The sequence below is a fragment of the Pelobates fuscus genome, chromosome 3, assembly GCF_036172605.1.
Source record: "Pelobates fuscus isolate aPelFus1 chromosome 3, aPelFus1.pri, whole genome shotgun sequence".
In the NCBI taxonomy this organism is placed as follows: domain Eukaryota; kingdom Metazoa; phylum Chordata; class Amphibia; order Anura; family Pelobatidae; genus Pelobates; species Pelobates fuscus.
Genome location: NC_086319.1, coordinates 1,825,783 through 1,897,871, shown reverse-complemented (window position 1 = coordinate 1,897,871; position 72,089 = coordinate 1,825,783). Strand labels below are relative to the sequence as shown.

At 46.7% G+C, this 72,089-nt stretch overlaps 1 protein-coding gene across 1 annotated transcript; it reads right to left on the bottom strand.

Annotated features, from left to right (window-relative positions):
* Positions 1 to 26,148: 26,148 nt before the first annotated feature.
* Positions 26,149 to 56,587, bottom strand: MGST1 (microsomal glutathione S-transferase 1). Its single transcript, XM_063445033.1, has 4 exons — positions 56,508 to 56,587; positions 34,999 to 35,134; positions 34,194 to 34,288; positions 26,149 to 26,430 (listed from the first exon to the last, which is right to left on the bottom strand). Exons 2-4 carry the CDS (start codon positions 35,122 to 35,124, stop codon positions 26,184 to 26,186), a joined length of 468 nt encoding a protein of 155 aa, XP_063301103.1. The 5' UTR covers positions 35,125 to 35,134; positions 56,508 to 56,587; the 3' UTR covers positions 26,149 to 26,183.
* Between the last annotated feature and the right edge of the window lie 15,502 nt (positions 56,588 to 72,089).

Below are 72,089 nucleotides of genomic sequence, written 5' to 3'. Positions count from 1 at the left end.
CAGAGCCACGCATTCCATGCTTGGCAGCCGTCAGCAGGTTTACCCAATGCGCAGTGTAGGTGATATACCTGCCCTGACCATGCTTTGCAGACCAGGTATCAGTGGTCAGATGGACCCTTGCTCCAACACTGTGTGCCAGACATGCCATTACTTCCTTTTGCACAATCGAGTACAGGTTGGTTATTGCCTTTTGTGCAAAGAAATTTCGTCCGGGTACCTTCCACTGCGGTATCCCAATAGCCACAAATTTTTTGAACGCCTCAGACTCCACCAGCTTGTATGGTAAAAGCTGGCGGGCTAATAGTTCAGACAAGCCAGCTGTCAGACGCTGGGCAAGGGGGTGACTTTCTGACATTGGCTTCTTATGGTCAAACATGTCCTTGACAGACACCTGACTGTGGGCAGATGAGCGGGAACTGCTCAAGGCGAGAGACAGAGTGGTGGATGGTTGAGAGGGAGCAAGGAGGACAGCAGTGGTTGATGTGGCTGAAGATGCTGGACCAGGAGGAGGATGGCGGCTTTGAGTTTGTGTGCTGCTTGTACTCATGTGTTGATCCCATAGGCGTTTGTGATGTGCGATCATGTGCCTACGCAAAGCAGTTGTACCTAGGTGGGTGTTGGACTTCCCACGACTCAGTTTCTTTTGGCACAGGTTGCAAATGGCATCGCTGTTGTCAGAGGCAGACACACAAAAAAAATGCCACACTGCTGAACTCTGCATTGACGGCATTCTGGTGCTGGACACAGCATGCGTTGATTGGCGTGCTGTCGGGCTCACCCCGGGTGCCGATGCATGCTGTCTGACTGTGCCACTAGCTCCTTGCGATGACCTCCCCCTGCTTCCAAATCGTCTCCCCCTCCTCCTCTCTGTCTCCCCATCTGAACTTTCGCCCTGTTCTTCTTCTTGCCGAGCGGGCACCCACGTGACATCCATGGACGCATCGTCATCATCAACCGCTTCACTTGTATCTGACAACTCAGCAAAGGAAGCAGCAGCGGCTACAACATAATCATCATCACACCGTACATCCATGTGTGTAATGCTGCCTGCCTTAGACATATCCCTGTTATCTACATCCTCTGGCAATAATGGTTGCGCATCACTCATTTCTTCAAACGGATGTGTAAATAACTCCTCTGACATACCAAGTGAAGCGGCTGTGGTGCTAGTGTTGGTGGTGGCGGCAGGCGGGTGAGTGGTATCTTGAGAGGTGTCCAAAGCTAAGCTGGAGGAGGATGGTGCGTCAAGGTTCCGAGCGGAAGCTGTAGAAGATTGGGTGTCCTGTGTTAGCCAGTCAACTATGTCCTCAGAACTTTTCAAGTTCAGGGTACGTGGCCTATGAAAACTGGGCATTATTCTAGGGCAAAAGGGAATCACAGCATCACGACCACGATGGCCCCTGCGGGGTGGCCTGCCTCTGCCTGCCATTTTTTTTGGATTAGTGGTACTATGCGTGCAAGCTACTGTTAGACCAGATATGAGTGGCACTGTGCAGTGGCAGAGGTTGGCGGAGTACACGCTGTAGAATTGACACACCTGCTTGAAGACAAGTAACTGCTATTCAATCTATAACAGTGAAAAAAGTTTTTTGGTTTTAAATGCACGCTATTGTGACACCGGATATGAGTGGCAAAGTGCACTTGCAGAGGTTGGCAGAGTACACGCTGTTGGCCTGACACACAGACCATGGCAGACAACTAAATGCTATTCAATCTATAACAGTGAAAAACTTTTTTGGTTTTAAATGCACGCTATTGTGACACCAGAAATGAGTGGCAATGTGCACTGGCAGAGGTTGGCAGAGTACACGCTGTTGGCCTGACATACAGACGCTTGCAGACAACTAACTGCTTTTCAATCTATAACAGTGAAAACAGTTTTTTGTTTTTAAATGCACGCTATTGTGCCACCAGATATGAGTGACACTGTGCACTGGCAGAGTACACGCTGTTGGCCTGACACACAGACGCTTGCAGACAATTAACTGCTATTCAATCTATAACAGTGAAAAAAGTTTTTTGTTTTTAAATGCATGCTGTTGTGACACCAGATATGAGTGGTGGCACTGGGCAAGTGGGCACAGTATCCACTGTGAGCCTGACACACAGACGCTTGCAGACAACTAACTGCTATTCAATCTATTACAGTGAAAAAAGTTTTTTGTTTTTAAATGCACGCTATTGTGACACCAGATATGAGTAGCAATGTGCACTGGCAGAGGTTGGCAGAGTACACGCTGTTGACCTGACACACAGACGCTTGCAGACAACTAAATGCTATTCAATCTATAACAGTGCAAAAAAAATGTTTGTTTTTAAATGCACGCTATTGTGCCACCAGATATGAGTGGCAATGTGCACTGACAGAGTACACGCTGTTGGCCTGACACACAGACGCTTGCAGACAACTAACTGCTATTTAATATATAACAGTGAAAAAAGTTTTTTGTTTTTAAATGCACGCTATTGTGCCACCGGATATGAGTGGCACTGTGCACTGGCAGAGTACACGCTGTTGGCCTGACACACAGACGCTTGCAGACAACTAACTGCTATTCAATCTATAACAGTGAAAAAAGTTTTTTGTTTTTAAATGCACGCTGTTGTGACACCAGATATGAGTGGCAAAGTACACTGGCAGAGGTTGGCAGAGTACACGCTGAAGGCCTGACACCCAGACGCTTGCAGACAACTAACTGCTATTAGCTTACAGTGAAAAACTTTTTTTATTTTTAAAGGCATGCTATAGAGACACCAGATATGAGTGGCAAAGTGCACTTGCAGAGGTTGGCAGAGTACACGCTGTAGGCCTGACACACCCGCTTGAAGAAAACTAACTGCTATTCAATCTATAACAGTGAAAAAAGTTTTTGGGTTTTAAATGCACGCTATTGTGACACCGGATATGAGTGGCAATGTGCACTGGCAGAGGTTGGCAGAGTACACGCTGCTGGCCTGACACACCCGCTTGAAGACAAGTAACTGCTATTCAATCTATAACAGTGAAAAAAGTTTTTTATTTTTAAATGCACGCTATTGTGACACCGGATATGAGTGGCAAAGTGCACTTGCAGAGGTTGGCAGAGTACACGCTGTTGGCCTGACACACAGACCATGGCAGACAACTAACTGCTATTCAATCTATAACAGTGAAAAAAGCTTTTTGGTTTTAAATGCACGCTATTGTGACACCAAGTATTAGTGGCAATGTGCACTGGCAGAGATTGGCAGAGTACACGCTGTTGGCCTGACACACAGACGCCTGCAGACAACTAACTGCTATTCAATCTATAACAGTGAAAAACTTTTTTTGTTTTTAAATGCACGCTATTGTGACACCAGATATGAGTGGCAATGTGCACTGGCAGAGGTTGGCAGAGTACACGCTGTTGGCCTGACATACAGACGCTTGCAGACAACTAACTGCTATTCAATCTATAACAGTGAAAAAAGTTTTTTGTTTTTAAATGCACGCTATTGTGCCACCAGATATGAGTGGCACTGTGCACTGGCAGAGTACACGCTGTTGGCCTGACACACAGATGTTTGCAGACAACTAACTGCTCTTTAATCTATAACAGTGACCCTTCAGCCTGCTTCCTTGAGCTTCTGGCAATGATATCTCTAATGAGACAGAAAGGGGTATTTTTTATATACACCCCTATACTTATTAACCGTTAATAGGGAACACATGGGATGGGTAGCAGCATTGTAACCAAGCTGTGTGATACAAAGTAAATACAAATACAAAAAGAGAAGTCCTGCGCTTAAGCAGCAAGGACTACAACACACATCAGCCCCAATATATAGTAAAAACCAAAGAAAAGAAAAACGTTACCTGCGCTTTCTCCTTAATCCCTATGTATATTTAGACAAATGGAGGTCATTTAGTTGCTCCAATGGCCATTGGAGGGAATGCCTGCCTGCCAACGTCAAGGCAGACCCCCCTAAGCGGGTCCTCACACTGACCCTTCAGCCTGCTTCCTTGAGCTTCTGGCAAAGATATCTCTAATGAGACAGAAAGGGGTATTTTTTATATACACCCCAATACTTATTAACCCTTAATAGGGAACACATGGGATGGGTAGCAGCATTGTAACCAGGCTGTGTGATACAAAGTAAATACAAATACAAAAAGAGAAGTCCTGCGCTTAAGCAGCAAGGACTACAACACACATCAGCCCCAATATATAGTAAAAACCAAAGAAAAGAAAAACGAAAAACAGTGAAAAAAGTTTTTTGTTGTTAAATGCATGCTGTTGTGACACCAGATATGAGTGGTGGCACTGGGCAAGTGGGCACAGTATCCACTGTGAGCCTGACACACAGACGCTTGCAGACAACTAACTGCTATTCAATCTATAACAGTGAAAAAAGTTTTTTGTTTTTAAATGCACGCTATTGTGCAACCAGATATGAGTGGCACTGTGCACTGGCAGAGTACACGCTGTTGGCCTGACACACAGACGCTTGCAGACAACTAACTGCTATTCAATCTATAACAGTGAAAAAAAATGTTTGTTTTTAAATGCACGCTATTGTGCCACCAGATATGAGTGGCACTGTGCACTGGCAGAGTACACGCTGTTGGCCAGACACACAGACGCTTGCAGACAACTAACTGCTATTTAATCTATAACAGTGAAAAAAGATTTTTGTTTTTAAATGCACGCTGTTGTGACACCAGATATGAGTGGCAAAGTACACTGGCAGAGGTTGGCAAAGTACACGCTGAAGGCCTGACACCCAGACGCTTGCAGACAACTAACTGCTATTAGCTTACAGTGAAAAACTTTTTTTCTTTTTAAAGGCACGCTATAGAGACACCAGATATGAGTGGCAAAGTGCACTTGCAGAGGTTGGCAGAGTACACGCTGAAGGACTGACACCCGCTTTAAGGACACTGACTGCTATTAGCTTACAGTGAAAAACTTTTTTACTTTTTAAAGGCACGCTATAGAGACAACAGATATGAGTGGCAAAGTACACTGGCAGAGGTTGGCAGAGTACACACTGAAGGCCTGACACCCAGACGCTTGCAGACAACTAACTGCTATTAGCTTACAGTGAAAAACTTTTTTTCTTTTTAAAGGCACGCTATAGAGACACCAGATATGAGTGGCAACGTGCACTTGCAGAGGTTGGCAGAGTACACGCTGAAGGCCTGACACCCAGACGCTTGCAGACAACTAACTCCTCTTAGCTTACAGTGAAAAACTTTTTTTCTTTTTAAAGGCACGCTATAGAGACACCAGATATGAGTGGCAAAGTGAACTTGCAGAGGTTGGCAGAGTACACGCTGAAGGCCTGACACCCAGACGCTTGTAGACAACTAACTGCTATTCAATCTATTACAGTGAAAAAAAATATTTTGTTTTTAAATGCAAGCTTAAGCTATTGTGACACCAGATATGAGTGGTGACACTGGGCAAGTGGGCACAGTATCCACTGTGAGCCTGACACAGAAGCTGGCAGACAACTAACTGATATTCAATCTATTACAGTGAAAAAAAATGTTTTTAAATGTCAAGCTTAAGCTACTGTGACACCAGATATGAGTGGTGGCACTTGGCAAGTGGGCACAGTATCCACTGTGAGCCTGACACAGAAGTTGGCAGACAACTAACTGCTATTCAATCTATTACAGTGAAAAAAAATGTTTTTAAATGTCAAGCTTAAGCTACTGTGACACCAGATATGAGTGATGGCACTGGGCAAGTGGGCACAGTATCCACTGTGAGCCTGACACAGAAGCTGGCAGACAACTAACTGCTATTCAAAAACTTTTATGCAAATTATTTGCAAATTTGAACAGGAACAGTTAACAACAGTTAATGGGGATTTGGATGGTGAGTTAAATACGATCCAACAATTCCAGGATGATCCCAACTTTGTCATCCTGGAATCTAGGTTGAAACAAAACTTGGACAAATACCAAGATACGATTAAATTTAGGAACCACCAAAAATTCCTAAGGGATCTACAGGATTATGAAACCGGGAATGTGTATAAACTATTTAATCGTAGAGTAAGACGTACTTCAGAGAACCTATTAACGTCAGACTATGATTCGTCTGATACAGATTCCAATAGTCAATAAGTACAAATGATTCTCAAATACAACCCTTCACCTCCACTAACAATTCCAACCCTAAAGGAATCCTAAAAAAAGGGGTTAATTTTTTAGCTTTGGACCATCAGGAGGAATTCCCAAGCCAGCATACGAGGTACCAAACCCGAACCCCAAGGGGTGGAAGAGGAGGGGGAGGAAGAAGAAAAAGATACTAAATAGTACCCAAACCTTAGAAACTGTTCATCCCAAATCCCAAGTTATCAATCTATCTTCATGTACACTCTCTCCAGATCAAATTAGTATTCTTGAACGTGGCCTCTCTTTCGTTTCAACTCCTTCTTTCGATACGTTCGAATGGATCAAGGATCTTAACCTATTTGTCCGTAAACTAGCGTTACACAAGTTCCATTCTATACGAAATGAGAAGAAAGCAAGAGATTTGGGTCTTACACCAAAAGACTACCAATGTTTAACCACACTATTATCTCTATTAGATGAGAACGACACTGACTCCACACTCAATCGCACTAATTTAAAACCAAAAAGCCGTTATACACCTAACTTTGCTGGCTTCCGAAATATTGAATTATTTCTGGAAGCGGCTAAGAACGAAATAGAGAAAATTAATATAAGATCTTCTCACTTCCATTCAAATATGAATTTGAATAAGAAAGAGAAACAGGCTTTGGAACTCCTTCAGAAGGATGCTGGCATTATTATCAAGCCAGCAGACAAGGGGGGGGAATGTGGTTGTATTAGATGTTACACAATATATTGGGATGGTAGAGCGCGTCCTTGGTGATGTTGAAACCTATAGGGTCCTGAGATTCGACCCCACTAATGACTATCTGACTCAATATAAGGAAATTTTGGAGCTTGGCCGCAGTGGAGGGTTGCTGTCTGGGGACGAGTACGAATTTATTCTCAATCGTCACCCCAAGATAGCAACCTTCTACTGCCTGCCCAAGATCCACAAGAACCTACAGGAACCACGGGACATCCCATTGTCTCTGGATTTGACAATCTGACCCAGAATGGCAGCTTATACATCGACAGAATATTGAGACCTCTAGTTGAGACTTTACCATCATACATAAGGGATACCAAGCAAGCTTTGAATCTGCTTTCCAATCTTAAACTGTCCCCTAATGCTATCCTCTGTAGTTTGGATGTAGAATCTCTTTATTCGTCCATCCCTCATGACAGGGGCTTGGAACACGTGAGATTTTTCCTTAACCAGAGGCAGTGCCGTGATGATCTCCATGCAACATTTGTAGTGCGTCTTTTAGAATTTATTCTGTCACACAACTACTTCCTATTTAACACCAGATTCTACCACCAGGTGAGAGGTACTGCTATGGGGACGGCTTGTGCCCCCTCATATGCAAACCTCCACCTGGGTTGGTGGGAACGGCAGATTTTTTCATCTGATGCTCGGAAAGAGTATCTCCCTAAGATTCTGTGGTGGGGCCGTTACATCGACGATGTGTTGTTGGTATGGCAGGGGATCCCACAGGAAATCACAGATTTAGTGGTATGCCTGAATCAGAACACTGCAAACCTCTGATTTACCTCTGAATATGGGGGGCGCTCAATTAATTTTTTGGACATTACCATCTCTATTGATGAGGATGGGACTGTCCACTCTACCCTCTTTAGGAAACCGACCGCTACGAATTCCCTTCTGCATTGGAGAAGTTACCACCCTAGGCCTCTCAAGGAAGGGATTCCGGTTGGCCAATATCTTGGGCTACGCAGAAACTGCAGCGATATAGCTGACTTTAAGGTGAAAGAGAGCCAACTTAGAATTTTCTTCAAAGAGAAAGGTTATCCAAATCGCTGCCTTAAAAGGCATACAAGAGAGCTCTTGGAACTGAAAGAAATGAACTTCTCTGTGATCAACCCATCAACAGAGAATCTGAAAATAGAGGTAACATTCGCATGATCGCCACATACGATACAGGCTGGTCAGAAGCAAGAAAATGTCTCGATAGATTCTGGCCAATCCTTTTGGATGATGTGCATCTAAAAGAGGTATTAGGTCCACGTATCAACATCACTGCTAGAAGGGGGCGCAATATTCGCGACCTATTAGCGCCTAGCCATCTATCCATTAAACCACCTTTGAGAGATACTTGGCTAGGTAAACCACCCTGTGGCTCCTATGGCTGTGGTAGATGTGTGGCCTGCAAGTATATCTCCAAAGAATCCAAAATAGTGAGTGACAGCACAGACCAGGTCTCAATTAAAATTAGGAATTTTTTTAATTGCAACACACAGGGCCTTGTGTACCTACTCTCGTGCTCCTGCGGACAAAAATACGTAGGCAAAACATTCAGAGCGTTCAAAGAGAGGTGTCAGGGTTCTCACCGTGACCTCCAGACTGCCAGACAGGGTCGCCCCTTTAGTGCCCGAAGAGGGATTTGAACCTAAGTGCTCTGCAGTCCTGGACCTACTCTCTTACCTCTGAGCCACCATATCAGCTCAAGAGATAGCCAAAAGTCTATCTTGCCTTATTCCCAGCACTGGGGGCTGGACATTATTCTGTGGCTGCTTCAACGATCCTAGCACACCTGCGGCTGATCACCCATTAGCCAGGTATAAGACACTGCCTCTCCCTAAGGGCAGTGTCAGTTCATTGACTCTGGTTAGAGTATTGCTGTTCCATGTTCCAGTGCTCTCCTGACCTTGGATTGATATTCGATTGTACCCTGACCTCGGCTCGCTACGCGTATCTCCTGATTTCTGGCATCCTCTGACCACTGGCTTACCCACGACTATTCTCCTGGTTATTCCTTTTCTGTTCTGCGACTTCGAGCATTAACCTGCACAGACTCACAGGCCAGGTGAGTTCTTCCTTGACCACCTTGGCCTGTGTTTAATTGCAAGGGTGAGCATATCTCTGCATATTGGACTCCCAACAAGGTAAGCCCTGACAAGAGGATTTTGGAGCACGTAAGATCTCCTAAATATCGCCTTGAGACACCCATTTCACGACATCTTAGGGAAAATCATCAGGGTGATCCTAGCAATTTGAAGTTCTGTGGCTTGGAATGGGTTAAGAGACATCCGAGACGTGGTGACTATGACCGACTACTTAGACAGAGGGAGTCTAGATGGATTTTTAGACTTAAAACGTTACAACCTCTTGGTCTCAATGAGGGGTTTTCGTTTGCTCCTTTCATTTAACTCATTCTATTCATCTATTTAATTTAATCTATTTTTCATACACTTGTTTAAATAGTAATAGCAACCACTACTTAGACCCTGATTAGCACAATTATTTTATGTATTTGTTTATTTTCACCCTAACTGTAATTTACTTTAGTCTATTTGCTATTTGTTAGATTAATTTGAGTTTAAGTTTAATCTTAATTACCTGCTTGCTTTACAGTTTATTATTTCATTATTTTCATCTCTTCTTCCCCCTCTAGTTTTCTTCTTTATCACTTTCTGTTACTCTATTCCTATAGTCTGATACATAACTATTATATCTAAATCCATATACTTTGACTCTATTCGAACTTGTAAGTGTAATTTTGTAAACTATCCACTAGGGGGCACCCGAAAGAACAGTCTGACGCTGTAGTCATACTGTCAGAGTGAAGAGGATTCTGCACATGCGCGGCGACACGCCCACGCATGCGCGACCTCTTCCGGGATTTGGCTGAATGCCGGAATATGGTACATCCTTCTGCTGAGTTTCATTGGCGGCTGCACGTACGTCCCAGCCAATGAATTAAAGAGCGGTGTGGCGGTTAGTCTACTTAAAGGGACACTATAATCACCTGAACAACTTTAGCTTAAGGAGGTAAGGAGGGAAGGGGGGTTTTGCTGGACTACCCTTAATGTATTTGTGCCCTTGAGGAAGGCGAACTTTATCGCCGAAACGCGCGTTTAATTTTTAATTTTTTTTTTCACTACCTTGCAATCTGTCCTTAGGTAACTTATCTTCTTACTTTGTTCTGCCGGCGGAATCCCTGCTACTTACTTTACAGTTTGCATGGATTAGTGAGAACCTTTATTTACTATATTTTTTCAATCCTTTTGTTTCCAGTTTACTTATTTCTTTCTGTCCTTTCAATTTCCTACAGTTTGAGATACCTATAGTGCTAGCTTAATTTGTATACTTATATTTAGGCACATGATCCTGATTTTTACCTGAGGATCAGGCTTTATTAGGGGAACTTTAGGTCTTATACGTTATTTACTCCATTCATTTGGAATGTTTGACATATATACCGGCTTCTCTTCTATAGATGACTTGTTGATACGTTTGGCTACTTTTTGTTGCTACACTCCTAGCCATTGAGTTGTTGTTATTTCTAATGTCAAACTGTATCAATATAATCTAGTTACGCCATATGAAGCTGGTGTCTATATCTCTTTTTGTGTTTTGTCCACAATGACTGTTTGATCAGTCTAATGTACTTAGGCAAGTGGTGCTACCTTTAATTAATTAATTTATTATCAATAAACTTGTTTATTATTTTTCTATGTGGTTTGCACCATGTCCGAGATACATTTTGAATGTGATTTATATAGTGTTCCACTGGGGTACTGGTTTTGTAGGGATTTAATTTCTGTTCAGGAAAGTTTCTCCCTCATTTCCTCTAATTTTTATTAACTAGCTATTCAATCTATTACAGTGAAAAAAAAAAAAATATTTTTAAATGTCAAGCTTAAGCTATTGTGACACCAGATATGAGTGGTGGCACTGGGCAAGTGGGCACAGTATCCACTGTGAGCCTAACACAGAAGCTGGCAGGCAGGCAACTGCAATAAAAATTACAAAGGAAAAAAAAGCAGACTGATGTTCTAGCCCTAAAAAGGGCTTTTTGGGGTGCTGTTCTTACAGCAGAGATCAGATGAGTCCTTCAGGACTGTAGCGAACACTGAATAGCCTAGCTATCAATGTCCCTATCTAATGAGCGGCAGCTACACTTTCCCTCCTCTCATTAAGCATGCAGCTTCAGAATGAATCTAAAATGGTTGCTGAACAGGAGCTGGGAGGGTCTGGAAGGGAGGGTCTGCTGCTAATTTGCTGGAATGTGTCTGCTGACCGTGAGGCACAGGGTCAAAGTTTGCTCAATGATGACGAATAGGGGGCGGATCGAACCGCGCATGTGTTCGCCCGCCGTGGCGAACACGAACACGCTATGTTCACCAGGAACTATTCGCCAGCGTACAGTTCAGTACATCACTATCAGTCTGCTTTTTCTTTTTTTTTTTTTTTGTGTAATGTAATTGCAGTTGCCTGCCTGCCAGCTTCTGTGTCAGGCTCACAGTGGATAATGTGCCCACTTGCCCAGGGAAACCACTCATATCTGGTGTCACAATAGCTTAAGCTTGCATTTAAAAACATTTTTTTTTTGCTAATAGCAGTCAGTGTCCTTCAAGTGGGTGTCAGGCCTTCAGCGTGTACTCTGCCAACCTCTGCAAGTGCACTTTGCCACTCATATCTGGTGTCACTATAGCGTGCCTTTAAAAAGCAAAAACGTTTTTCACTGTAAGCTAATAGCAGTCAGTGTCCTTCAAGCGGGTGTCAGGCCTTCAGCGTGCACTTTTCCACTCATATCTGGTGTCACAATAGCGTGCCTGTAATAGCAAAAACGTTTTTCACTGTAAGCTAATAGCAGTCAGTGTACTTCAAGTGGGTGTCAGGCCTTCAGCGTGCACTTTGCCACTCATATCTGGTGTCACAATAGCATGCCTTTAAAAAGCAAAAACATTTTTCACTGTAAGCAAAAAGCAGTCAGTGTACTTCAAGTGGGTGTCAGGCCTTCAGCGTGTACTCTGCCAACCTCTGCAAGTGCACTTTGCCACTCATATCTGGTGTCACTATAGCGTGCCTTTAAAAATCAAAAAAAGTTTTTCACTGTAAGCTAATAGCAGTCAGTGTCCTTAAAGCGGGTGTCAGTCCTTCAGCGTGCACTTTGCCACTCATATCTGGTGTCACAATAGCGTGCCTTTAACCCCTTAAGGACCAAACTTCTGGAATAAAAGGGAATCATGACATGTCACACATGCCATGTGTCCTTAAGGGGTTAAAAAGCATAAAAGTTTTTCACTGTAAGCTAATAGCAGTCAGTGTACTTCAAGTGGGTGTCAGGCCTTCAGCGTGTACTCTGCCAACCTCTGCAAGTGCACTTTGCCACTCATATCTGGTGTCACAATAGCGTGCCTTTAAAAAGCATAAGTTTTTCACTGTAAGCTAATAGCAGTCAGTGTCCTTCAAGCGGGTATCAGGCCTTCAGCGTGTACTCTGCCAACCTTTGCAAGTGCACTTTGCCACTCATATCTGGTGTCACAATAGCGTGCCTTTAAAAAGGAAAAACGTTTTTCACTGTAAGCTAATAGCAGTCAGTGTCCTTCAAGCGGGTATCAGGCCTTCAGCGTGCACTTTGCCACTCATATCTGGTGTCACAATAGCATGCCTTTAAAAAGCAAAAAAGTTTTTCACTGTAAGCTAATAGCAGTCAGTGTCCTTCAAGCGGGTGTCAGGCCTTCAGCGTGTACTCTGCCAACCTTTGCAAGTGCACTTTGCCACTCATATCTGGTGTCACAATAGCATGCCTTTAAAAAGCAAAAAAGTTTTTCACTGTAAGATAATAGCAGTCAGTGTCCTTCAAGCGGGTGTCAGGCCTTCAGCGTGCACTTTGCCACTCATATCTGGTGTCACAATAGCGTGCCTTTAAAAAGCAAAAAAAATTTTCACTGTAAGCTAATAGCAGTCAGTGTCCTTCAAGCGGGTATCAGGCCTTCAGCGTGCACTTTGCCACTCATATCTGGTGTCACAATAGCATGCCTTTAAAAAGCAAAAAAGTTTTTCACTGTAAGCTAATAGCAGTCAGTGTCCTTCAAGCGGGTGTCAGGCCTTCAGCGTGTACTCTGCCAACCTTTGCAAGTGCACTTTGCCACTCATATCTGGTGTCACAATAGCATGCCTTTAAAAAGCAAAAAAGTTTTTCACTGTAAGATAATAGCAGTCAGTGTCCTTCAAGCGGGTGTCAGGCCTTCAGCGTGCACTTTGCCACTCATATCTGGTGTCACAATAGCGTGCCTTTAAAAAGCAAAAAAAATTTTCACTGTAAGCTAATAACAGTCAGTGTCCTTCAAGCGGGTGTCAGGCCTTCAGCGTGCACTTTGCCACTCATATCTGGTGTCACAATAACGTGCCTTTAAAAAGCATAAAAGTGTTTCACTGTAAGCTAATAGCAGTCAGTGTACTTCAAGTGGGTGTCAGGCCTTCAGCGTGTACTCTGCCAACCTCTGCAAGTGCACTTTGTCACTCATATCTGGTGTCACTATAGCGTGCCTTTATAAAGCAAAAAAGTTTTTCACTGTAAGCTAATAGCATTCAGTGTACTTCAAGTGGGTGTCAGGCCTTCAGCGTGCACTTTGCCACTCATATCTGGTGTCACAATAGCGTGCCTTTAAAAAGCAAAAAAGTTTTTCACTGTAAGCTAATAGCAGTCAGTGTCCTTCAAGCGGGTGTAAAGGCCTTCAGCGTGTACTCTGCCAACCTCTGCAAGTGCACATTGCCACTCATATCTGGTGTCACAATAGCGTGCCTTTAAAAAGGAAAAACGTTTTTCACTGTAAGCTAATAGCAGTCAGTGTCCTTCAAGCGGGTATCAGGCCTTCAGCGTGCACTTTGCCACTCATATCTGGTGTCACAATAGCATGCCTTTAAAAAGCAAAAAAGTTTTTCACTGTAAGATAATAGCAGTCAGTGTCCTTCAAGCGGGTGTCAGGCCTTCAGCGTGCACTTTGCCACTCATATCTGGTGTCACAATAGCGTGCCTTTAAAAAGCAAAAAATTTTTTCACTGTAAGCTAATAACAGTCAGTGCACTTCAAGTGGGTGTCAGGCCTTCAACGTGTACTCTGCCAACCTCTGCAAGTGCACTTTGCCACTCATATCTGGTGTCACAATAGCGTGCCTTTAAAAAGCAAAAACATTTTTCACTGTAAGCTAATAGCAGTCAGTGTCTTTCAACGGGTGTCAGGCCTTCAGCGTGCACTTTGCCACTCATATCTGGTGTCACAATAACGTGCCTTTAAAAAGCATAAAAGTTTTTCACTGTAAGCTAATAGCAGTCAGTGTCCTTCAAGCGGGTGTAAAGGCCTTCAGCGTGTACTCTGCCAACCTCTGCAAGTGCACATTGCCACTCATATCTGGTGTCACAATAGCGTGCCTTTAAAAAGCAAAGTTTTTCACTGTAAGCTAATAGCAGTCAGTGTCCTTCAAGCGGGTGTCAGGCCTTCAGCGTGCACTTTGCCACTCATATCTGGTGTCACAATAGCATGCCTTTAAAAAGCAAAAAAGTTTTTCACTGTAAGCTAATAGCAGTCAGTGTCCTTCAAGCGGGTGTCAGGCCTTCAGCGTGTACTCTGCCAACCTTTGCAAGTGCACTTTGCCACTCATATCTGGTGTCACAATAGCGTGCCTTTAAAAAGGAAAAACGTTTTTCACTGTAAGCTAATAGCAGTCAGTGTCCTTCAAGCGGGTATCAGGCCTTCAGCGTGCACTTTGCCACTCATATCTGGTGTCACAATAGCATGCCTTTAAAAAGCAAAAAAGTTTTTCACTGTAAGCTAATAGCAGTCAGTGTCCTTCAAGCGGGTGTCAGGCCTTCAGCGTGCACTTTGCCACTCATATCTGGTGTCACAATAGCGTGCCTTTAACCCCTTAAGGACACATAACATGTGTGACATGTCATGATTCCCTTTTATTCCAGAAGTTTTGTCCTTAAGGGGTTAAAAAGCAAAAAAGTTTTTCACTGTAAGCTAATAGCAGTCAGTGTCCTTCAAGCGGGTGTCAGGCCTTCAGCGTGCACTTTGCCACTCATTTCTGGTGTCACAATAGCGTGCCTTTAAAAAGCAAAAAAGTTTTTCACTGTAAGCTAATAGCAGTCAGTGTACTTCAAGTGGGTGTCAGGCCTTCAGCTTGTACTCTGCCAACCTCTGCAAGTGCACTTTGCCACTCATATCTGGTGTCACAATAGCATGCCTTTAAAAAGCAAAAAAGTTTTTCACTGTAAGCTAATAGCAGTCAGTGTACTTCAAGTGGGTGTCAGGCCTTCAGCGTGTACTCTGCCAACCTCTGCAAGTGCACTTTGCCACTCATATCTGGTGTCACAATAGCGTGCCTTTAAAAAGCAAAAAAGTTTTTCACTGTAAGCTAATAGCAGTCAGTGTCCTTCAAGCGGGTGTCAGGCCTTCAGCGTGCACTTTGCCACTCATATCTGGTCTCACAGTAGCTTGCACACATTGTACCACTAATCAAAAAAAAAAAACGACAGGCAGAGGCAGGCCACCCCGCAGGGGCCATCATGGTCGTGGTGCTGTGATTCCCTTTGGCCCTAGAATAATGCCCAGTTTTCAGAGGCCACATACCCTGAACTTGAAAAGTTCTGAGGACATAGTTGACTGGCTAACACAGTACACCCAACCTTCTACAGCTTCCGCTCGGAACCTTGACGCACCATCCTCCTCCAGCTTAGCTTCGGGCACCTCTCAAGATACCACTCACCCGCCTGCCGCCACCACCAACACTAGCACCACAGCCATTTCACTTGGTATGTCAGAGGAGATATTTACACATCCGTTTGATGAAATGAGTGATGCGCAACCATTATTGCCAGAGGATGTAGATAACAGGGATATATCTCAGGCAGGCAGCATTACACACATGGACGTACAGTGTGATGATGATGATGTTGTACCCGCTGCTGCTTCCTTTGCTGAGTTGTCAGATACAAGTGAAGCGGTTGATGATGACGATGCGTCCATGGATGTCACGTGGGTGCCCGCTCGGCAAGAAATAGAACAGGGCGAAAGTTCAGATAAAGAGACAGACAGGAGGAGGAGGAGGAGACGAGTTTGAAGCAGGGGGAGATCGTCGCAAGGAGCTAGTGGCACAGTCAGACAGCATGCATTGGCACCCGGGGTCAGCCCGACAGCACGCCAATCAACGCATGCTGTGTCCACCACCAGAATGCCGTCATTGCAGAGCTCAGCAGTGTGGCATTTTTGTGTCTGCCTCTGACAACAGCGATGCCATTTGCAACCTGTGCCAAAAGAAACTAAGTCGTGGGAAGTCTAACACCCACCTAGGTACAACTGCTTTGCGTACGCACATGATCGCACATCACAAATGCCTATGGGATCAACACATGAGTACAAGCAGCACACAAACTCAAAGCCACCATCCTCCTCCTGGTCCAGCATCTTCAGCCACGTCAACTACTGCTGTCCTCCTTGCCCCCTCTCAACCACCCGCCACTCCGTCTCTCGCCTTGAGCAGTTCCCGCTCATCTGCCCACAGTCAGGTGTCTGTCAAGGACATGTTTGAGCGTAAGAAGCCAATGTCAGAATGTCACCCCCTTGCCCAGCGTCTGACAGCTGGCTTGTCTGAACTATTAGCCCGCCAGCTTTTACCATACAAGCTGGTGGAGTCTGAGGCGTTCAAAAAATCTGTGGCTATTGGGATACCGCAGTGGAAGGTGCACAAAAGGCAATCCCGAACCTGTACTCGATTGTGCAAAAGGAAGTAATGGCAACACAGTGTTTGGGCAAGGGTCCATCTGACCACTAATGCATGGTCAGGGCAGGTATATCACTTACACTGCGCATGGGGTAAACCTGCTGACGGCTGCCAAGCATGGAATGCGTGGCTCTGCAGAGGAGTTGGTGACACCACCACGACTTGCAGGCAGGCCTGCTGCCACCTCCTCTACTCCTACTACTCCATCCTCTTCCATAACCTCCTTAGTCCTCTTCTGCTGTGTGTCTTGCTCCACATCAACGGCACCCCCCAGCTCCCCAGGTACTATTCCACATCCCGGATACGGCAGTGTCACGCCGTCTTGGGTTTGACTTGCTTGAGAGCAGAGAGTCACACCGGACAAGCACTCCTGTCCGCCCTGAATGCACAGGTGGAAAAGTGGCTGACTCCGCAGCAACTGGATATCGGCAAAGTGGTTTGTGACAACGGAACAAATTTGTTGGCGGCATTGAAGTTGGGCAAGTTGACACATGTTCCGTGCATGGCACATGTGTGTAATCTGATCGTACAATGCTTTGTGCATAAGTACACAGGCTTACAGGACGTCCTGAAGCAGGCCAGGAAGGTGTGTGGCCATTTCAGGCTTTCCTACACGGCCATGGCGCACTTTGCAGATATCCAGCTGCGAAACAACATGCCAGTGAGGCGCTTGATTTGCGACAGCCCGACACGTTGGAATTCAACACTACTAATGTGTGACCACCTGCTCCAACAAGAAAAAGCCGTTAATGAATATTTGTATGACCAGGGTGCTAGGACAGCCTCTGGGGAGCTGGGAATTTTTTTTGCCAAGTTACTGGACGCTCATGCGCAATGCCTGTAGGCTCATGCGTCCTTTTAGGGGAGGTGACAAACCTAGTCAGTCGCACCGAAGGCACCATCAGCGACATCATACGATTTGTTTTCTTCCTGGAGCGTGCCCTGCGAAGAGTTCTGGATCAGGCCGTAGATGAGCGTGAAGAGGAAGAGGAAGAGTTGTGGTCACCATCACCACCAGAAACAGCCTTATCAGCATCGCTTGCTGGACCTGGGGCAACGCTGGAAGAGGATTGTGAGGAAGAGGAGTCAGAGGAGGAATGTGGCTTGGAGGAGGAGGAGGAAGACAAACCACAACAGGCATCCCAGGGTGCTCGTTGTCACCTATCTGGTACCCGTGGTGTTGTATGTGGCTGGGGGGGAAGAACATACCTTCATTGAGATCACTGAGAAGGAGGAACGGGAAATGAGTAGCTCGGCATCCAACCTTGTGCAAATGGGGTTCTTCATGCTGTCGTGCCTGTTGAGGGACCCTCGTATAAAAAGAACGACCTGTACTGGGTGTCCACGCTACTAGACCCCCAGTATAAGCAGAAAGTGGTGGAAATGTTACCGAATTACAACAAGTCGGAAATGATGCAGTATTTGCAAAATAAATAAAGTATGCTTTACACAGCGTATAAGGGTGATGTCACAGCACAACGGGAAAGTCCTCCTCCTCCTCCCACGACCACACCAGCAAAGACAGAACACTTTAAAGACGTGTTGTTGATGGAGGACATGCAGAGCTTTTTAAGTCCTACGCATCGCCACAGCATTTCGGGATCCACCCTCAGAGAACGACTCGACCGACAGGTAGCAGACTACCTCGCCTTAACTGCAGATATCGACACTCTGAGGAGCGATGAACCCCTTGACTACTGGGTGTGCAGGCTTGACCTGTGGCCTGAGCTATCCCAATTTGCGATAGAACTTCTGGCCTGCCCCGCTTCAAGTGTCCTGTCAGAAAGGACCTTCAGTGCAGCAGGAGGTATTGTCACTGAGAAGAGAAGTCGCCTAGGTCAAAAAAGTCTAGATTACTTCACCTTTATTAAGATGAATGAGGGATGGATCCCGAAGGGACTGACAGTGGGCGATACATTCGACTAAAAAAGGGCTGATGAGATGAGCTGCCTTGGGCTAAAAATGGTCCACACGCTGCTGTATTTTAGCTCTGAATGCCGGTTGACTTGCGTGACTTATCCGCCACAAACTAGGGTTCAAGCCGCAATGTTTTAGGGCACTTTCTGCCTGGGAAACAGACATCAATTTTTATGGCCGCTGTAGCAGCGGCTGCAACAACACCTAATTTTTCAGGAATGTGTACATGCCTAATTTTTCGGCCCTCTGGTGCTGCACTGTGGCTTCAAAAACCAAACCAAAAAAAAAAGGCACATAACAGGGATTAAACTGATAGGAATAGTACTACTTAACACACCACTCCTATCTGGTGGCACATTAGATTGCTCGCGCAGTGCCCCAAATTTGAAGTAGGAGGACCGACCAAGCATCTTTTTCCATCTCCCGGTTCCTAAAATCAATGCCATATACACGTCCCCTGATAGGGCGCCAGCTCGTTATTCTCTTGGGAGCCAGCTCGTTATTCTCTTTTTCACTTCACTAGGGACACTTTACTGCACTATGGGCACTTAGACCCACTCTTTGTCTTGCACACTGTTATTCCTAGCCAGCATCTGTGATGGGAAATCAGGCAGTCATCTAAACGTTTAGATTGAGCTTTAGCTTAGAACACCCTTGAAGGTGTTTAAGGAGATTAGGGCTAGTTTAGAGGATTCTTCTTAGACCTCTCTGAGTCTTTATAGCCCTTCTACCTATCCAGCATTTCTGGAAACTAGCTAAGAGAAAGGGTGGCTGTGTGTCTGTGATACATTTAACTTTATATCACCTTATTGACACTTTATCACTCCGGTCTCCATACTCTCTGCCTATACCCATCTATTTAGAGGGAATTTCCTTGCCCCTGCCAATATTATATAATAGGTAATAGTATTACCATTATTACACAATTAGGTCTCTAAGGACAGGTGTCAATCCATATCTGCCAAGTGACCCTATGTAGGGGGAACAGTCCCTATTCTGCTCTGTGTCAGTGTGTATCAGGGATCCTTAGGACAGGTGTCAATCCATATGTCAAGGTGTCAATATGTCATATGTCAGGTGTCAATCCATATCCATTGTGATTTAGGAATGTTAGGTGATTTATGCCCTTTATGGATTAAAACCAGACTCTGCATCAACTGTGTAATTTTCCATGGGAGTTTTGCCATGGATCCCCCTCCGGCATGCCACAGTTCAGGTGTCCCCTTGAAACAACTTTTCCATCACTTTTGTGGCCAGAAAGAGTCCCTGTGGGTTTTAAAATTTGCCTGCCCATTGAAGTCAATGGCGGTTCGCCCGGTTCGCGGGTTCGCGAACGTTTGCGGAAGTTCCTGTTCGCCGTTCGCGAACCGAAAATTTCGTGTTTGCGACATCCCTACTGCTGGGCATTCGACTGTTCAAGATTTCCGCCACCAGCTGTTCATTCATACGAACGACGACCACCCAGCTGACCGTTCGGCAGTTGGAAGTGTCTGCGGTTAACCACAATGTTAATAAGGGCAGAAAGGTTAACGAGCAGCACACTTCCCTGCTGGGTGGCCTGCCATTCGGTAGTTCATTCGTTTTTGACGAATGCAAGCAGGAAACATACGAACAACCGGGAACTGACGAACAAACAGACAAAATAGGTTTTAAATAATAATCCATAGGCAGGGAGATCTGCCACAGTACTTATTTTGACTTTATAAAAATTTGTTTTTTTCTGTCTAGGGAGAATTAAGTTATTGTATGATATACCTTAATTGTATCAAAGGCAGAGGGGTGGGATTGTGTACTGTATGTGGGAGTGTCGTTCAATGTTACATTGTTTTGATTAGCTTGTATACTTTGTGTCCTGTCCCAACAAGGTCCACCTGGGCGTCACCCTTGTTGGGAAACTTGTATAAAAGGCAGTGTGCCTACATTAAACTGCTATTCCAGCTTATACTCCAAAACTGTGTGTCGTCCTGTTATTGGAGGGAAATAAGATTTGCTCCTGTGTCTGCTGTTCCAGCTTGCAGGAGACTCAATGGGGAAAGTCCTTGTTAGGACTAGAGCTAATTCCCCATTCGGTTCCAGAGCTCCCAGGACGGAGTGTCGTCCAGTGCCTGGGGGTGTCAGAGCTAATTCCCCATTCGGCTCCAGCAAAGAGGTGGTGGTACCAGGACCCCAGTCAAGCCACGGTGACTGAGGGCAAGAGTGCTGAGGTTTTACCCACTCTTCCAGCTAGGAAGCGGTCCTTGGCGGAGGTACCCAGTCGGGGTACCAGGTGATCCGTTACAAAGCTCCAGGGAGGTCTCTGGTTCGTGCGGTGTTCAGGAGTTCGAAGTGCCGATTCGAAACGATTTGGGAGTTCGAAGTGTAGTCATACAAGTCCAAAAAGGCACAAACAGTGGTTTCAACCAGGGTTTAACACAGGGGCCATAGTCACAGGCTGGCAAACAGGCTCCTCCAAAAACCAGTGGCGAGGTTACTTTCGCCACACCCCTTTGTATACCCCCTCAAACACTGACCACCCCTGGTTGTTAACCGCAAATAAGCATTTAAGTCGAGCGTTTTCCCTGGGTGGCTGCCAAGCGTATGATTGAATGCACGTGTTCCACTGAATGGTGGACATTTTGTCTACTGAACACAGGCAGCGGTACTTGGTCGACGGACATCTGGAACTCTTTTCAGCCACGCAATCTCACGCACCCCAGCAAAGATGGTATTGCTGCCTGTCCCACTACCCGACCAACTAGAATGACGTTCGAGAGATAGAATCTACTGATTGGGGGGGGGCATTCGCTCCCTGAAAACCAGGGGGAGCATTCGTCGGTGTTCGCACAGGAAACCCGAAAGTTGACCAGACATTGCCCTGTAACTGTTTTGGGACATCACCTCGTGGCCGGCCGGTCAGAACTTTACCTGAATGGCAATTCCGTTCTATCAAATGGATCTGAGCACTATTTGGACAACTTGGGCGCTCAGATCCAGGCTATTTGGGGATATAACGCTTGTGGGGTTCCTGTGAATTATGAATATGGTTTTGGGGTGTTTTATGTATATTTCCTGTAGTTTCCTGTAACTCAGTTACTCAGTTTGGCTCAATTATCTCCCAGACACAGGGATGCCTGGGAGGAGCTTTTGTATATTTTAAATGAAGACCCAAGGCTGGGGGCCTGTGCATAAAAGGCTGAGCTTGTGCTGAATAAATCAGTTGTACTCCCTGCTCCCTGTAACGGTAGTCACCATCACTTGGGATAGAAGACAGAAATTATATGTGGATCCCCAGATTCCTCGTGTTTTGGTCACCCAGTGCCCAGTATGTTGAATGTATTAATTGTCTGTGCCTTTCCCCCTTCCTCTTTTTCCTGTCCTATTGTTTCCCCAGCAGGGTGTTGTCCCAGGGGCACTTCCAGACCTGTTTAAACTGGCTGATTGTCCCTCCTCAATCTCTCATCAGCCCTTGCTATTGTCTGACCCCACCCTTCCTTTGTACTATATTGCTCTATGTAATCTATTGTAAGTAAATTAGGCTGTTGGGGGTATAAATATGTGACTATGTCTAGTAAAGTTGCTGTTTTAACCATCACCAAGTGTCATCTGGTGTTTGGGAAAAGGGATATAATCGGCTGATGGAAAGTGTGTCCAGGGCTATAAACACAGTAGCCTGGTCCAGGGTGGAAAAGGCCCTCAGTGATCCCAGCCTCGGCGACTGGGTCTGAAGTGCTCCAGGGTCTCTGATAGCTACAAGGAAGCAGACTTGGGGGAGGTACTCGGTCAGAGTACTGGAGCTCCATCACACTCCCAGATCTGTGTGTCGTCCAGTTACTAGGGATAGAGCTATTCACTTCACAGTGCCTTGTTCCTAAGTTCCTGTCTTGATGGATCCAGCGGAGGAAAAGTCCTTGTCACGACTAGCGCTCTGTTACAAATGTTATTTATTTAGATTAAATTAAGTTCATTCTTCTCTAGTAATGTCAGATTAAGGGAGTGCACTTGTTCCTCAAATCAGGTTAATCACACAACTCCCAGAATAAATAATATACCGAAAATATAATAGCATTTACTAATTAGGTGCACGTAACCTCGGAAATCATGTTATTTCAGTCCTTTTACCGATAAAAGCACTTTCTAGAAATCATGTGGCAATAACAACTAATTATTGTGTTATTTCTATGAAAGGAAATCCAGGAAAGTGTACAATTTTTAAAGGCCCATGACTTGGGACTGGCTAAACTAGTCGAAGTTTCTAAAATGTCTTTCTCTGTTTTTGGGTCACTTACTATTTCACTCTCTCTTTTTCTGGGTCTTCCTCTAAGTCACTCTCCCTTTGTGTTTTTAAGTGTCACTCTCTGTCTCTGTGTTCGGTTTCTCACTCTGTTTTTGGGTTCCTTCCTGTCACTCGCTCTTGCTTTTAATCTTTGTGTCTGTCTGTAACTCTCTCTGTTCTTGGGTTTCTACTTCTGTCACTGTCTCTTTGTTATTGGGTCTCTCCCTCTGCCACACTCTCTCTCTCTCTCTCTCTCTCTCTATTTTTGTGTTCTCAGGATCCCCCCTGTCGGCTCATGCAGAGCCGGCGCTATCCAAACGCCGGCTCTGCTCTCAGCCTCTCTCCTCACCGACCCACAGGCAGTGAGGGAGGCAGGAGAGGCTTGGCGGATCTCTTGCCAGCAGCTCCGCCGGGTTCCTCTCGCGAGATTGAGCGTTGCTCAGATCTCGCGAGAGTGAACTCTAGCCCCGCAGGCTAGAGTTCACTCACCACTGGACCACCAGGGAAGGATGGCAGAACAAGGATCCCCCCTCCCAGGCATAAGGTAACAAGGGAGGGGGGATATTAACTGATCTTCCCCCACCTCCACTGGACCACCAGGGAATGTAGCAAGGAACAAGAATCCCCCCTCCCCACATAATGTAAGAAGGGAGGGGGGATATTGAGTAATGTACACCCACTTCCACCCCCCACAATCACCCACACACATAAAGCACCTACACACATAAAGCACCTACACACATACAGCACCTACACACATACAGCACCCACACACATACAGCACCCACACACATACAGCACCCACACACATACAGCACCCACACACATACAGCACCCACACACATACAGCACCCACACACATACAGCACCCACAGACACACAGCACCCACAGACACACAGCACCCACAGACACACAGCACCCACAGACACACAGCACCCACAGACACACAGCACCCACAGACACACAGCACCCACAGACATACAGCACCCACAGACATACAGCACCCACACGCATACAGCACCCACACGCATACAGCACCTAGACACATACAGCACCCACAGACATACACAGCACCTAGACACATACAGCACACACACATACAGCACACACACACAGCACACACACATACAGCACACACACATACAGCACACACAGACATACACAGCACACACAGACATACACAGCACCCACAGACATACACAGCACCCACACACATACAGCACCCACACACACACAGCACCCACACACATACAGCACCCACACACATACAACACCCACACACATACAGCACACACATACAGCACCCACACACATACACATGCAGCACCCACACACATACAGCACCCACACACATACACATGCAGCACCCACACACATACAGCACCTACACACATACTGCACCAGCAGACATACACAGCACCCACACACATACAGCACCCACACACATACAGCACCCACACACATACAGCACCCACAAACATACAGCACCCACAAACATACAGCACCCACACACATACAGCACCCACAAACATACAGCACCCACAAACATACAGCACCCACACACATACAGCACCCACACGCATACAGCACCCACACGCATACAGCACCCACACGCATACAGCACCCACACGCATACAGCACCCACAGGCATACAGCACCCACAGGCATACAGCACCCACAGACATACACAGCACCCACAGACATACACAGCACCCACAGACATACACAGCACCCACAGACATACACAGCACCCACAGACATACACAGCACCCACAGACATACACAGCACCCACAGACATACACAGCACCCACAGACATACACAGCACCCTCACACACATTACACAAACAGCACCCTAACACACAGCACACAAACAGCACCCTAACACACAGCACACAAACACAAACAGGACCCTAACAAACACACACAGCACACTACCAGTACCCTCACACACAGTACATTAACAGCACCCTCACAAGTGCACACACACACACAAACAGCACCCTCACACACAGTACATTAACAGCACCCTCACACACAGTACATTAACAGCACCCTCACACACAGTACATTAACAGCACCCTCACACACAGTACATTAACAGCACCCTCACACACAGTACATTAACAGCACCCTCACACACAGTACATTAACAGCACCCTCACACACAGTACATTAACAGCACCCTCACAAGCGCGCACACACAAACACCCTCACACACACATCACACTAACAGCACACACACACACACAGCTGTGTATATATGTGTATATGTATATATACACATATATATATATATATATACATACATACATACATACATATACGCAGCTTGTGCTTTAGGGTGCACACCCTAATGCAATAGGCTGCGCACGCCTATGGTGGGTTTATAACATGGAATGTTGTGTAATCACCGTACGGCAATGGTGGGTTTATAACATGGAATGTTGTGTTATCACCGTACGGCAATGGTGGATTTATAACATGGAATGTTGTGTAATCACCGTACAGCAATGGTGGATTTATAACATGGAATGTTGTGTTATCACTGTACGGCAATGGTGGGTTTATAACATGGAATGTTGTGTAATCACCGTACGGCAATGGTGGGTTTATAACATGGAATGTTGTGTAATCACCGTACGGCAATGGTGGGTTTATAACATGGAATGTTGTGTAATCACCGTACGGTAAAGGTAGATTTATAACATGGAATGTTGTGTAATCACCGTACAGCAATGGTGGATTTATAACATGGAATGTTGTGTAATCACCGTACAGCAATGGTGGATTTATAACATGGAATGTTGTGTTATCACTGTACGGCAATGGTGGGTTTATAACATGGAATGTTGTGTAATCACCGTACGGCAATGGTGGGTTTATAACATGGAATGTTGTGTAATCACCGTACAGCAATGGTGGATTTATAACATGGAATGTTGTGTAATCACCGTACAGCAATGGTGGGTTTATAACATGGAATGTTGTGTAATCACCGTACGGCAATGGTGGATTTATAACATGGAATGTTGTGTAATCACCGTACGGCAATGGTGGGTTTATAACATAGAATGTTGTGTAATCACCGTACATCAATGGTGGGTTTTCATATGACAGATTTACTGCTTCCTGCATCCCACCAATCTGGATCTTATCAAGCCATGTATTTATAAGCTGATAGGACTGACTCACAATGAAAATGTGGAACAGGTTTATTGAATTTACTTCTCTATAAAGAAATTACATATTTTCTGTATGCAGACTTCTAACAGACAGTTTGAATTCTCAGCTTTTTCAAATATACTGAATGTCAAATATTCACAATTTGTTTCTAAATTCCACCAATGAAAATATTTTAGATCATTTGTTAACTGTCGGGTGTACCATTTACAAATATAAAATATTCTGCAAAACTCTGTATGCCATGGAAATGGTGACAGCATAGCCAATGGCCCAGCTGAGGGCACGGCTAGGCTGGGGAAGTGGCGTTAAATAGGCGATAGTGTGGAAGATTCTCGAACCGGCGAATATTCGGAAATGCAGCAAAGCTGTGAAGAGATCTGGATTAGACAGAACGTACACCAGACCAATCCCAACGAAAGGAATGATATTCTCGATGTCATTCAGGTGGCACCTGTAAATACAAACAGAGATCAGATTATTTTCTGGAATAAGGTGCAGGAACAAAGTGTTTTCATTCATTAGACATGTAGGGGTCTAGGTCAGTTTAAACAGCCGGCCGACCTGCCGCAGCAGGAGGGGCAGATTGCTGCCTGTATTATATTGTGACAGATAAATCTCAAGAATTTTACTGAAAGTAAAATCGGCAGGACTGGTGGTATTTTTTTGTTTAACCTTCGCTGCTTTCCTTAGTTTGATAAATTGGTCTCTTTCTCTCCGCAGTTTGCTGTCATATTGAGGAAAGGCCTTACACAACGGTTTAATGTCTTTTCAAATAAATACCAGGAGCCTCCAGTATAACCTGTTTAGTAGCAGAATATTTTCCACAACCCAAAAAAGAAAACGAACGGGCTTCTTGTTGGGAACTGATTTATAAGAGGTGAGTTTATTGGAACTTTTACTAATGTCTCTCACAGAGCACTAAAACCCTGACTGCAATCGTGAATCCAGACGCTATTTCCACAAAGAAGCTCAATGCAAACCTTCTCATCTTTAACGTGTCATAAAAACACAGGACAGACATCACACACAGCTACAGTCTACTCCATGCATTCATTCATTGACACTAAACACAGGAACTCAGTCAGTGAGGACTGAAAGACAGATAAAGAAATGGTTCTGATAAAATACCATTTACACTAGACGGCATTGTGGAATAGGTTTACATCAATGGCTCAGACGGTGTAAATAACGCAAGAGACATTTTATGTAATAATGTACTGTATATTTTACATTTGATGGATTTCATTATGTTATATCAGTCTAGATGATCCCAGAGTGGTCAATCGGATCTATATCAGTTTTGTTTAGCAGTTGCTGTTCTGGAGTACAGTTTCCAAGTAGTGATGATTGGCTATTTGGAGCTCTCACATACCTTTATTCATTTATAATTATATTTAGTGGTTTAGTCGCTCATCTGTATGTGACGCAGCCCTCCACCCCCCACCCCCACCCCCCTCCCCCTTTCATAGATTTATTATCCATCCCATTTTCAGTTACATTTTATGTCGTGTTTCTCTTGTTATTAAAGCATAATGTTACCTATTACTGTGGAATGTTACCATTTTATCTCATTAGAAAAGTAATGGGTTTCACTTTTCATTCTGAAATCAGGTATTGAGGTGGCACAATGTATTCAGGAACAGGTGCTAGGGAATAAAAGGAACAGCTTGAAACCAACTATGGAGGAGCACGAGGGGAAATTTGCTTCAAACATCAGACTTCCGTTTCATGAGCAAACTTCCTTCAAATCTCTCAGGTATGAAGGCTGTCTGAGGGACAGTTAACTCCTGAGACCAGCCAGCGAGGGGTACAAGAGACAGAATACCCCCCTGAAACAAGCCAGTGAGGGGTACAAGAGACAGAATACCCCCTGAAACCAGCCAGCGAGGGGTTTAAGAGACAGAATACTCCCTGAAAGCAGCCAGTGAGGGGTACAAGAGACAGAATACTCCCTGAAACAAGCCAGTGAGGGGTACAAGAGACAGAATACCCCCTGAAACAAGCCAGTGAGGGGTACAAGAGACAGAATACCCCCTGAAACCAGCCAGCGAGGGGTTTAAGAGACATAATACTCCCTGAAAGCAGCCAGTGAGGGGTACAAGAGACAGAATACTCCCTGAAACAAGCCAGTGAGGGGTACAAGAGACAGAATACCCCCTGAAACAAGCCAGTGAGGGGTACAAGAGACAGAATACCCCCTGAAACCAGCCAGCGAGGGGTTTAAGAGACAGAATACTCCCTGAAAGCAGCCAGTGAGGGGTACAAGAGACAGAATACCCCCTGAAACCAGCCAGTGAGGGGTACAAGAGACAGAATACCCCCTGAACCCAGCCAGTGAGGGGTACAAGTGACAGAATACCCCCTGAAACCAGCCAGTGAGGGGTACAAGAGATATAATACCCCCTGAAACCAGCCAGTGAGGGGTACAAGAGATATAATACCCCCTGAAACCAGCCAGTGAGGGGTACAAGAGACAGAATACCCCCTGAAACCAGCCAGTTAGGGGTACAAGAGACAGAATACCCCCTGAAACCAGCCAGTTAGGGGTACAAGAGACAGAATACCCCCTGAAACCAGCCAGTGAGGGGTACAATAGACACTCTTTATAAAACACATCATATAAAATATGATATAAATATTCCAAATAAAACACACCATACAGATTCTAAACGTGTAAGCTGTCAGTAGTGTCTTATCTTTCGATTACTTGTGATCAGATATCCACATTCAATAATTGTATTTATTTGTCAGAATATGTTAGCCCCTTGTAAATGATAATAATGACACCTTAGCTGAGTGTTGCTGCCCTCTAGTGGCCAGAATAGCAAAAATAACTAATTTGTTACAAATTAACTGTTTGTTGGCCCCTTGTAAATTATAATAATGATAATAATGACACCTTATACCAGTGTGTTACAAACAAGCATCCTAATTGGAAATGTGTTGCTGCCCTCTAGTGGCCAGAATAGCAAAAATAACTAATTTGTTACAAATTAACTGTTTGTTGGCCAGTTAAAGCGCAGCTAGTTAGATTTTTATAAAACCGGTTACACTTGACACTGTCAGCCAATGTCTCAGCTCGGTACAGCCTGACAGTCCCTCTGAGTCTCTGGTTGTATAGATCAGCCGATGCCCTGTCTGGACGTTTTGGTTGCTTGTCTGGGGTGGTCATCAGATGTGGCCATGGGGGTCCTGGGTGCCGCTGGGCTTGTCCGGAGATGGTCTTGCGGCCCTGCTGGGCATTGGATACGCTTGTCTGCTTTTGGCGTCTGTCTTCCGCTGGGTATTGCAGTCTGTGAACTCCGGCCCTGGGGTCTCCTTAGTGGGCCCAAGTTCAGTCCTCCAGAGGAGCGTCTGGATCTGTGGTCTGTCATTTGTGCCCTTCTGCCCTGGCGCTGTACGGGAGCTGGTGCTCTTGTGCCACGAGCCTGGGTTCCGTAGTGGCCCAGGGTCTTCCCTGTCGGGATGTTGCGGTGGGTGTTTTTCTCCGATTTCAGTCGGTTACCTCTTGTCCCTTTCCGCCGGTGTAGTTGGCACCTATGAGGTGTTGCCCCTATTGCTCCCAGCCCGGGAGGGCCCCCATCTCAGGGGTTTTTCACTTGGTGCTCTGTGATGCCCCGAGGAGGTTTCACAGGTCTCCCCACACCTTGGGCTGTGTGCTTCGCCGGTTTCATGCTGTTTGGCCCTACTGACAGCATGTGTGCCTGTAGCTTGGCCCAGAAACAGTCAAAGATTTTACTGATTGAGTCTCTTGCATGGGCATTGTTGCCTTGTCTGGCGGGCTGTTCCATGTCTCTCATGCTGAATGCGCTTGTGTCTGCCATCTTGGGTGCCCCAGCTCCCACCTTGCTTGAAGGGGTTGCAGGCATACTCATGTGGTGCAGAGTGTGGGGCTCCCCCACCGGTCCATGGGGGAGGGGGAGTATATTATTCACGCTTGCAGCTGTTTGCCTTTCCTCGCCTCCTCCCGAGTTGGGCCTCACTCTGCCGTTGCGGTGCTTGATCATCCCGGGCATCGGGTTTGGTGTCGGCAGGCATCCTCTGTGTCGTGGGCACAATGGTAGGAGGATTTTAGCTCTGTAGCTCGGAAGGTAGGCATTATCAGCCCCCGTGTGGCAGGAGCTCCTGCTGCACACGTCTTGCCAGTTCGCTGATTAGGCTCCGAAGTCTCCAAGGGCCACCTATACCTCTCTTGGTGCAACAGGGAGTTATGGGTCTGGTTAATTAAAACCTCAGCAGGGTGAAAGAGACCAAGTCCCAGTCAGAAAAGGAGGCACAATCTCTACAGCTGCAGGGCTCCCCTTAAGACATTTCATTCTACTGAACAGGCCTCCATAACCAATCATTTAAAACCCCTACCTACAAACATTCTCATATTATTATTCAAAGACCGTCTTTAGTGATAATCTAAATTGATTTATGGATGATTTGGTTTTGTTTCTGTTTGAATGTTCTATGTGCTATACTTGTTTGTTTTTATATGCGTTATCTAACCATACTAAATTGTGTTCCAATCTATGGTTGGCAAATAACAACAAAAACGTGTGGTATCATATTCAACGAAATAAAGAATTCTAAAAAAAAAAAAAAAAAATCTGAAAAAAATGATTTCCTTTCAAAACTTGAAAGGATTATTATATAATGACATTATGTTCCTGGTTATTGCATTAAAAAAAACCTCCAATAAAAATTTGATTTTGAAAAAGTAAACGATATGTAATCAAACTATTTCTGCCAAAAAAGATGAAAGAAAAAAAAACCTGGCAAATAATTGCAAAAGCTGAACACATGCTCATCTTCTTGTGATTTACTATGAAGGACAATTAATAAAAAGAAAAACTCTGATATCCTATTAGTTAAATATGTCAAACTTTACACGCCCTCCTTACAAACACACAGCCCCCCCTTACACACACAGCTCCCCCTGCTCCCAATATAAAAATTGAAACCCATACATACACTGCACCCCTCTCACACACGCACTACCCCTCCATACACATACTGCACCCCTCTCACACACGCACTACCCCTCCATACACATACTGCGACCCTCACACACACACACTACAGCCCCTATCCTAGCAGACACTGGGTAAGTTATCAAACGTTTTTTTAAACAGTTTGACTGCTTACTCTGGGAGGGCACCACAGCAAATCCTGGCACCAAAACCACTACAGAGAGCTTTAGTGGTTATTGTGCCTGGATTGTTTCTTAAAATGATCTGCCAGTGCCGCTCCTGAGATTAGCTTCTGGATCCGCTACTGGTGTGGAGTGGGCGGGGTTCTGATGTCCCTTCCTGCCATGTAGTGGGCGGGGTTCTGTTGTCACTTCCTGCCATGGAGTGGGCTGGACTCTGATGTCAGTTCCTGCAGTACGGAGCACTCCCTGTATACCAGCTGCTGGTGTGGAGTGGGCGGGGCTCGGATGTCACTTCCTGCCATGAAGTGGGCTGGGCTCTGATGTCAGTTCCTGCAGTACGGAGCACTCCCCTGTATGTGTGTGAGAGGCTGTGTGTGGAGTGGGTGAGGCTCTGATGTCACTTCCTGCCATGGAGTGGGCTGGGCTCTGATGACAGTTCCTGCAGTACGGAGCACTCCCTGTATACCAGCTGCTGGTGTGGAGTGGGCGGGGCTCGGATGTCACTTCCTGCCATGGAGTGGGCTGGGCTCTGATGTCAGTTCCTGCAGTACGGAGCACTCCCTGTATACCAGCTGCTGGTGTGGAGTGGGCGGGGCTCGGATGTCACTTCCTGCCATGGAGTGGGCTGGGCTCTGATGTCAGTTCCTGCAGTACGGAGCACTCCCTGCATACCAGCTACTGGTCTGGAGTGGGCGGGGCTCTGATGTCAGTTCCTGCAGTACGGAGCACTCCCTGCATACCAGCTACTGGTCTGGAGTGGGCGGGGCTCTGATGTCACTTCCTGCCATGGAGTGGACAGGGCTCTGATGTCACTTCCTGCCGTTGAGTGGGCGGGGCTCTGATGTCAGTTCCTGCAGTACGGAGCACTCCCCTGTATGTGTGTGAGAGGCTGTGTGTGGAGTGGGTGAGGCTCTGATGTCCCTTCCTGCAGTACTCCCTGTATACCAGCTGGCAGGGTAAGCAGTGTGAGAGGCTGTGTGTGGAATGGGCGGGGCTCTGATGTCACTTCCTGCAGTACGCAGTACTCCCTGTATACCCGCTGGCAGGGTAAGCAGTGTGAGAGGCTATGGGTGATGTGGGCAGGGCTCTGATGTCACTTCCTGCCATGGAGTGGGCGGGGCTCTGATGTCAGTTCCTGCAGTACGGAGCACTCCCTGTATACCAGCCGGCAGGGTAAGCAGTGTGAGAGGCTGTGTGTAGAGTGGACGGGGCTCTGATGTCAGATCCTGTAGTACGGAGCACTCCCCTGTATACCAGCCGGCAGGGTAAGCAGTGTGAGAGGCTGTGTGTGAAATGGGCAGGGCTATGATGTCACTTCCTGCAGTACGGAGCACTCCCTGTATACCAGCCGGCAAGTAAGCAGTGTGAGAGGCTGTGTGTGGAGGGGGCGGGGCTCTGATGTCAGTTCCTGTAGTACGGAGCACTCCCTGTATACCCGCTGGCAGGGTAAGCAGTGTGAGAGGCTATGGGTGAAGTGGGCGGGGCTCTGATGTCACTTCCTGACTTGGAGTGTGCGGGGCTCTGATGTCAGTTCCTGCAGTATGAAGCAGGGTAAGCAGTGAGAGGCTGTGGGTGGAGTGGGCGGGGCTCTGATGTCAGTTCCTGCAGTGATGAGCACTCCCTGTATACCAGCCGGCAGGGTAAGCAGTGTGAGAGGCTATGGGTGGAGTGGGCGGGGCTCTGATGTAACTTCCTGTCATGGAGTGGGCGGGGCTCTGATGTCAGTTCCTGCAGTGATGAGCACTCCCTGTATACCAGCCGGCAGGGTAAGCAGTGTGAGAGGCTATAGGTGTAGTGGGCGGGGCTCTGATGTCAGATCCTGTAGTACGGAGCACTCCCTGTATACCAGCCGGCAGGGTAAGGAGTGTGAGAGGCTGTGTGTCAAGGGGGCGGGGCTCTGATGTCAGATCCTGCAGTATGGAGCACTCTAGGAGGAGAGGATACGGTTGTTGATAGTACAACCCAGGAGGAGAGGAGAAGGTTTCATCAGTACAGTCCAGGAGGAGAGGAGAAAGTTGTTGCTAGTACAGCCCAGGAGGAGAGGCTCAGTTCCATATTGTTCCTGTAACAATCTCTCTTTATACAGGAAAGGTAAAGTTGAGCTTTTGCACCCTGGCTCCTTCATGCATTCACACTGGGGGTGGGATTCTCATACATATGAATTTAGGCTGTGGATACTTAATTCTCTATGTGTATCACATAGGTATGGAGATGACAATTTTGGCATTTAGCAGGCAGGGGAAGTGGATCCCTCTAGCCCTGGGATAAATCAAAAGAGCTTGGCCTGAGAGCCGCAGTTGCCTTTGTAAAGGCAATAACTGTAAGCAGAGCTGCTTTGGAATAGGCAGAGGGGACGATACCTGCCTGAAAAAAGGCTGCAGTGGAATAGGCAGAGGGGACGATACCTGCCTGGAAAAAGGGCTGCAGTGGAAAAGGCAGAGGGGACGATACCTACCTGGAAAAGGGCTGCAGCAGAATAGGTAGAGGGGACGATACCTGCCTGGAAAAAGGGATGCAGTGGAATAGGCAGAGGTGACGATACCTGCCTGGAAGGAGAGCTGCAGAGGAATAGGCAGAGGGGACGATACCTGCCTGGAAAAGGGCTGCAGCAGAATAGGCAGAGGGGACGATACCTACCAAGTGGACTTGGCAAAGTTACCCAGCCGGGGGACAGGGGGCTCAGTCACCGTTAATGTTAGTACAGCCCAAAAGAGAGGAAAAGATGAATGTTACTACAGTACAGGAGGAGAAAACAAATGTATGAAATGTAAATCTGGTTCTGATCTTGTGACTGGTCCAGTTAGAATTTATTAGGATTTACGCTGCATATCACGCGTAGGTTTTCTGGAGCCCAGGAAAAGCCACTGTGTTCTCTGGTTTCTTATGGAAGCAGTGTGTGCTGGTAAGACCGATCCACCAGCTGGCATGTTTACCACAATGCCAAAAAAATAAAAAATTGCTGCCATGATCTTGTAAAGTGACCTGTGAATAGCTTAGAAATGTGATATCCCCCCAGTCCAATAACTTGTAAACAAGACATGCTTTACATAGAGATCAGGAGCATCATATAATACCTGCGAACTCGTTCGACATCTGGGTCAGTCCTCACAAATTTCTTGGGATCTCCACCTTTGCTACTCGATATTGCATCCTCAGGGTTGGCAAAAACCTTCACAACAAGAGGTACATAGAATGATATTTTAAAGCCCAAAACAGTTCTACTAATTCTAAGAGTGTTCTAATCTTTTTAATATTTTGGGGTACTGTGCCATTGTAGTGGCTTAATAAGGCATGGTCATATGATGTGACCAACTCAATGTATTTTAATTTGAGATGATTACAGTAATGTTATGTACTCTTAGACAGACAGAAACAAATTATATTTGGATTATAAGTATGTTGTCCTATAACCTTTCCCTGAAAACTGTTGTATATGAAGGAGCCTGGTATCTAGCACTTGAAATAATAATATATTATGAGGTACATGCAGGTCCAGAACCCATGCACACAGGATATAGATGGCTTGATCAGACAATCATTGCCTGACAGCGAGTGCATGGGCTCAATAAACACCTCGGAAATTGCTCTTGGAAGAAATACATTTTGGCTGAAATGTTGTAATTGAGAAAAGTAAGCACTGCGTTGAAATACTGAGAAATCACCTCTAGAGGGCAGCGCTCGCCGTGCAGATTAAACTAAATGCCACCAATTAAAATAAATACCATTAAGCACCACAGGTAATGTGTACAAAGCAGGGCTGAACTTCCTAATCCAAAGAGCGACATGAGTGAATGCCCTTATCGCACATATCATTAACATGAATACAAGCCATTTCCGGGGCGTACAACACATTTCACTTTGATGTATTCAGATTCTTACCTTTCTTGTTAGTCTGAAGAAAGCAGTGATCACACTCATCACCATCATTTTTAGGAGCACGATGGTCACATACGTGCCGTAGGCTCGTACGACGTCACTATCAGCAAGCTGCTCAATGCCACCCATTTCTACCAGTCTGTCCAATGATAGAACACAAAGAAAAATAAACCATGTGTATCACCTTTCAAATCGCATTAATGTCTTATATTCACAGTAAAGCAATAAAAATCCCTTTATTTTAACCTGGAAACATATCTTACTAACAGATATTATTAAATAGGGGTCTTCGTGATCAGCTGAGAGATGAGAACTTCTCTACTTCTTTTATATAGTTATGTTATAGTTATGTTAAAGATTGTTATATAGCCACCTGGCAGACGAAGTGTTAATGCTACCGGACGCTTTGTACAGCTGGTCCCACAGACAGAGTAATTGGCCCTGTAGGGAGCAGTATCCTCTAAAATAATCCGTCCCTTTCAGAGCAGGAAGCCACTCCCTGTTGATTACATTATAACTATACATTAGATTTCCCAGTAATTTTATTTAAAGGAGAAAGACAGGGGCCGGAGTCTGGACGTCGAACGGAGCAGAAGTGTCTGCCACGAGCTCCGGCCGAGCGGGCAAAAACAGGGCAAAAAGCGGGGGGCAATATGGCCCAAAGTTTGACACGGGTGCATCACCCACGTCAGGGGTGCCCCGCTGACTCAACGGACTCCACCCCGGGGCCTGTCGGGGCCGAGAGCGTGAAACTCCAGGCACGGCCTACAGGGGCGGGGGAGAGGCGACCGCTCTCCTTTGCACCGAGGCCCTCCAGAGACCCATCTTCAGTCTACCCTCCCTCCCCCTCTGGCAGGTGGGGGATATCCCGGTCCCCATTGGACGCACCAGCAGGGTCGAAAGGCGGACACACGACGGCCAGGAGCAACGGACCTAAACAGCACCACCAAGATGGCCGCCCATAAAGGAACTCGAGAGCAGAGCGCCCAGACAAAGCTGTCCCCATCAACACGGGAAACTTTTGACTGGCTATGAAAATCTTTCTTGGGAATACTGCAAAGTAGAGGAGCTACATTCCGCTATGCAGAAACCCTGGTGGCCTTGTGGATCTGACCGGCGAAAAGACGCAGCCACTACAGGCACACACCAAGAGAATCAAAAGCGGCAGCCCGGCGGCGCAGATACCTGCAGTCCACAAAGCGGGAAAAAGCACCATGTTTCCGAGATGCAGGTACCCGCCGGCAACCACACAAAATGGAGCCCTCACCACAAGCGACACCAACAAAGTCCTCACCAAGCCAGCTTCCCGGTGCTCGGCACAGCATGACCCGGCTCCCTGCGACCACGGCCACAAAGCGAGAGAGAGTGGCTGCACGGCGAGTGACCTCCCCACAAGCTGGGAATTGGGTGATGAACGGCGAAGACCTAAAATGCCTGATGGCATACCACGGCGATGCTGCTGGCAAAGTGGACACTGCAAACCATATTCAATAGGGTGGACTCCTGCTCCTAATTGACTGGTACAGTCTGATGTACACTTATACAATTACACAGCGGATTACTAGTTCAGCTCATACACGAAGTCAGATTATAAAGCAATACTACTTTAATTATAAGCATGACTTAGCAATGTATAAGCATAAAAATTTACAGTAGCATTTTAAGTCTAGCCACTGTTACACTGCGTTTAAATGAATGCTCACCCGAGCTGTACTAGCACCGTCAGCCAGATTGGCAACGTCTTAAGCTTTGGTATTAACCTCATGTCATTCCATGAGCATTTACTATTATTTTATGATTTTCAAAGCGCTACAGAGGCATATCTTTAACCCCTTAAGGACACATGACATGTGTGACATGTCGTGATTCCCTTTTATTCCAGAAGTTTGGTCCTTAAGGGGTTAAAGGGACACTGTAGGCACCCAGACCACTTCTGCTCATTGGAATGGTCTGGGTGCCAACTCCCACTACCCTTAACCCTGCAAGTGTAATTATTGCAGTTTTTCATAAACTGCAATAATTACATTGCAGGGTTAACTCCACCTCTAGTGGCTGTCTACTAGACAGCCACTAGAGGTCACTTCCTAGTTTCTAGCACAGGTTTCCTGTGCTAGAGCGTCGCTGGACATCCTCACGCTGTGTGAGGACCTCCAGCGTCGCTCTATTCCCCATAGAAAAGCATTGAAATGTTTTTTCAATGCTTTCCTATGGGGAGACGTAATGCGCATGCGCGGCATTTCCGCGGATGCGCATTAGGTCTCCTCGGCCGGTGGGAGAGCGTCGCGGAGGCGGAGACAGCGGCGAGGGACATCGCTGCTGTCCCAGGTAAGTCACTGAAGGGGTTTTCACCCCTTCAGTAACCGGGGATTGGGGGGTGGGAGGGAGAGGGACCCTCCAGTGCCAGAAAAACGGATCGTTTTTCTGGCACTGGAGTTTCCCTTTAACCAACCAGCCTGCTTCATATGATATACTGATACCTTTGCTAGCTTCACATATAGTTAATCTAATCGTTGGACCCTAAATGCCTATATGTCACACTACAACCAAGTGTGATAAAGTGAAGGCAGAGGCCTTCTAACCCCAGGGGAAGTACGTGTAGTTTTTGTGTTGCACAACACAAAGCTTTGTTTAGTTATGGGCCCCTGGGGTGGAGTATTTGGAGAGGACGGTGGGCCAATGCTCCACTCCACAGTTTAGTAGTTTTCTTGGGAGACAAAGATCCAGGCCAGGGTTTTTGTACAGTCTCCAACCCACTACTCAGCTGCAGATGATCAGCTGTAGCAGTGGGAATAAACCACTCCCTGCTAGGCAGGTACAGGGGGATTGCTGGATTCCTCTCAGGAAGCAGGTAGGAGAGGGTGTTCTCTCCAGTAAGAGAGTCAAGGAGTCAAGGAGACTAGGCACTGGGAGTGCTGGCTTGAGGCACTGGGAGTGCTGGCTTGGAGCACTAGGAGTGCTGAGAAGAAGCAGTCAAGGCTGGCTTGGAGCACTGGAGTGCTGAGAGCAGACAAATACACTAGGTTGGTGAAACCCACACATTTTGTTATAGTTTAACCCCTGATAGATAGGGAATCTGATGTGAGTTAGTGCTCAGACGAGCTAGGCTTTTTGTTGTAGGGATTTGTGTTACATCATTGCATTTATGTTTCGTTTGCTGCTGCCTGATGTGTAAATTTACAAATAAAGTTGCCGGGATTATAAGAAAATAAAAGGACTGTGCATATTTTGCCCTAGAGGACCGTGCTATCTACTAACAAGGATCACACAAGCTACACACCTATAATCTTAAGCGCACGTAGCATTGTTTCATGCATGTCTAGTTTAGCATGTTATACCACAACAACTTTGTTTAAGAGCTTGATATCTTCATATATTATAAAAATGTGCTGTCTAAAATGCTACACTGTGAAATGTTATGGAAATGCCTGTGGATGCTGTCGTGGCTCTACACGCTTGTTGTCAGTTTATGCACAAGAAAAATAAAGAATTAAAAAAAAAAAGAGAGAAAGACAGTGTAAGCACCATAATCACTTAATTGTAGTGCAGTGATTTGAAAGGATACATATTGCCCTTTGTAGCTGCCTTGCATAGAAACATAGAAACATAGAATGTGACGGCAGATAAGAACCATTCGGCCCATCTAGTCTGCCCAGTTTTCTAAATGCTTTCATTAGTCCCTGGCCTTATCTTATAGTTAGGATAGCCTTATGCCTATCCCACGCATGCTTAAACTCCTTTACTGTGTTAACCTCTACCACTTCAGCTGGAAGGCTATTCCATGCATCCACTACCCTCTCAGTAAAGTAATACTTCCTGATATTATTTTTAAACCTTTGTCCCTCTAATTTAAGACTATGTCCTCTTGTTGTGGTAGTTTTTCTTCTTTTAAATATAGTCTCCTCCTTTACTGTGTTGATTCCCTTTATGTATTTAAATGTTTCTATCATATCCCCCCTGTCTCGTCTTTCCTCCATGCTATACATGTTAAGATCCTTTAACCTTTCCTGGTAAGTTTTATCCTGCAATCCATGAACCAGTTTAGTAGCCCTTCTTTGAACTCTCTCTAAGGTATCAATATCCTTCTGAAGATACGGTCTCCAGTACTGTGTACAATACTCCAAGTGAGGTCTCACCAGTGTTCTGTACAATGGCATGAGCACTTCCCTCTTTCTACTGCTAATACCTCTCCCTATACTACCAAGCATTCTGCTAGCATTTCCTGCTGCTCTATTACATTGTCTGCCTACCTTTAAGTCCTCAGAAAGAATCACCCCTGGGGGCGTGTCTTGGCCACCATCTTAGATGGCCACGTTTTAGAGAGGCTCCTGGACAAGGGGGGCAATTTCACTCAAAAAGTGCCAATTTCAACTGTAATGTAGAAATTCTAATTATAACTACTAATAGCTGATGAGAGTCTTAATATGGAGAAACAGAAGAAAACTGAAAAATCCGTACCTGTAATGAAGAAAACAGGAGCAGGCGCTGCTGGGGTGAGTAAAGGTTCCCAGGCTCACTCCCCTGCTTCCAAATCCGGCTCGCGGCTGGTTTCGCCGCTTAAAATCTCGTTGGTGGCGCCGGGGAAATCCCTCCCCACCTTTCTCCCGGTCTCCCATACCAAAACGTATGCCTGTGCGGCCGCGACCCGCTCGCAGCATCCAGAGAGCGGCGGGACTGCGGCCGCACTAGCCGACACCTCTCTGTGCGGCTCAGAGTGCTCCGAGCACTCACAACAAAGATGGCTGCCAGACCAGACATTGTGTATTCTACTCCCAAGATGGCCACTGTCACCTCCAATATGGCTACCACCACATTTATAGCAGCGACTTACAACCCTAATATGCTACCTGAATTGGCAGATGATCTGCCACCGTCAGCTGGCATGATAATACAACTCATTAAAGATTTGAGAGTCGATCTGAAAAACGACTTTAAGAAAGACTTTGACACTTTATATGGAGCCATGGAGGGCATTAATCAGCGAACGGAAATAATAGAGAATAGATTGCACTCTCAAGAGCAATCTCACCTGGATCTGGTTGAAACTGTAAAATAGCTTCAGAAGCAAGTACACCAACAAGCGGAAAAGTTAGCGGACGCTGAGGATAGAAGTAGGCGTAATAACCTAAGGATCAGGGGGATCCCTGAAAATATAGACTCTCTGGAATTACAAAGTTATTTCCAGGCAATGGTGAAGTCAGCTCTACCAACTGCTAAAAATACGGATCTGCTACTGGACCGCATCCAACCTAAACCCGGTAATGCGCCTGCGGCTGCACCCAAAGATGTGATAGTGAGATTTCACTATTACCACATTAAAGAGGAATTTCTGCGTGCAGTGCGCACGTCGGGTCTCACGGGGAACTACAGCGGTATGAAGGTCTTCCAAGACTTCTCTGCCCAAACAATGAGGCGACGCAGAGAATTTCAACTTTTTACCGCGGATCTAAGACGAAGAGGGATAAGATATAGATGGGGATTCCCGGTTAAAGTCCTTTTCCGCATGGATGGCAGGAATTTCATAATCACGTTGCCTGAGGAAGGAATGGAACTCATCCAATCCATGAATAAAAGTCAGGTATCGCCTCATAGACTCTCGCAATCTACTCCTCTGCAGGCCAGCAAGAGAAGCAAATCGGACACTTCCTGAGTTTCCAGTTCATAGAGCTACAGTCTTCATTTTCCACGGTCGTAAATCGTTCGACACTTCAAGTTAAGGCTTTCGAGTCCTGCTCCAGTCTGGAGATTTAGCGGGATTACTTTGAATCTTGACTTGTTTCTCCTCGTTATGACTGTCCTTGGAGTCTGCACACCAACGAATATTTGATATGCGACTTAACGGTTTATTTCAGAAACCGATTTGACCATTTAAATCTTTCCAATTTTTTTACAATCAATATTATTTTATGGTCCTTTTTTTTTTTTTTTTATATCATTTCATATTTAATTTTATTTTTTTTATTGTTCTGTGATTTTTGTCCTTTCAAATGTCATATTTTATAGTTGCCTCTTTTTGTTTTATTTTTTTTATTTATTTATTTATTTTTTGTTTTGTTTTTTGTTTATTTATATTGCTCCCCTTGTATCCAGCAGCCGTCTCTCCCCCCAACCTGGGCCTAATACCCTGAGATGGAGAAACTTTTTTTGCTCTCCCTCATGGCCCTTTTTCACTGTTTGTTTATTTCCCCTGATAGGGGTATATACCCAAGTTTTTTGTACCCCGTTGATATTTTTATTTTTCTATTTTCTTTGACCATCCATCCTTTAAAATTTGGTAGAAATGTTTCCAGATCACAAATCACAGAAATACCTCATACAAAAATGCATATTATGTGGCATCAGCGACTTGCACAAATTCGTTCATTTATTCCTGTACACACATGTACACAACTTGAGTTTGTTGTGACAGTATTGTTGGATGTTTCTTTATTGGAAGGCGGTTGTTCGGACTCTCACAAAGTTGAATGTTATTTTACTCTTTATCAAGCATTGCTGTTCCATAAATTATGGTTTTAAAATATATGTCATTTAATGTGAGAGGCCTGAACACCGCCCACAAAAGACGCTTACTATTCAAAGAAGCGAAAGCCAACAAATCAGATGTCATCTGTGTACAGGAAACGCATTTTAAAAATGATAAAAAACATAAGATTATGTCAAAGCTTTTCCCAGTCCAATATCATAGCACTTATAAATCCAAGTCTAGAGGTACATTGATTTTCTTCCACAGGAATGTAGCATGTTCGACGAACAAAGTAATGACGGATGATGACGGGAGGTATTTAATATGGATAGGTTCACTTAATACTATTGAATATACTATAGTGAACATGTATTTTCCCAACACCGGTCAGTTGCAGTTCTTTAGGAAATTGATGGACTTAGTGAATGAGAATGTGAGAGGAAGCTTGGTAATGTGTGGCAACACGAATTTTGTTATGAATTGGATAACGCTAGGGAAGACCGTGATCAACAGCATCGAGGGGACAGCGACAGATTAGCAAACAAATGTTCCAGATACATGATTGAATGTGGTTTATATGATTCCTGGAGACTGATGCATGAGAATGAAAGAGATTTTACGTATTATTCTGTCTCTAAAAATATGTATTCCAGGCTGGACAGGTTTATGGTCCAGGGCGCTTTAATCCCGCATATCTTGAAATCTGATATCTTAGACATTAACTGGTCTGACCATGCTCCAATCATAATGCATATTGACGAAATTGTTTCTTCAGCCCCGAATAGAACCTGGAAATTAGGCGATTATTTATTAAACGATGTTGTGAACAGATCATTGACGGAGAAAGCCTTGAGCGATTATTTTTTGGAAAATGCCTCACCCAAGGTTCCTGACGAGGTGTCTTGGAATGCGCATAAGGCTGTGTTAAGAGGTAATTTTATTTCTCGAGCGTCTCACCTGAAGAAACTTAATAGCAATAATTTAAGAACATTGGAAAAAGAACTGTACAATTTGAACCAGGCTAATAAATTTGGTCCCTCGTCTTCCCTATCAGCAATGATAGGAGAAATTAAGGCTAAAATTAACAAAATTAATTTAGATTGTACATCTCTTATGGTGAGACGTCTCAGGAAAACATTTTACTTAAAAGGCAACAGGGCCTCTACTCTTTTGGCATCCAATCTCCGGCATGTGAATGCACAATCAAAAATAGCGTATTTACTTGATGATCAGGGGCGAAAAGTGTTTCATCCTACTAAAATCAGTGACATGTTTGCAGAGTATTATAGTAAACTTTATAATTTAGAATGTGATTCGAACCTTACCCAGCCTTCTGCAACAACCATTGATAAATTCTTAGACAGAGTGACATTGCCTCGGCTGTCTCCAGGACACTTAGAAAGCTTAGAATGTGAAATATCAGCAAAAGAGATAGCTGAGGCGATCAAACTTATGCCATCCGGAAAAGCCCCTGGTCCCGATGGATTCACTATTTTATATTATAAAACTTTTCAAGAAATTTTAATTCCCCACATGACCAAATTATTCAACTCCTATAAGTCCGGGGGAATGATGCCAGAGGAGTCCTTGTGCGCACGAATAGTCACCTTGCCAAAACCGGGAAAAACTCCTGATAGATGCCACAATTTTAGACCCATTTCTCTAATCAATAATGACTCAAAGATTTATTCTAAAGTTCTCGCAAATAGATTAACCAAATTAATCCCATTGCTAATAAATAAGGATCAAGTGGGTTTTGTAAAGGATAGACAGGCGCCCGACGGGACTAGAAGATTCATAAACTTGATTCAGCATATCAATATGACCAAAACGCCTTCATTGCTTCTATCTCTAGACGCAGAGAAGGCGTTTGACAGGATACATTGGGGATATTTATGGAGAACGTTAGAAAGATTCAACATACCATCATCCTTTATCACAGCAATTAAGGCGCTATATTGTGCACCTTCCGACCATGTCTCAGCTTCCGGTTTCACATCCAAAACTTTTTCTCTAACCAGTGGGACGAGACAGGGGTGCCCTTTATCTCCAATTCTATTTGTTTTAGCAATAGAACCCCTGGCTGAACTAATTAGAACAACCCCACAAATTGTAGGAATTGTTGTTAAAGAATCCGTTCACAAAATTGGCCTGTTTGCAGACGATATAATTCTAGCTGTCAAAAACCCAAAAGAATCTTTGAGCCACCTCAAAGACATTTTAACTCAATTTGGCGAGATATCGTACTACAAATTAAATGAGTCTAAGTCTCAGGCCCTTCCATTTCATTTAAAAAATTCGGAAACCACTGCCCTTAAGAAATTATATTTATTTGATTGGAGAGCTGACTATATGGAATATCTTGGCATTAATTTATGCAAAAATTTGGTAAATATGCATAATCACAACTTGAGGAAAGCATGGTCGGACCTACAAAAGGAGATGGAGAGATGGGGCGGAATGGAACTTTCATGGTTGGGGAGGGTCGCATCTATTAAAATGACGATACTACCAAAAATTCTATATTTTTTTAGGACCATCCCTTTGTCCATCCCATTATAATTTTTTAATAAAGTTCACTCGACAATGATGAAGTTCATCTGGGGGAACAAACCTGCCCGAGTAAGGCTCACTTCCCTGCAACACCACAAATCGAATGGCGGTATCGGTGTTCCCGATATACGCCTATTTTAATGCTGGATGGTTATTCTTTTCCATTTCCAAGTTCCCCTTCCCTTCCTACCCCTAATACAATGTTTATATTCTTGTTGTTATACAAATATGTAAAACTTTAATAAAAATTATTTGAAAAGAAATAATCACCCTAAATCCCTTTCCTCAGATGTTGAGGTTAGGAGTCTATCAAATATTCTGTACTCTGCCCTTGGGTTTTTACGTCCAAGATGCATTATCTTGCACTTATCCACATTAAATGTCAGTTGCCACAACTCTGACCATTTTTCTAGTTTACCTAAATCATTTGGCTTATCCCTCCTGGAACATCAACCCTGTTACATATCTTAGTATCATCCGCAAAAAGACACACCTTACCATCAAAACCTTCTGCAATATCACTAATAAAAATATTAAAGAGAACGGGTCCAAGTACAGATCCCTGAGGTACCCACTGGTGACAAGGCCAAGCTTCGAATATACTCCATTGACTACAACCCTCTGTTGCCTGTCACTCAGCCACTGCCTTACCCATTCAACAATATTGGAATCCAAACTCAAAGATTGTAGTTTGTTGATAAGCCTTCTATGTGCAACAGTGTCAAAATCCTTACTGAAATCTAGGTAAGCAATGTCTACTGCACCACCCTGATCTATAATTTTAGTTACCCAATCAAAAAAATCAATAAGATTAGTTTGGCATGATCTCCCTGAGGTAAACCCATGTTGTCTCTGATCTTGAAATCCATGTGTTTTTCGATGTTCAACAATCCTATCGTTTAACATGGTTTCCATTACTTTCCCTACTACTGAAGTAAGGCTTACTGGCCTATAGTAGCAGCTGACAATTGGGCTGTTTCTGAGATTCAGCACTATTTTCATATGATGCAATCCCATCACCCCTGTGGCTGTCGAACAGAGAGCCAGTCGGGGTCCACAGACTAAAATAGATGATCTAATTTATTCTATATTACTTCCCGTGCAGGTATGCATTGAATTTCAGTCAGACGCTGAGTGCGTGTCCAGTCCTTTGGATTGTTGGCCCACAGCGTTAGCTGTGCATGCATTGTACATTCACAAAGCTTCTCGGTTAGCAGCAAGAAAGTCTCTTTAACCCCTTAGTGACCAGACCGCTTTTACATTTTCCTACCATTTGGGACCAGGACTGTTTTTACATTTCTGCGGTGTTTGTGTTTAGCTGTAATTTTCCTCTTACTCATTTACTGTACCCACACATATTATATACCGTCTTTCTCTACATTAAATTATCTTTCTAAAGATACTAATATTTTCATCATATCATATAATTTACTAGAAAAAAATTAGAAAAAAACAGATGACATATTTTTAACCTCCCTGGCGGTATGATTATGTCAGGAATTTTGTGCCAAAAGCGGTACCATTTTTTTGCATTTGAATTACCCGCCCAGTTCCGCCCCCATGTCAGGCATGTCAATCAAATTTTAATTAATCAAATCACATAATTACGTTAAAAGATTATTTAAATATACACGTAGAATTTTAATATATGCATTTATAGGTATTTAAATTCTACGTGTATACTAATGTAATCTTTTATGTAATTATATGTATATATATATATATATATATATATATTTGCAGTTATTTGTATTTTATATATATATATAGATTGTCATTCTAAGTGTATTTTGTTACCGATATATATATATATATTAATAACAAAATACAGTTAGAATGAAATTACATATGCATATATAATTTATATTAAATTTTGTTTCAATATTTTATTTATTTATTTTATTATTTTATTTATTTATTATTTTAATTATACGTATTTATATATAATATATATGTACATCTATTATATATATATAATATATATACATATTATATATGTAACGTCATTCTAAGTGTATTTTAATATTAATATATACTTATATTAATATTAAAATACACTTTGTATGACGTTACACACATATAATATGTATATATATTATATTTATAATATATATACATATTATATATATATAAAAATATATTTAATTTATTTTTACACTTGTCTTTTATTTATTTTTTTTATACTTCCCACCAGCAGGGGGACTGTCTGATATTTCAAACAGTCCCCCTGCTGGCAGATCCACAGCCAGCTATAGAGGGCCATGTGATCGCTCTTTGAGAGCGATCACATGGCCCCCGGGGGCCTGATTTGTCGTGGGAGGGCTGCCTGGGCTGTGAGGCAGTCCTCCCGAAGCGGATCGCGGCGGAGGTAAGTAAATCTTACCTCCGGGGGCTCTGTTATCTACCCCGAGCGTGACTCGGGGTTACCGCTTCTGGCAGCGAAAATTAACCCCGACTCACGCTCTGGAATACCGCCAGGGAGGTTAAGAAACACACTTTTTCGAACTTTGACTCCCAAAATATGCTACGCATCTACAACTGCCAAAAAACACCCGTGCTAAATAGTTTCTAAATTTTGTCCTGAGTTTAGAAATACCCAATGTTAACATGTTCTTAGTTTTTTTGGAAAGTTATAGGGCTATAGGGACAAGTAGCACTTTGCTATTTCCAAACAATTTTTGTTTTCAAAATGAATGCAAGTTACATTGTAACAGTGATATCGGTCAGGAATCCCTGAATAACCCTTCACATGTATATATTTTTTAAAAGAAGACAACTTATGGTATTAAATTTGAGGTATTTTGACTCTTTTCATGCAACCATTTTACTACCGAGTAAAACAGTATCCCCCATGTACAGGTGTTAGGGTGTCTTGGAAAGTTACAGGGTTAAATATAGTGCTAGCAAATTATATTCTCTGGACTTTCGGCCTGGGTTGTCAGGCAGGTCCCCCAAATTGCAATCAATAAAATGACTTAAAGGGACACTATAGTCCCTGAACAACTTTAGCTTAATGAAGCAGTTTTGGTGTATAGTACATGCCCCTGCAGCCTCACTGCTCAATCCTCTGCCATTTAGGAGTTAAATCCCTTTGTTTATGAACCCTAGTCACACCTCCCTGCATGTGACTTGCACAGCCTTCCATAAACACTTCCTGTAAAGAGAGCCCTATTTAGGCTTTCTTTATTGCACGTTCTGTTTAATTAAGATTTTCTTATCCCCTGCAATGTTAATAGCTTGCTAGACCCTGCAAGAGCCTCCTGTATGTGATTAAAGTTCAATTTAGAGATTGAGATACAATTATTTAAGGTAAATTACATCTGTTTGAAAGTGAAACCAGTTTTTGTTTTTTTTCATGCAGGCTCTGTCAGTCATAGCCAGGGGAGGTGTGGCTAGGGCTGCATAAACAGAAACAAAGTGATTTAACTCCTAAATGACAGTGAATTGAGCAGTGAAATTGCAGGGGAATGATCTATACACTAAAACTGCTTTATTTAGCTAAAGTAATTTAGGTGACTATAGTGTTCCTTTAATTATGTAAAAATATTACATAAATATGCACGCACAATTGAAATATATATACATATTTATATATTTGAACTCGACATGTATATTTATGTAATTATGCATATTTCATATTATTTTATATATTTATAAATGCATAGAAATATATATTTTAATTCTAAGTGTATATATATATATATATAATCAAAATACAGTTAGAATAAAATTATATATTTATATATATATATAAAAAATTTTTTATTATTTTTACTTTTTTAAATTTATTTTTAATTGATTATTTCTTTTTTATTATATATATATATATATATATATATACCGAATATTGGGGTACTTTGACTTAGTTGGCAGGCTTATGCAATGTATGATCATATAATGTAACTAAATCCCCATAATGTTTTCATCCCCATCCCTCATTCATCTTAATAAAGGTGAGGTAATCTAGACTTTTTTGACCTAGGCGACTTCTCTTCTCAGTGACAATACCTCCTGCTGCACTGAAGGTCCTTTCTGACCGGACACTTGAAGCGAGCCAGGCCAGAAGTTCTATCGCAAATTGGGATAGCTCAGGCCACAGGTCAAGCCTGCACACCCAGTAGTCAAGGGGTTCATCACTCCTCAGAGTGTCGATATCTGCAGTTAAGGCGAGGTAGTCTGCTACCTGTCAGTCGAGTCGTTCTCTGAGGGTGGATCCCGAAGGGCTGTGGCGATGCGTAGGACGTAAAAAGCTCCGCATGTCCTCCATCAACAACACGTCTTTAAAGCGTCCTGTCCTTGCCGGCGTGGTCATGGGAGGAGGAGGATTACTTTCACCTCTTCCCCTGTTAGATTCCCGTTGTGCTGTGACATCACCCTTATACGCTGTGTAAAGCATACTTTTTAATTTATTTTGCAAATGCTGCATCCTTTCCGACTTGTTGTAATTTGGTAACATTTCAGCCACTTTCTGCTTATACCAGGGGGTCTAGTAGCGTGGACACCCAGTACAGGTCGTTCTCCTTCAGCCTTTTTATACGAGGGTCCCTCAACAGGCAGGACAGCATGAAAGACCCCATTTGCCAAGGTTGAATGCCGAGCTACTCATTTCCCATTCCTCCTCCTCAGTGATCTCAATGAAGGTATGTTCTATGTTCTTCCCCCCAGCCACGTACAACACCACGGGTACCAGATAGGTGACAACGAGCACCCTGGGATGCCTGTTGTGGTTGGTCTTCCTCCTCCTCCTCAAAGCCACATTCCTCCTCTGACTCCTCTTCCTCACAATCCTCTTCCAGCGTTGCCGCAGGTCCAGCAAGCGATGCTGATAAGGCTGTTTCTGGTGGTGATGGTGACCACAACTCTTCCTCTTCACGCTCATCTACGGCCTGATCCAGCACTCGCAGGGCACGCTCCAGGAAGAAAACAAATGGTATGATGTCGCTGATGGTGCCTTCGTTGCGACTGACTAGGTTTGTCACCTCCTCAAAAGGACGCATGAGCCTACAGGCATTGCGCATGGGCATCCAGTAACGTAGCAAAAAAAATCCCAGCTCCCCAGAGGCTGTCCTAGCACCCCGGTCATACAAATATTCATTAACGGCTTTTTCTTGTTGGAGCAGGCGGTCGAACATTAGGAGTGTTGAATTTCAATGTGTCGGGCTGTTGCAAATCAAGCGCCTCAATGGCATGTTGTTTCACCGCTGGATATCTGCAAAGTGCGCCATGGCCGTGTAGGAACGCCTGAAATGGCCACACACCTTCCTGGCCTGAATCAGGACGTCCTATAAGCTTGTGTACTTATGCACAAAGCGTTGTACGATCAGATTACACACATGTGCCATGCACGGCACATGTGTCAACTTGCCCAACTTCAATGCCGCCAACAAATTTGTTCCGTTGTCACAAACCACTTTGCCGATATCCAGTTGCTGCGGAGTCAGCCACTTTTCCACCTGTGCATTCAGGGCGGACAGGAGTGCTTGTCCGGTGTGACTCTCTGCTTTCAAGCAAGTAAAACCCAAGACGGCGTGACACTGCCGTATCCGGGATGTGGAATAGTACCTGGGGAGCTGGGGGGGTGCCGTTGATGTGGATCAAGACGCAGCAGCAGAAGAGGACTCAGCCGAGGAGGTTATGGAAGAGGATGGAGAAGGAGGAGTAAAGGAGGTGGCAGCAGGCCTGCCTGCAAATCGTGGCGGTGTCACCAAATCCTCTGCAGAGCCACACATTCCATGCTTGGCAGCCGTCAGCAGGTTTACCCAATGCGCAGTGTAGGTGATATACCTGACCTGACCATGCTTTGCAGACCAGGTATCAGTGGTCAGATGGACCCTTGCCCCAACACTGTGTGCCAGACATGCCATTACTTCCTTTTGCACAATCGAGTACAGGTTGGGGATTGCCTTTTGTGCAAAGAAATTTCGTCCGGGTACCTTCCACTGCGGTATCCCAATAGCAACAATTTTTTTGAACGCCTCAGACTCCACCAGCTTGTATGGTAAAAGCTGGCGGGCTAATAGTTCAGACAAGCCAGCTGTCAGACGCTGGGCAAGGGGGTGACTTTCTGACATTGGCTTCTTACGCTCAAACATGTCCTTGACAGACACCTGACTGTGGGCAGATGAGCGGGAACTGCTCAAGGCGAGAGACGGAGTGGCGGATGGTTGAGAGGGGGCAAGGAGGACAGCAGTGGTTGACGTGGCTGAAGATGCTGGACTAGGAGGAGGATGGCGGCTTTGAGTTTGTGTGCTGCTTGTACTCATGTGTTGATCCCATAGGCGTTTGTGATGTGCGATCATGTGCCTACGCAAAGCAGTTGTACCTAGGTGGGTGTTGGACTTCCCACGACTCAGTTTCTTTTGGCACAGGTTGCAAATGGCATCGCTGTTGTCAGAAGCAGACACACAAAAAAAAGGCCACACTGCTGAGCTCTGCAATGACGGCATTCTGGTGGTGGACACAGCATGCGTTGATTGGCGTGCTGTCGGGCTGACCCCGGGTGCCGATGCATGCTGTCTGACTGTGCCACTAGCTCCTTGCGACGACCTCCCCCTGCTTCCAACTCGTCTCCTCCTCCTCCTCTCTGTCTCCCCATCTGAACTTTCACCCTGTTCTTCTTCTTGCCGAGCGGGGACCCACGTGACATCCATGGATGCATCGTCATCATCAACCGCTTCACTTGTATCTGACAACTCAGCAAAGGAAGCAGCAGCGGGTACAACATCATCATCATCACACCGTACGTCCATGTGTGTAATGCTGCCTGCCAGAGACATATCCCTGTTATCTACATCCTCTGGCAATAATGGTTGCGCATCACTCATTTCTTCAAACGGATGTGTAAATAACTCCTCTAACATACCAAGTGAAGCGGCTGTGGTGATAATGTTGGTGGTGGCGGCAGGCGGGTGAGTGGTATATTGAGAGGTGCCCGAAGCTAAGCTGGAGGAGGATGGTGCGTCAAGGTTCCGAGTTGAAGCTGTAGAAGATTGGGTGTCCTGTGTTAGCCAGTCAACTATGTCCTCAGAACTTTTCAAGTTCAGGGTACGTGGCCTCTGAAAATTGGGCATTATTCTAGGGCAAAAGGGAATCACAGCACCACGACCACGCAGGCCCCTGCGGGGTGGCCTGCCTCTGCCTGTCATTTTTTTTGGATTAGTGGTACTATGTGTGCAAGCTACTGTGAGACCAGATATGAGTGGCACTGTGCAGTGGCAGAGGTTGGCAGAGTACACGCTGTAGGCCTGACACACCCGCTTGAAGACAACTAACTGCTATTCAATCTATAACAGTGAAAAAATGTTTTTGTTTTTAAATGCACGCTATTGTGGCAATGTGCACTGGCAAAGGTTGGCAGAGTACACGCTGTTGGCCTGACACACAGACGCTTGCAGACAACTAACTGCTATTCAATCTATAACAGTGAAAAAGGTTTTTGGTTTTTAAATGCACGCTGTGACGAAACCAACCTCGCCACTGGGCCCTGGAGAAGCATGTTTGCTAGCCTCCTACCTACTGACTATGGCCCCTGGGTTATTTGGGGCATATTGTACTGTATATTGCTGCTACTGGCCCTTTTAACAGCATCTATGGACACATTGGGACTTTTGGGACTACTGTCCCTTTAAGACTGTGAAGCATATTCTAGTGTACTGCCTGTAATATTATATATGTATTTATATATGTGTTAAGTTTATCCTGGGTGATTTGTATGCAGCATTCATCTGATTGTTCGGTAGAATCACTCCATTTAGTATATTGAGTGAAACTACCGAACAACCAGACCACCCAGGAATAAGTGTGCCTCCAATTACCGTTTGCAACAATGTTGCAAACGGGTAATTGGCAATCAGTGCAGTGTGGTCTGTGTCCTCTGGGTGGCCGCCATTCGGGAGCCGAACACGTGGCGGCGGCCATCTTAAACTACCGAACAGCGGTGTTTTGCCGTCGAGTGTCTGGAACTAAAATCGGACACTTGACTAGGCAAACACCGCTGAGACCTCCATACTTCCAGAAATTTGTATAGAAACTACTGAATGACCCGCCGTTCGGTAGAAAGAACCCCACAAACAAGGGAATTCATTCAAACCCTCTCCAGGCTCTATAACACAGGCAATTCGTCTGTTTTCATTCCCTTGTTTGTGACCGACCGCAGGGCCAAAATGCATGGAACTGTTTTCGGATACTTTACCCATGCGGTCGGTCAAATCTTTGGAACCCCATATCTCCCGAACCGTTCATCCGAATGACTTGAATTTTGAATATGTTGTCCCCCTGAATAAGGGGATTTAAAAGGTGTACCCCCTGTTTTTGGGGTACATCCAGAACTTGGCTGAAAAGGTGTACCGGATAATTGGGTTTAATGTTATCTGAGGGGAGGGGATGTGTGGGCTGAACCATGTATGTGATTGGTTATTTTATGCCTCCCCCTGGGTGTGGCCTGTATGTGTACTCATGTAATAAAAACCAGGCTGGGTGCCCCAGCACCTCAGACCACTGCTTGACCTTCAACACGGAGCCTTGTCTCGTTCTTGGGGGGATTCACTGTATGCTGTTGGAGATTGACTGCTAGGAGTGTAAGCTGATGTCTGCTTTTCCTATTCATCTGCTAGCAGCTATTCGTGAGGTTCCAGCTTGGAGTGCTATCTTATTCCCTGGTATGCAGTTCGGGAGTTTGATGCATTCGCCTATAGCCAATTCGTGAGTTTTGATGTTCTGCAGTAGCTGTGCCTTTCTGAGAAAAGGGGATTATCGCCTAAACGGATTTTAACCCCTCATATGCTGAAACGGTCCGTTACACACGCTATTGTGACACCAGATATGAGTGGTGGCACTGGGCAAGTGGGCACAGTATCCACTGTGAGCCTGACACACAGACGCTTGCAGACAACTAACTGCTATTCAATCTATTACAGTGAAAAAAAAGTGTGTGGGTTTTTAAATGCACGCTATTGTGCCACCAGATATGAGTGGCACTGTGCACACTGGCAGAGTACACGCTGTTGGCCTGACACACAGAAGCTTGCAGACAACTAACTGCTAATTAATCTTTTACAGTGAAAAAAAAATGTGTTTTTAAATGCAAGCTATTGTGACACAAGATATGAGTGGTGGCACTGGGCAAGTGGGCACAGTATCCACTGTGAGCCTGACACAGAAGCTGGCAGGCAACTGCAATTAGAATACACAAAAAAAGCAGACTGATGTTCTAGCCCGAAAAAAGGGCTTTTTGGGGTGCTGTCCTTACAGTAGAGATCAGATGAGTCCTTCAGTACTGTAGTGGACACTGAATACACTAGCCTAGCTATAGATTTCCCTATCAAATGAGCAGAAGCCACACTTTCCCTCCTCTATCTAAGAATGCAGCTTCAGAATGAATCTAAAATAGATGCTGTACAGAAGGTGGGAGGGTCTGGAAGGGAGGGTCTGCTGCTGATTGGCTGGAATGTGTCTGCTGACTGTGAGGCACAGGGTCAAAGTTTAGTCAATGATGACGAATAGGGGGCGGATCGAACCGCGCATGTGTTCGCCCGCTGTGGCGAATGCGAATACGCTATGTTCGCCAGGAGCTATTCGCCAGTGAACAATTCGGTGCATCACTACCTGTCAGTCTCCAACATGCCCACAGTGTGCTCCTACACCCTGTCAGTCTCCTACACACCCACAATGTGCTCGAATACCCTGTCAGTCTCCTATTATTACTGGTATTTATATAGCACCAGCATATTCCGTAGCGCTTCCTAGTGCTCCAACGCCCTGTCAGTCTGCTACATGCCCACAGTGTGCTCCTATACCCTGTCATTCTCCTACATGCCCACAGTGTGCTCCTACACCCTGTCATTCTCCTACATGCCCACAGTGTGCTCCTACACCCTGTCAGTCTCCCACACACCCGCAGTGTGCTACTACACCCTGTCAGTCTTCTACATACCCACAGTGTGCTCCTACACCCTGTCAGTCTCCTACATGCCCACAGTGTGCTCCTACACCCTGTCAGTCTCCTTCACACCCACAGTGTGCTCCTACACCCTGTCAGTCTCCTACATGCCCACAGTGTGCTCCTACACCCTGTCAGTCTCCTACACACCCACAGTGTGCTCCTACACCCTGTCAGTCTCCTTCACACCCACAGTGTGCTCCTACACCCTGTCAGTCTCCTACATGCCCAGTGTGCTCCTACACCCTGTCATTCTCCTACATGCCCACAGTGTGCTTCTACACCCTGTCAGTCTCCTACATACCCACAGTGTGCGCCAACACCCTGTCAGTCTCCAACATGCCCACAGTGTGCTCCTACACCCTGTCAGTCTCCTACATGCCCACAGTGTGCTCCTACACCCTGTCAGTCTCCTACACACCCACAGTGTGCTCCTACACCCTGTCAGTCTCCTACATGCCCACAGTGTGCTCCTACACCCTGTCATTCTCCTACATGCCCACAGTGTGCTCCTACACCCTGTCAGTCTCCTACATGCCCACAGTGTGCTCCTACACCCTGTCAGTCTCCTACACACCCACAGTGTGCTCCTACACCCTGTCAGTCTCCTACATGCCCACAGTGTGCTCCTACACCTTGTCAGTCTCCTACACACCCACAGTGTGCTCCTACACCCTGTCAGTCTCCTAAATGCCCACAGTGTGCTCCAACACCCTTTCAGTCTCCTACATGCCCACAGTATGCTCCAACCCCCTGTCAGTCTGCTACATGCCCACAGTGTGCTCCAATACCCTGTCAGTCTCCTACATACCACAGTGTGCTTGAATACCCTGTCACTCTCCTATTATTACTGGTATTTATATAGCGCCAGCATATTCCGTAGCGCTTCCTAGTGCTCCTACACCCTGTCAGTCTCCTACACACCCACAGTGTCCTCCTACACCCTGTCAGTCTCCTACATGCCCACAGTGTGCTCCTACACCCTGTCAGTCTCCTACATGCCCACAGTGTGCTCCTACACCCTGTCAGTCTCCTACATGCCCACAGTGTACTCCTACACCCTGTCAATCTCCTACATGCCCACAGTGTGCTCCTACACCCTGTCAGTCTCCTACATGCCCACAGTATGCTCCTACACCCTGTCAGTCTGCTACATGCCCACAGTGTGCTCCAACACCCTGTCAGTCTCCTACATGCCCACAGTGTACTCCTACACCCTGTCAGTCTCCTACATGCCCACAGTGTGCTCCTACACCCTGTCAGTCTCCTACATGCTCAAAATGTGCTCCAACATCCTGTCAGTCTCCTACATGCCCACAGTGTGCTCCTACACCCTGTCAGTCTCCTATTATTAGTGGTATTTATTATTACTGGTATTTATATAGCTCCAGCATATTCCGTAGCGGTTCCTAGTGCTCCTACACCCTGTCAGTCTCCTATTATTACTGGTACTTGTTATTATGGTGCTAGCATTAATTGCAGGATTTATTTCCCATGGTATGCGTCACTGTATCATGTGACTAGATCTGTACAAAGTTCAGCCATTCACTCCCCTCTCACATACTGTGTTCTTTAACTCTTTCCTATGCCCCACTTTTATTAGAATGTAAGTTCCTTTGATCAGGTTTCACTTGTTTTTCACATGTTTTTTACGACTGAATTGGTTCATATAGTCTTTGTACTGTGCTGCAGTTTATGTTACTGCAAATAATAACATACATAAAATAACTATATTTTTGTAACACAGTATATTGTAAGTTATGCAGGTGACGAGGGTATAATAGCAGTGTTACATGGCTGCAACTCTGTAACAAGATTAATGGAATGAAAGGAAATGAACAATATTTATACAATTCAGTGACACCTATAATGTAAACAACACACTTTTCAGTTAACTGTCTGCCCAGCCTCCAGTTCTCCCCCATGTACCCCCTACCCAGCCTCCACTCCTCTCCATGTACCCCCTACCCAGCCTCCACTCCTCTCCATGTACCCCCTACCCAGCCTCCACTCCTCTCTGTGTACCCCCTACCCAGCCTCCACTCCTCTCCATGTACCCCCTACCCAGCCTCCACTCCTCTCCATGTTATCCCTACCCAGCCTCCACTCCTCTCCATGTACCCCCTACCCAGCCTCCACTCCTCTCCATGTACCCCCTACCCAGCCTCCACTCCTCTCCATGTACCCTCTACCCAGCCTCCACTCCTCTCCATATACCCCCTACCCAGCCTCCACTCCTCTCCATGTACCCTCTACCCAGCCTCCACTCCTCTCCATGTTATCCCTACCCAGCATCCACTCCTCTCCATGTTATCCCTACCCAGCCTCCACTCCTCTCCATGTACCCCCTACCCAGCCTCCACTCCTCCATGTACCCTCTACCCAGCCTCTACTCCTCTCCATGTACCCCCTACCCAGCCTCCACTCCTCTCCATGTACCCTCTACCCAGCCTCTACTACTCTCCATGTACCCCCTACCTAGCCTCCACTCCTCTCCTGACTCTTAACTTTAAATTTAAGGGTAATGGAGGTGGGTGCAAACAAAAGAGGATAAAAACCCACCTTGCTTGGTCCTTAGATTAATGGAATGTGAGCAAAGCTTAGAGAGAGGACTTCCAACTTACAGCCCCTCCCCAGCCTGCACTTCCCATACACACCCTACCCTTGTATCCCTGCATCCAACCACCCACCTCCCAGCCTCTAACCCTCCCCCTCACCCACCTCCCAGCCTCTAACCCTCCCCCCCCCTCACCCACCTTCCAGACTCTAACCTCCCCCAGGCATTATGTTTCAAGATTCCTTCACCCCCACACCCCCTCAATATTCATCACAGCACACATTTCATCTCTCCCGAAAATCTCTGTTTGTTGCATGACCAGAGTATACTCCCTAATTACCACCACCATCCCTACATGCCCACAGTGTGCTCCTACACCCTGCCAGTCTGCTACATGCCCACAGTGTGCTCCTACACCCTGCCAGTCTGCTACATGCCCACAGTGTGCTCCTACACCCTGCCAGTCTGCTACATGCCCACAGTGTGCTCCTACACCCTGCCAGTCTGCTACATGCCCACAGTGTGCTCCTACACCCTGCCAGTCTGCTACATGCCCACAGTGTGCTCTTACACCCTGTCAGTCTGCTATATGCCCACAGTGTGCTCCTACACCCTGTCAGTCTGCTACATGCCCACAGTGTGCTCCTACACCCTGCCAGTCTGCTATATACCCACAGTGTGCTCCTACACCCTGTCAGACTCCTACATACCCACAGTGTGCTCCAACACCCTGTCAGTCTCCTACATGTCCACAGTGGGCTCCAACACCCTGTCAGTCTCCTACATGCCCACAGTGTGCTGCTATACCCTGTTAGTCTCATACATGCCCACAGTGTGCTCCAACACCCTGTCAGTCTCATACATGCCCACAGTGTGATCCATTGCACTGTAAGTCTCCTACACGCCCACAGTGTGCTCCAATGCCCTGTCAGTCTCCTACATGCTCAGTGTGCTCCAATGCTCTGTCAGTCTCCTACACACCCACAGTGTGCTCCTACACCCTGTCAGTCTCCTACATACCCACAGTGTGCGCCAACACCCTGTCAGTCTCCAACATGCCCACAGTGTGCTCCTATACCCTGTCATTCTCCTACATGCCCACTGTGTGCTCCAACACCCTGTCAGTCTCCTACATGCCTGCAGTGTGTTCCAACGCCCTGTCAGTCTCCTACACACCCACAGTGTGCTCCAACACCCTGTCAGTCTCCTACATGCTCATAGTGTGTTCCAACACCCTCTCAGTCTCCTACATGCCCACAGTGTGCTCTAACACCCTGTCAGTCTCCTTAATGCCCACAGCGTGCTCCAATGCCCTGTCAGTCTCCTACATGCCCACAGTGTGATCCATTGCCCTGTAAGTCTCCTACACGCCCACAGTGTGCTCCAACACCCTGTCAGTCTCCTACAGGCTCACAGTGTGATCCATCTCCCTGTAAGTCTCCTACATTCCCACAGTGTGCTCCAACACCCTGTCAGTCTCCTACATGCCCACAGTGTGCTCCAACACCCTGTCAGTCTCCTACATGCCCACAGTGTGCTCCAACACCCTGTCAGTCTCCTACATGCCCACAGTGTGCTCCAACACCCTGTCAGTCTCCTACATGCCCACAGTGTGCTCCAACACCCTGTCAGTCTCCTTAATGCCCACAGTGTGCTCCAACACCCTGTCAGTCTCCTTAATGCCCACAGTGTGCACCAATGCCCTGTAAGTCTCCTACATGCCCACAGTGTGCTCCTACACCCTGTCAGTCTTCTACATGCCCACAGTGTGATTCATCGCCCTGTAAGTCTCCTACACGCCCACAGTGTGCTCCAACACCCTATCAGTCTCCTACATGCCCACAGTGTGCTCCAACACCCTGTCAGTCTCCTACCTGCCCACAGTGTGCTCCTACACCCTGTCAGTCTCCTGCATGCCCACAGTGTGATCCATCGCCCTGTAAGTCTCCTACATGCCCACAGTGTGCTCCTACACCCTGTCAGTCTTCTACATGCCCACAGTGTGATTCATCGCCCTGTAAGTCTCCTACATGCCCACAGTGTGCTCCAACACCCTATCAGTCTCCTACATGCCCACAGTGTGCTCCTACACCCTGTCAGTCTCCTACCTGCCCACAGTGTGCTCCTACACCCTGTCAGTCTCCTGCATGCCCACAGTGTGATCCATCACCCTGTAAGTCTCCTACATGCCCACAGTGTGCTCCTACACACTGTCAGTCTCCTACATGCCCACAGTGTGATCCATTGCACTGTAAGTCTCCTACACGCCCACAGTGTGCTCCAATGCCCTGTCAGTCTCCTACATGCTCACAGTGTGCTCCAATGCTCTGTCAGTCTCCTACATGCCCATAGTGTGCTCCAACATCCTGTCAGTCTCTGAAATGCCCACAGTGTGTTCCAACACCCTGTCAGCCTCCTACATGCCCACTGTGTGCTCCAACTCCCTGTCAGATTCACACATGCCCACAGTGTGCTCCTATACCTTGTCAGTCTCCTACATGCCCACAGTGTGCTCCAACACACTGTTAGTCTCCTACATGCCCACAGTGTGCTTCAATGCCCTGTCAGTCTCCTACATGCCCACAGTGTGCTTCAACAGTCTGTCAATCTCCTACATGCCCACAGTGTGCTGCAATGCCCTGTCAGTCTCCTACACGCTCACAGTGTGCTCCATTACCCTGTCAGTCTCCTGCCCACAGTGTGCTCAAACGCCCTGTCAGTCTCCTACATGCTCACTGTAGCGGGCCTGCTAGCAACTTGCCCGGTTGCCCTTATTCAGCCATGTCTTGTTCCTGGAAGGGAATCAGTTTAGTATGGAGAGATCCATTTCAAACCCACCCAGTAACCGATCGACGCACAGTCCTGGTGGTACAACAACAACTTTATTGGCCACATCCCCTGCCAGGATCCTCCCCCACCTTTGGTCGCATACATAACTGGAAGCCCTATCCCTTTGACCACTGTTCCTGCCACTCCATGCCCCCTTCCAGGGGCATGTGTGTGTGACAGGAACTCCAGTCCCTTTGTCCCCAGTTCCCGCCACCCATCCTCAGGGTTTACCACCTCGGGGACCAGGCCTCTTTATCCCATGAGCCTTCCTGGGAGCCCCACCACCATTGTCCCCAAGAGAATGTCCCCATCAATCTCAGGGAACCCCAGAATGGCTACCCAGGTAGTAAGGGGGTATCAGCCGTTGGAGACGTCCTTTTCCTGGCAAGCTGCTGTGTAGTAATGGAGCTCTCAATCCCATCCACGAAATCCAAGGGTAGAGTCAGGCATAGCTGTAAGCTGGAACAGAATAACAGTACAATAAATCCCCTCCAAGAACGAGACAAGGCTACATTTTGAAAGGTCAATCAGAACTGAGTGCTGGTACACCCAGACTGTTTTTTATTACAGTTGTGCACATACAGAACACACCTATGGGGAGGTATAAAATAACCAACCAATCAAATAACAGTACAACCCACACATTCCCTCCCCTCAGATAAACAGTTAACATAATTATTATACACACATTTTTACCCAAGTTTTGGATGGGTACATCCCTAAATTCAGTATCTCCAGATAGCCCTAATCTAGGGGAACCACATATTTAAAAATCAGCCCATTCGGATAAAAGGTTCGGGAGTTATGGAGCTTCAAAGTTTTGACCGACCCCACAGACACAATAGCCGAAAATAGTTCCATAAGATTTGGCCTTGTGGTTGGTCCTCTTTCGTGCGGTAAAAGGCACGAAAATCTTGCCATCCATTCGTTTCTTAATGGTCACTAGCATCCCCATAGTCTATTAAGTCTTTCTACCGAACAGCAGGGTGTTCGGTAGTTTTGGGCACGAATTCCTGGTGTTATGGAGGTCTCAGCGGTGTTCGCCTACTCGAGTGTCCGATTTTGGTTCCAGACGCTCGATGGCAAATCACCGCTGATCGGGACTAAGATGGCCGCGGCCACGTGTAAAAGTCCCAAAATGGTGTCCACCTAGTACAGGGATAGGCAACCTTTCGGCTCTCCAGATGTTGTGGACTACATCCCCCATAATGCTCTTACACACATAATGCTGGCAAAGCATCATGGGAGGTGTAGTGCAAAACATCTGGAGAGCCGAAGGTTGCCTATCCCTGACCTAGTAGGAGACAAGGAATTTGTGCGTTTGGATACGAATGGCAAATGTCGACTTGGGAGGCAAAATATCACATAATTAACAGACGGGTGGTCCAGTGTTCGGTAGTTGGACTTGGCAACAAATATTGTAAGGTTCCGTTACACTGCTCACTCCGGCAGACCTGGATTGATCCTTTTCGGGTCAACTTGAGGCTGTCCGACCGACTGTCAGGGTAGAAGTTCTGTTTGCCTGGACAGTCCATCTGCGTTCCCATTAAGCTTGCCAGGGCGGTATTGGATGGAGAAATTGTATGGTTGAAGTGCTAGGCTCCATCTCAGTAAACGTCCATTATCTCCAGCCACCCTGTTCCACCATACCAGGGGATTATGGTCTGTAATCAGGGTAAATTCCTGACCATACAAATATGGGGTCAGTTACTTTAGAGCCCAGACCAGGGCAAAACACTCTTTTTCCACTGCCGCGTAACTCACTTCTCTGGGTAACAATTTTCTACTGAGATACGCGACAGGGTGTTCTCCCCCATCTTCTCCAATCTGGCTCAGAACTGCCCCCAGTCCGTACATGGAGGCATCTGTATGGACGACAAATCTTTTGTTAGGGACGGGGGCAGATAGAACAGGTGCATGAATCAGAGCATTTTTTCAAGGTTTGAAAGGCGGTTTCACAGGCGGGAGACCACAGGACTATTTTAGTTAGGTCTGTCAGGGGTTTGGCGATGGCGCTATAGTCAGGGACAAACTTCCTGTAGTATCCTGCTGTCCCCAAGAATGCCAATACATGAGTCTTGGTGTGGGATGTGGGCCAGTTGGCTACAGCCTCAACCTTAGCTGGTTCTGGACGCTGCTTCCCACACCCTACCCTGTGCCCCAAGTACTGAACTTTGGCCATACCGAAGTTACACTTTTCTGGCTTCAGAGTCAGGCCCGCTGCCCGAATCTGATCCAGTACGGCCTCTACATGCCTCAGGTGTTCTCCCCAAGTTTTGCTATAGATCGCAATGTCGTCCAGGTATGCGCAAGCGAAATCCTGGAAGCCATCAAGGAGCCTATCTACCAAGCGCTGAAATGTAGCTGGGGCGTTTTTCTTCCCGAATGGCATGACCTTAAATTGGTACAAGCCAAAAGGGGTGACGAACGCCGACTTGGGGATAGCCTCCTTGGCCAGGGGAATCTGCCAGTACCCCTTGCATAGATCAATGGTGGTCAGATAGTGTCCCCTGGCAATACGATCTAATAGTTCGTCCACTCGGGGCATGGGGTATGCATCTGTCACGGTTCTGTCATTGAGGCGTTGGTAATCGACACAGAACCGGGTCGTTCCGTCCTTTTTGGGGACTAGGACAACGGGCGAGGCCCAGGGGCTGTCGGACGGCTCTATAACTCCCAGTCTTAACATCTCTTGGATCTCCTTCCTCATCTCCTCTTTTACCGCTTCAGGGATTCTGTAGGGAGTCTGTCTGAGAGGGTTTTGTCCTGGGGTCTCTACGTAGTGAGTCGCTAAGGGAGTGTCTCCTGGCTCCTGGGAAAACGTCAACCCTTTCTCCGTTAGTAATTGTCGGATCTGCCCATTTTCTGCAGGAGTTAACCGCTCCCCTAGCTGTACTGTATTGAGCAGAGTTTTAGGCTCCGGGTTGGCTAACAGATCTGGAATAGGTAGGCTGTCGGGGTCTTCAGTGGCCGGGATACATATGGCCGCCACATCCTCTGGTCTTTCCTGATACTCCTTTAATAGGTTTACATGAAAGGATTTCTGGATCCTCTCGTCTTTGCTGCTGGCAATTACATATGTAGTATCGCAGACCTGTGCTACTACTTTGTAATGGCCCTGCCAGGAGGTCTAGAGCTTATTCCCTTTGACAGGGATAAGCACCAGAACCTTCTGGCCCACTTGAAATGTTCTCTGACGGGCGCCCCGATCGTACCAATGTTTCTGATGGCCCTGGGCCGCCTGGAGGTGTTCTCAGGCCGTCCTGGCTAGGTGCCCCATGCGGTCCCGCATCTCCAGCACATATGGTACAATGGGAACACCCTCATGCTCTATCTCTCCCTCCCAGTGCTCTCGGATGAGGTCGAGGGGGCCTCGCACTCTCCGTCCATAGAGCAGCTCAAATGGAGAGAACCCTGTGGATTCCTGCGGTACCTCTCGATATGCAAACAAGAGGTGCAGCAAGAATCGCTCCCAGTCTCTGTATTCCGCCGCAAAGGTCCGCAGCAATTGCTTTAGGGTACCATTAAAGCGTTCACAGAGACCGTTAGTCTGAGAGTGGTACGATGAACTAAGCAGGGTCTTAATACCGCAGACCTTCCATAACTGTTGAGTTAGGTCTGTGGTAAACTGGGTCCCTCTGTCGGATAGGATTTCCTGAGGAAATCCCACTCTGGTGAATATCCCGACGAGAGCACTGGCAACAGTGTCAGCCTGGATATTCGTCAGAGCGACAGCTTCCGGGTAGCGGGTAGCATAGTCCACTACGGTAAGAATATATTTCTTACCAGAGGGACTGGGGTTAGGTAGGGGTCCTACTAGGTCGACGGCCACCCAGCTAAATGGTTCCTCGATCACAGGCATAGGTGACAGTCGAGCTTTAGCGTGATCCCACAAGTGCTGCAGTAACGCCGCATATCCTTCGAGATCCCCGGCCAAAAGAAGGTCTGGGTGATCCTGTAGGTGGTGCGGATACCCCCTAGATGCCCTGCCAATGGAATGTCATGGCCAATTCGAAGGAGTTCCAACCGGTACTTTCTGGATACCACTAGTTGGCGCTTCTGCGAAGGGACACAGCCTCTCTTTCTGCCTTCGGTCAATCTATATAACCTGTCACCATCCCATATAAAAGGTTCCCGCTCATCCCCTCTACTGTCTGCTAATTCTCGATACTTCTGGAGGGTGGGGTCCTCTCTAGTTTCCCTCCCAAACTCCTCTGGGGTATCCCAAGCTATGGGTCTCCCTACCGAACTGGGGTTAAAGGTCGGTTCTTGGCTTACCTGGGTCTCCCGGCCTGTTGTATGATCATCTGCGATACGGGTCTGTGAGCGGGTGGTCACGGGACAAGCAGCGGCAGGAGTAGGTAAATAAGCCGAAGTCAGAGGGCCAATGTCGTTGCCCAACACGACTTCGGCAGGCAGGTTGTCCATGATGCCAACTGTGGTCTTTCCTGACCCGACTCCCCAGTCTAAGTGTACCCGGGCGGTGGGTAAGCGGAATACAGCCCCCCTGCGACCCGGACAGCAACTGTGCAAGTGGACACATTTTCTGGCTTTACCAGATGTTTCTGAATCAAGGTGATGGTAGCCCCGGTATCTCTTAGGCCTTGTGCTACTTGTCCATTCACACGCACCTCCTGGCGGTGATGTTGGCGGTTATCTGGGGAGGCAGCTTGTATCGGATCCGCCTCATACAAGATTCACAGACATTCCTCAGGGCCCCCCTCGGTCTCTAGGCAGTGGGCCGCAGAGAGACGTGATGGAGTGACCTCTGTGTTGGGTGTTGTGCATCTCCAGTTGCTATTTGTAGATCCCAAAGGGCAATAACGAGCAATATGTCCCGTGTTGCTGCCTCGATGGCACGTCACCCTAGACGAATCCCGGGGGTAGTTGTTAGACCCTTGAGGACGCGGCTGTCACGACTAGTAATGTGGTCCAGCACGCAGAAACTATGTAAACATATACATAGGTAAGAAAAGGAAAATAACAGGATAGAGCGTAAACCGGACCTTAGAATGGCCGGACTAATATGCTAGAGACAGAGAATGGTCAAAGGGAAAGCCGAGGTCAAGGAAGCCAGAAAATACTCAATACCGATAAAACAAGCCAAGTCAGGGAAACCAGAGATCAGAATAACCAGGGAAACGCCAAGGATTAGGATACCAGGAAATCAGAATCACGGAAATAGCACTCTCAGGAAATCAGGAAACTGAAACCACGACAGGGCAAAGTACTGGAAAAAGCTAGGGGTTTAAATACCCCTCTCTAGGCTATGATTGGTCAGAGGGCGACCTCTGACCCCAAAACGTGCGTGTGCGTTGACGTCGTGACGTCACGCACACGTTGGTATAATGCTCGGGGGCGGAGCTACTCTTAGGCGCGACCACGTGGTCGGCGCCATGTTTGATTCGGGCGTGATGCCCGGAAGAATGGAAGGAGCGGTTCCCGGCTCGCCGACGAGCAGGTAAGCTTGTGTTGTCGGCGCGGCCGTGCCAGTCGGGCACGGCCGTGAGGCTCGGCGGGCCGGTGACCGCAACAGCGGCGGTCCTGGGGGTACTGGAGCCCGGAACTCTGGGTGTGAGGTAACGGTTGGGGCGCGTGGTTCTACCTTATGAGACAGTCGTGTAGTACCCTGGCTTACTTTCCTCGTTTCCGCGTACTCATCCGCTAGCCGAGCCGCCTCGTTTAAGTTAGCGGGTCGGCGATCTCGTACCCAGTCTTGTATATCTGCGGACAGATCTTGGAAGAAATGTTCCATTAGGAACAGCTGCAATACTTCCTCTCCGGTGTTGGCCTTGCACCCTTGGACCCAATGTGATGCCACCCTTTGTAACCGGGTGGCCCATTCCATGTGGGAGTCCACAGCCTTCATCTTGGACTCCCGGAAGCGGCGGCGGTACGCTTCTGGGGTTACAGCGTACCTGGTGAGCAGTGCATCTTTTACCCATTGATACTGTGGTATATCCTCTGCAGTAAGTGCTCGAAAAGCATCATTTGCTTTTCCTGATAATTTCCCAGCCAGGATAGTGACCCATTGCTCCGGTGGTACTTGGTGTAGTGAGCACTGTCTCTCAAAGTCAGCCAAATATCCTTCAATTTCCTCTTCACTTTCCACAAAGGTTTTAAATGCAGTAAATGGTATTTTCTTTACTGCAGCAGCGGGTGGGGGGGTAGGAGCTGTCTGTGTAATAGGTTGTTTAGCTCTTACCAGCTCTGGTCTCGAATCTCCGCTCTTGCTTCCAGGAACAGTCGCTCAATTAGTTACACGGAAGTTGCTGGGTACATGGATAACCTCTGCTGTACCCTTCTGGTAATCTCATCATCCTCGCTGACAGGGGCCTGTTATTCAGTGACCTCCATAGATCTATCCATCTCGTCCAGTTCCAGTAGGTCATCTATCAGCTCTCTCCGTGGTCGGTTGCTGGCACTCCTTCCCCAATTCTCCAACAGATCTTTCAGTGTGGGTCTCTTCAATCTAGCGTACTGGGACTCCATTCAGCACTTGCTTTGTGGATGAAAAGGACCATCCCACCGCTTGCCACCAATGTAACGGCTACCCAGGTAGTAAGGGGGTATCAGCCGTTGGAGACATCCTTTTCCTGGCAAGCTGCTGTGTAGTAATGGAGCTCTCAATCCCATCCACGAAATCCAAGGGTAGAGTCAGGCATAGCTGTAAGCTGGAACAGAGTAACGGTACAATAAATCCCCTCCAAGAACGAGACGAGGCTACGTTTTGAAAGGTCAAGCAGAACTGAGTGCTGGTACACCCAGGCTGTTTTTTATTACAGTTGTGCACATACAGAACACACCTATGGGGAGGTATAAAATAACCAATCAAATAACAGTACAACCCACACATTCCCTCCCCTCAGATAAACAGTTAACATAATTATTATACACACATTTTTACCCGAGTTTTGGATGTACCCCAAATACTTGGGGTACATCCCTAAATTCAGTATCCCCAGATAGCCCTAATCTAGGGGAACCACATATTTAAAAATCAGCCCATTCGGATAAAAGGTTCGGGAGTTATGGAGCTTCAAAGTTTTGACCGACCGCACAGACACACTAGCCGAAAATAGTTCCATAAGATTTGGCCTTGCGGTCGGTCCTCTTTCGTGCGGTAAAAGGCACGAAAATCTTGCCATCCATTCGTTTCTTAATGGTCGCTAGCATCCCCATAGTCTATTAAGTCTTTCTACCGAACAGCAGGGTGTTCGGTAGTTTTGGGCACGAATTCCCGGTGTTATGGAGGTCTCAGCGGTGTTCGCCTACTCGAGTGTCCGATTTTGGTTCCAAACGCTCAACGGCAAATCACCGCTGATCGGGACTAAGATGGCCGCGGCCACGTGTAAAAGTCCCGAAATGGCGTCCACCTAGTAGGAGACAAGGAATTTGTGCGTTTGGATACGAATGGCAAATGTCGACTTGGAAGGTCCAGTGTTCGGTAGTTGGACTTGGCAACACATATTGTAAGATTACGTTACAAAACTTATTTGTATTGGCTCTCCTGAATGGGGAGCAGATAAAGCACAGGAATATCACACAACACAGGGTAAACACGGGGAATAACATAGAAATTCATGAACATTCTCCAGCAGACATGGCTTGACCCTTTCAGCGGTGTTCGCAAAGTAGTGTGTCCAATTTTAGTTCCCTTCCTTTGATGTCCAAGTAGCGCTGACTCTGTTTGAGAGACAAAATGACTACCATTACACAAAACACATGTGTTCAGTCATACGAATGGCGGCCACTCAGAAAGAGCACTTAAGTTATTGGGTTTTTTGAAGTTAATGAGCCAGGGGGGGGTCTGTGTTAGGGAGGTATAAGATGGTAAACGAGTCTTTGTTTGGTATCCGAACAACCAGGGGTATAAACTAAAGGAAAATCAAATAAGTGATCGGGTGTTCTGTCCCACTGGTACCCTCACCTGGCATGGCAGGTGCCACAAGTATACCTGATCATTTTGAGCTGTGGTCTAAGTATACCTGATCGTTTTGAGCCCTGCCCCAAAATTACCTGATCATTTTGAGCCATGACCTAAGTATACCTGATCGTTTTAAGCCATGGACAAAGTATAAACATACAAAATTAAGACCTGCACTCAAACTATTACTATTAAGAAGAAAGTTACTTGCGCACTGTAACGGAATGCAGTATATTAGTCCACGATATCCGTTGGTATCTTCAGGAAATCCACAGTCAGAGTAGAAAGCAAGGCAATATCCCCAATCCTCCCAATAACCGGACGAAACACAGTTTGGGAGTCAACTAACTCGGTTTATTCACAAGCAGCGTATTTATGCAGTTCCCCATGCAAGGGGTTTCCATACAGATATTCCAGGGGATTTCTCCCAACATGCATTGTGACTTTCCCAACAGGCATCGCTGCACGAGAAGGATACTCCCACTAAAATGGACGATTAAGTGGATTATCCCCTCGTGCAGCAAAACCGACAATTGACATTAAAATACATAATTCCCGTAATATTCGGTACTTTAGAATAACCGAACGTTCGGTAGATAGCTGGAGTCGGGGCACACACTTTGTGAGAATACCGCTCCGATCCCAGCTGAATTGACCGAACGCCGCACATAATACATTTAAACATCAAGGTGAGTTTAAAAGTACCGAATAAGTACGGGACACATAATGTACCGAACGCGGTACTCCCGAACGCTCTGGAAGTCCAGCGGTGTTCGGATCACTGAGTAGCCGTTTTCAGTTCCAGGCTCTCGACGACCGAACACCGCTGCAGAGACAAAGGATCCAAGATGGCCGACCGCCGCATGGTCGGTAGTGGATCGACGGCCACCTAGGAGAGCCCTTAATTACCGATTGCAACAATGTTGCAATCGGTTAATTGGTGCCACACGACCTGTGAATGTGTGGTCTACCTGGGGAGTCCACATTCGTACGGCGAATGGCCAGGATAGCCGTGTTTCGTCGTACGAATGCTTTGTATGCTGGCGGCATACGGCTGCCAGCATGCGAACGGTCACAGTACAATACACATACAGTCAACGGGACACGTTATACATTCAGCCTACGGACAACCTGCAATGAATATAGTTCAGAAGTGGCTAGGTTTGCCACAATGCTCCCCCAGAACCAAGCCGGCATACACAGTCTGATCCCAACGGATCGGCTTGGGGATGTCCGGGAGAGTACTCACAGATCACTTCTCGAGTTCAGTCTGTCTGGATAACCCGTCAGCGTTACCGTTTTGTTTTCCTGGCCGGTAATGGATAGTAAAGTCAAAGGGCTGCAGCGCCAAGCTCCAGCGCAGCAGCCTGGCATTGTCTCCAGACACACGGTTTAGCCACACTAACGGGTTGTGATCTGTGAGTAAGGAAAAAGGTTGTCCGTACAGATATGGCTGCAACTTTTTAAGGGCCCACACCACGGCCAGGCATTCTTTCTCGATGGCGGCGTAGCTCACTTCCCGGGGTAGTAGCTTGCGGCTTAGATAGGCTACGGGGTGTTCTCCGCCATCGGCTCCCACTTGGCTCAGTACTGCCCCCAATCCAAACATGGAAGCGTCTGTGTGAACAAGAAATCTTTTAGTTGGATCAGGAGCAGTTAACACAGGAGCATTAGTGAGAGCAGTCTTGAGTTGTTGGAATGCCTGCTCACACTCTGGGGCCCAGACAACCGGGGAAGGTTCTTTTTGGTCAGGTCCGTTAGGGGTTTGGCCAGGGTGCTATAGTCGGGGACAAACTTCCTGTAATAGCCTGCCGTCCCTAAGAACGCCAGCACCTGGGTCTTAGTCCTGGGGGTAGGCCACTTTGCTACGGCCTCAATCTTGGCTGGCTCAGGCCTCTGCTGCCCACATCCTACACGGTGGCCCAGATACTGTACCTCGGCCATACCTATGTGGCACTTGCTAGGTTTTAGGGTTAACCCAGCCTCCCCAATGCGATCTAGGATCGCCCCGATGTGGTGTAGGTGGTCTTCCCAGGTCTGGCTAAAGATGGCTATATCATCTAGATAGGCACAGGCATACTCCTGAAAACCGTCCAGTAGCCGATCTACCATCCGCTGAAAGGTAGCCGGAGCGTTTTTCATCCCGAAAGGCATGACCTTGAATTGGTACAGGCCAAACGGGGTGACAAACGCCGACTTGGGGATGGCGTCATCGGCTAGAGGAATCTGCCAGTACCCCTTACACAAATCAATGGTAGTGAGGTACTGGCCCCGTGCCATCTTATCTAACAGCTCGTCTATCCGGGGCATCGGGTAGGCATCAGACACCGTTTTGTCATTTAGCCTCCGGTAGTCGACACAGAATCGGGTGGTGCCATCCTTTTTAGGTACCAGGACTACCGGCGATGCCCAGGGGCTATCGGAGGGTTCGATAACCCCTAGCTGCAGCATTTCGTCTAGTTCGGCTTTCATATGGGTACGGACTGATTCCGGAACCCTATATGGAGCCTGGCGCATAGGTAGCTGTCCCGGGGTCTCTACTCGGTGGGTGGCTAACGGAGTGTACCCAGGTAAATTGGAGAAGGTAGTCCCTTTGGCTACAATCAGCGCCTGTACCTGGGCACGCTCCTGGGGGCTTAGCCGCTCCCCCAGCTGGACTCCCCGGGAAGGCTCTATCTGTTCCTCGGGTTCTAGTAGGTCAGGTAAGGGTAGGTTCTCCTGATCCTCTAAGGAGGAGGCACAGATTGCCGTCACATCCTCGATCCTCTCATGGTAGGGTTTGAGCATGTTCACGTGGAGCATGCGTCTCTTCCCTACCCCTGAGCAGGGGCCGATCACATAGGTAGTGTCGCATCGCTGCTCCACTACCTGGTATGGGCCTTGCCAGATGGCCTGCAGCTTATCGGTGCGGACGGGCTTTAAGATCAAGACCTTCTGTCCCACCTGAAAGCTGCGGTCCCTGGCTCCTCTATCGTACCAGCGTCGCTGGCGTTGCTGGGCCGCCTGGAGGTTGGTGTGTACAGCCTGAGTTAGCGCCTCCAGACGGTCCCTGAACTCCAGGACGTATGATATGATAGGGGTTTCGTTAGTGGGACTCTCCCCCTCCCAGTGTTCCCTAATCAAATTCAAGGGTCCCCGCACCCTCCTCCCAAATAGTAGCTCAAACGGGGAGAATCCTGTTGACTCCTGGGGAACCTCTCTATAAGCAAAGAGTAAGTGAGGCAGAAACCTCTCCCAGTCTTTGTGGGTCTCCCCGAACGTCCGAAGCATCTGTTTCAGCGTCCCGTTGAACCGCTCACATAGCCCATTGGACTGGGGGTGGTAGGCGGAATTAACTATTGGCTTAATGCCACACACCTTCCACAGATGTTGGGTAACTTCGGCCGTAAATTGGGTACCTCGGTCTGAGATGATCTCTTGGGGAAACCCTACTCGGGAAAATACCTTCATTAAGGCTTCCGCTACGGTCTCAGCGTGGATATTAGAGAGAGCTACAGCTTCGGGGTACCTGGTGGCGTAGTCCACTATAGTTAGGATATATCTTTTGCCAGAGGGACTGGGTTTTGGCAAGGGCCCTACGATATCCACCGCTACTCGGCTGAAGGGTTCTGCAATGATGGGTAGGGGACATAGCCTGGCCTTGTGGCGATCCCCTCGTTTACCTACACGCTGGCAGACGTCGCAGGAGGTGCAATACTGGCGCACATCCTGAGAGATCCCGGGCCAGAAGAAGGCATGGGTCAAACGGTATCGGGTACGGGTCATCCCTAGGTGTCCTGACAAGGGAATGTCATGCGCAATTCTCAGCAACTCCTGTCTATATTTCTGGGGTACCACTAGCTGTTTATTAGTTAAGGTGACAGACCCCCCCACATCTTTTGCCGTGACACGGTATAGCAACTCTTTCTCCCAGATGAACCGCTCCCCCTCTAGCCCTGCTTGGTCTGTTTGTGCCCTGTCCCTATATACTTGGAGGGTGGGATCGGTCTGGACTTCGGTCGCAAAAGTCGTCGGGGTATCCCAGGACATGGGGGTCAGTTGGGGAACAGGGTCTCTTACCTGAGCCTCAGAGTGTATCGGTGTAGCCGTGGTGCGAGCCTGTTGTCGGGTGGTTACGGGGTGTGCCTCCTGGTACGGAGCCTGGGGAATAAAAGCGGAAGTCATTTGGCCCAAGTCATTCCCCAGCACAACATCTGCAGGTAAATTCTGCATCAGCCCCACTTCCACAGTTCCCTCTCCCACACCCCAATCCAAATGAACCTTGGCAGTGGGTAGCCGGTATACTGCTCCCCCTGCCACCCGTACTGCCACTGAGCCGCCAGTGTGGGTTGCGCCTGGTACCAAATGTGGTGCAACCAAAGTTAGAGTGGCTCCTGAATCCCGGAGCCCTTGTACCTCCTTCCCCTCCAGGGTTACTAGCTGACGGTGATGTTGTCGGTTGTCGGTGGCCCGGACCGACATTACCTCATGCAGCACCCCTAGAGGCTCCTCAATTTGAGCACTCAGCAATTCTTGGGTGGCGGGGGCTACTTGGTAATGGTGCGCAGCAGCCCTGGGTGCCAAATTTTGTCGCACTTGATTCCAAGCTTGCCGGCTCCTGTTTTGGGTGCACTCTCGAGAAATGTGCCCCCACTGTTTGCAGGTGTGACACTGAATGTTAGCCCGGCCGTTGTATCGGGAGGGGGGTGGTGGAGTATTCAGTGCTGGCCGGTGCAGGGGTACGGTGGGGCTGGTAGGGGTAAAATTATTGGGTGTCCCTGTAATCCGAGGGAGAGTCTTATTTTGGGCACCGTGATGCCTCCTGGCATCAAAATGCTGATCCGCCAATTTA

Excerpts from the sequence above, each read along its gene's own strand:
- MGST1 (XM_063445033.1), bottom strand. The coding sequence starts at position 35,124 with ATGGGTGGCATTGAGCAGCTTGCTGATAGTGACGTCGTACGAGCCTAC. Across the intron at positions 34,289-34,998 it reads TCTTCAGACTAACAAGAAAG|GTTTTTGCCAACCCTGAGGA; the intron begins GTAAGAATCTGA and ends CTTGTTGTGAAG. Across the intron at positions 26,431-34,193 it reads GATGTCGAACGAGTTCGCAG|GTGCCACCTGAATGACATCG; the intron begins GTATTATATGAT and ends TTGTATTTACAG.